Source organism: Prionailurus viverrinus, chromosome D1 (assembly GCF_022837055.1).
Source record: "Prionailurus viverrinus isolate Anna chromosome D1, UM_Priviv_1.0, whole genome shotgun sequence".
Classification (NCBI taxonomy): Eukaryota; Metazoa; Chordata; class Mammalia; order Carnivora; family Felidae; genus Prionailurus; species Prionailurus viverrinus.
The window spans coordinates 94456318-94528406 of record NC_062570.1 but is presented as its reverse complement, the minus strand read 5'-3'; positions in this window follow the sequence as shown (position 1 = coordinate 94528406).

Sequence of the window (72089 nt, the reverse complement as noted above, 5' to 3'; positions counted from 1 at the left end):
ATTTGCAGACATTTGGACAATCTGTAAGGCTGTAAGGCATCTCAGACTCGTTATTTCTTTCTTTAGCAAGCCCCAATTTATGCAGAGAAGCAAGGCTGGCAAAGTGACATATTCTTAGTAAATCCACTCCCCTGTGGCCAGGCAAAGAAGAAGAAATAAAGAGTGCAGTGGGTGTTTATATTGTAATTCTCCTGGGAATTCAGTCCATTTTTAGAGTTTAAAATTTTTATTTGCTTTCTCTGCAGAGTGAATTTCTTTAGGAGGAGAAAATTTTACACGACTAAAATTAATGCTAATTATCTTATTGTTAGATTTCTGCAACGTCTATGGTAGTTTTGAATACTGTATTAAAATAAAATATCTGATTTCAGTTCCTCAATCTGACATACAAAAGGTTTTACATTCTGATCCAAACTTTCCTAATCAGCATCCTCTCTTAAAAGTCTGTCCAAACCCTATACTATGTTTATTAATATTCTTGAAATCTCCTTGCTTACCTGTACATATTTTTATGTATTATTCTTTCACCTAGAATGTGTTCCTTCCGTCTCAAATGAGGATTCATGTCTGCAGGATACTTCAGACATGCAGGCAAAAGTGGTTACTCTCTCTTCTCTGCCATCATAGTCATTCATTCATACTTTGACTCTAATACTTGTGTAGAATGGCGATGTATCCATTTGACCGAATTTCTGCCCTCTCAATCTGGCATAGGCAGTAACAGTCCTACAATATTTATATCATGATAGATAGATGTTAAGAATGATGCTCAAATGTTTGTTGGATGAATAAATGGATGATTGAAATACACAGTGAATATTGGCCGTAATGATCCAATATAATAAATGATTCTCCTAATGAGATGTATGCTAATATCTGAGCATTAGTATTTTTCTGCATTCCTATGAACCCCATTCCTTATCTAGTCACAGTAGTTCAGTCTAAAGGTGATGCTTCTAGCAAATGTGTATCCCCTCCATTCCCCAGTATAAACATCATTGGAGAGAGGAACTCCCATATATCACAATTCCTGATGTCCTGTTACTAACTGGCATTAAAATTTTCCTTTTTTTAAGTTTTCTGTTTTATTAGGGAAATATTCTAATACATAGAATAATTGCGCATATAGATATTTAACCCTATCATGAGTGTTAGTAATTTTTGATATTTTACCATATTTGCTTTACTAATTGTTGTCTTGGAATATATTTTTTTAAATGTTTATCCACTTTGAGAGCGAGAGAGAGAAGGGTAGAAAGAAAGGGAGACAGATGATCCCAAGCAGACTCTGTGCTGTCAGTGTAGAGCCCAGCATGGGGCTCGAACTCATGAACTGCGAGATCACAACCTGAGCCGAAATCAGGAGTTGTTGCTTAACAGACTGGGCCACCCAGGTGCCCCTGCCTTTGCATATATTAAAAAAAAATTAGTTCTAAATTTTTAAAAATGTTTGTATTTGTTTTTGAGAGAGACAGAGAGAGAAACAGACGTAAGCAGGGGAGGGGCAGAGACAGAGGGAGACAGAATCTGAAGCAGGCTCCAGGTTCCAAGCTATCAGCCCAGAGCCATATGCAGGGCTTGAACACATGAACTGTGAGATCATGACCTGAGCCAAAGTCAGATGCTAACTGACTGACTGACTTATATTATATATATATATATATATATAAAATTTATCCCTAAATATTTCCATATTAATCTCTCAAAAGTACATATTCCTATGTAATTGTAATATTATTTTACATAAATGTATATAATATAATATATATAACTATTTTATCCCGAAATATTTTCATAAGAATCTCTCAAAAGTAAAGACATTTTCCTATGTAATTGTAATATTATTTTACATAAAAAGTTAACAGTAATTTCTCAAAATCATCTAATGCCCTGTCCATAATAAATTCTCTTTAGGCAATTCCACAATGTATTGTACTGTTGATTTGTTTGAACTAGAATCCAGTAAATGCCTAACATTGCATTTAGTCATGTTCTGTCTATTAATTTAGAACAGTATTCCTTTTTTCCACCTTTTATTCTTGACATTTGTGTTTTAAAGAGATCATATTAGTTGTTTTCCATTTTCTAAATTTATATGATTATTTATTCTTGGTGTCATTAACTTGTTCCTCTATTCCCTTAATGTCCTATAAATTGGAAGTTAATTCTGGAGTATGATTGATTATATTCAAGTTAAATATGTGAGGTAAGATTTTTTCCACCCCTGTTAAAGAAATATTTATTGCTTTATTTTCCTCTCCAGAATATGCATAAAATCAGTAGATCCTCACATCTGATAAAAGATTATACCACACAGGCTCATAATATCATATAGTGTGATTATTGGCACATCTGGTGATACTGAAGATTGCTCAGGTAAAAGTTAAATGATAGAATATGAGACTGAAAATATCAATTGAAACCTTAAGGCTGTAAGGTGTTGGCTCCAAGAAATCCCGTTAATTAAGGAGGGCCATTCAGATGAATCAAAGCAATTCCATTCCAAAGTCTAGAAAGTTCAAGGAAGTCATCAAGATCACATACATAAGCGAAGAATCCAGATGATGCTATTAACATTCTACCTAGACTACCTGGGGTAAAAAATGTGGGAATTATAAAATTTGACTACAGGAAAAAAAGAGGTTAATGGCATCTAACAGAATGGGCAAAATATTGATTAAAGTACATATATACAAGTCCAAACAATTTTAAAATTATTTTTAAACAAATAGAAGATATATATTCACTTTAGTGTTATCCAACATTGAATACCAATGTTTTACTGAATATTGGAAAACAGTAAAAGCATATCAAGTAGAAATATGTTTATACTTTTACTGAAGTTCTGACTGTTTGAACTTAGATGGTAATCCATGATTCTGATAAACACCTGCTACTGCTTATACATTTTTACTGATCCTATAAATTTGTGGTCTGAGTTTTATAAAAGGAGTTTTATAAAATATTTTTACATTTCTATCCTTTGGAACTTTATTCAGCAAAAGATCATAGGCAATGAGATACCTGGATTCAAGTCCTAGATTATAAATTGACAAGGGGTATTCTCAATACCATTGTTGTAATGCAGTTATGTAAAAGCAACCCTATAAAGAGGTAAAATCTTTGTTTTTCTACCAATAATGTGAACAACAGAAAACTCCAACCCTTTCTATATCTTTTGTCCCTCACTTCAATACGAAGGATTTTAATTTTCTAAATTAATAATTTGTTAATCACTTGATTTTTTAACCACTTGGTATTAACAAAATTTTTTTTAATGTTTATGTATTTTTGAGAGAGAGAGAGAGAGAGGGACAGAGAGTGAGTGGGGGAGGGGCAGAGAGAGAGGGAGACAGAAGCCAAAGCAGGCTCCAAACTCTGGTCTTTCTGCATAGAGACCAATGCCAGGCTTGAACTCATGAACTGTAAGACCATGACCTGAGCCGAAGTCAGACACCCAACCAACTGAGCCACCCAGGCTCCCCTTAACCATTTGATATTAAAAAAAACCAAACTAATGGACCGCATTTAGATCTGTGTGTATATGTGTGTGTGTGTGTGTGTATACATATATATACATATATATACATATATATGTGTATATATATATATATATATATATATACACAAATATATTTTAGGAAATGTATGTGTGTATATGTAATATCCATAATTAAATTTATTACATGTCTTTTTAAAAGAATGTGTCCAAAGGATTTTAATATATCAAATATAATACTTCTTTCCTACAAAAATGTGAAAAAATTGGTAAAATATTTAATTGGGATTCACTGCTCAGTGTGAATTAAACCCAAGAGATTATATTGTGGTCCAGGTAGACTTTAATCACTCCAAATGTCTAATATGTATTCTGCCCCCCCCCCCATAAATATGGTTGCTCCAAGGAAAATAACTTAATAATCTTTGAAGATGTTTGCTAAATGAATAATGTGTTAGTGTAATCATAACCACAGAAAGGAAAAGGTATTTTTCCTCTAGATTTTAAAATAAGAAACAGATTAAGTTTTATTACTAAATAGCTAAATCTGTTTGGTGATTAATTTGAGGTATATTTAAATTATAGTTAATTTTTTTAGAGAATGACAATTTTACTTGGAGTGATGTATGATCCTTCTGGAATATACTAGGGTTGTATGTGTATGATTCCATGACTTCTTTTTAGCTGTCCTCTTGCACACAAACCTCACCTATCTCATACTCCAGTCCTTTTGGTTACCTGTTTTATTCCCAAACACGGTACCAGCCCAGATTTACCCTAGGGTTGAATGCCAGTGGTTCAGTGGGCATCAGAGATGGGGTTAGGCCCAGAAATGGGTAAGAATAACTTTTTCTCTCCTTATAGTGATTTAAAATATTTGATGTTTAATAGTTCATAGTTTCTATGATATTTAAAGGCCTGCTTTCCAAAATTACCCCTGTGAAATAGGACACGTCACCTATTCCTCTTTCTGAAATTGACTGGTGAATTAAGAAAACTGATTCAAAATGTATGTACCAATATATGAACTGGAAAATGTTATAAAGTTTCACCAACTTTCAATTTTTTTCATATGTCAAAAGCAAAATTATACTCAAATAGTAGTTGCCTCAGATGTTTGTGGTAGGGATTAAATAATACAACATTTATAGCAAGAGCTCAATAAGTATTCCTTCTTTTCATTCATGGTTATTTGGCTACCTCTCCCTTGGTAGAAACCAAATACAGCACTTCCAACCTGTCCCGGGCAGGTGTACAAACTCTTGTCAGTTTCTGTCTCTGTTTTCCGTGAAATCAATATGGCTGGAGTTAGTACATCAACATGTTGTAAGGCTCTCTGTCCTGTCCAGCAAGGTCTTTCAAAACGCTTGGGTAGATAGAAGTTCAGCAAAGTTCTGATATGTTCTTGATGCATTCTTCCTCACAAATATTTATAACTATGCTTCATTAGTCTACAAAAATCTCTTTAAAGAGGATTCAGTTTTAGTAATCTTTAATGCCAGAAAACATCCCATTTGATAATCTGGATGATTTGGAAGGCAGGGGGATAGTGTGTTTTCTTTCCTTTTGGTTGAGTTCTCTTCCCCCAAGTTACCTCTAGGTTAGTATTTCACAATTGAGATGCAAAGTGGGTTTCCATTAAATAACATGGATTTTACTTCCAACATACAACAACTGCCTCTCACCACATTTTTAAAGGAATCAAAACCAGAGTTTCTTTGTGTGTTTAGACACTGGAGCCTGGCCTCCTAATATAAATGAAGTCAGAATTCCAATTCTTGAAGACTTTGGAAAGTTTTATTTTGTGACTAAATCTGTCCTCCTGTGGGTATAAGAGGGAATTTCCAAAATAGCACAGCTGCTGAATCAAATGTAATAAATTGTTGTAGACATTTTATCAGCTACAGTTCCCAAGAGTGATTGTTAATATGACGAGATCTCTACCCAGATTTCAAGGCTAGAATGAAGATGATGGTGGCAGGTAAGATAAATTAAATATGTCAAAGAGACTGAGAACCTTTTGAGAAACAATATGTGTATTTCAGCAGAAATAGGTTTTATTTTTAATTTTATTTATTTGTAGCCACCAGGGAAATACTCCTCTTTCTCAGCAAAGAACAAGCACAAACCTTTTAGTAAATGAGTAGTAAAGCTGACGTTCCTCTTCTGTAACAGAAATGAACAGAAGAAGGGACACCAGCAGACAAATTACCCAAATAAAACTTGTTCTTATTTGTTATAATTAAGTAATGTGAAGTTATCCAGGCAATCTCACTTAAAAAATTATACCGGGAGGTTTTTTAAATGTGAATTTAAATAACTTTCCCCATCCAACTTAATATATGTAATAAATCTATAGACATGCTTTTCCATCTTAGTGGATTATATTCAGGAATGACTAATTTTTGGGAAAAAAATCAAACTATTTGGTGAATAATTTAAAACATTTCTATATATCTGCCTGTGTATTTAAGAGTGAAGTCCCTGTCTGTTCTCTAAAGTATTTCTAGAGCCTCCTAATTAGTCCCCTTGCACCTCGTTCTTCTCTCTTTGCAAATCCAGTCTCCATATTATTTGCACAGACCACGTAGACCACAAACAGGGTTATGGCACACTCCTGCTTTGAACTCTTCTCTGAGTGCTCATCATTTTGAGGAAGAAATCTCTCTTTCTTATACCAGTATCCTACCCTTCCGTGACTCCAATGTTGCTGTCTCTTCAACCTCATCATCTACTACTTTGTTCTTGAATTGGCAACGTTTCAATAATCCCCAAGACTGACGTGCTTATAGCAGGAATCCAGCACCCACCCTGTTATCTCCAGCTCCTGTTCCCCATCCCTTATCCCTACCCTATTGTTTTTTATCTTGATAAATTACCTTTGATCTCAGATGTTACTTCTCCTAACACACTCTCCTGCCACCAGGGCAGACTTAATGTTCTGCTATACTTCTGTAACATGCTGTATGAAACTCTAAAACTGCTACATGATATAAGATTATCTCTTTTTCCCCTGTGAATTTTCCTGTCATAATAATGTAAATTCTATAAGGAAAAGACTTATTTATCATGTTTTACTTAGCATTTAGATTTTTACTTAGCATGTGATTGGTGCTCAACTAGTATTTCTTAAACAAAAATGACCTAAAGTTCTATGGGAAGGGATGTTTTACATTTAAATGACATCCTTGGAGAAAAATGCATGTGAGAATAGAGAATAAGAAGGCATCCTTTAAAAAGAAGTCAACTTTCTCTGCTATTTAGAAGTGAAAACGCAGGCTTAACAGGTTTGCCTACATATGGTTTCTTACAATAGATATTTAGCATGCAGGAAAAAAAAAACAAAAAAAAACCTCACAAAAAACAGCAACAGATGATAGACAGAGGACAGCTTCCAAAGCCTAAAAGTGCTATGGAATTTTATGACCCAGCAGCCAAATGTGAAATAGTCTCTAAGAGTTCCTTCCTCCTTCTCCTTCTTCTTTGTCCCCCCAAGGAATGTTGGATGAAGTATCTCTGCCCTTAGGTAGAGAGGATTTTTCCATATGTTTTACTGGCACAGCCATTCATGAATGTTGGCAGAACAACATTAGATAATGATTCATTGCAACTTAAAGCATTCAGAGCCCCAGCTGAAAAAACTCATTCTTAGAGTGTTATTCAGAGTTTTGGGCTCATTCAGTTTAGAGAAAACAGCGTTACCTAATTCAGTTTGGTTGATAAGGACTCAGGTATTCTGCTTATTGATCTTTGTCCCTTGGTAAGAATTTGTAAAGAGGAGATGCTGGATGTCTGACCATTTAATGGGATTTTTGTCCAAACAGGTGTTCTATTCAACTCTTGGGAGTAAGAAGGGTGCCACAAATGGGAGCTCAGGGAGAGAAGGGTTTTAGAAAGAGCTGAAAGGCAAATAGATTGGACTTTGATTGTTGAGGATAGAATGACAGAAAGAATAATGGGTGAATCTCATTCTGTTTGGTTGGCAATTTATCGGAGTGTAGGATTGTCAAGCTGATTCTGGCTTTCAACTAGCTGAAACAAAGAAGAAGAAACTTGCCATGATTGGTGCTTAGATATCTGCTGTGATTTAAGGCCTGGGATCTGAGTACCCTGAGAAATTTCTACCAGAAATAGATGAAATGCTAACTCAATATGAGATTTTGGCTCATCACATTGAAAGTAATTTCCTAAGCACTTTGTAAAATGACTTGGCACATTTTGGCTTGCAAACTGAGGGGAAGGAATTGCTATTGGTCCAGAAATCTGGTTCACATAAGAATTTGAATGCCCTACTGGGATAATTTTCTTCCTGTGCTGATAACCTTTTGACGGAGGGAATGATGAATCATTAAGGGAAATGCGAACCTGATAGTCTAGGTAACTGGGAATCCATATGGCAGGGAGGCCTTTGGATGTGCTTACAACTACAATGGCCAAGGTTCAGGGATCAAATATAAGTCAGGTTGGTGAGAGTACATGCCTGAGTCAGATTGCCAGAGAGTCTATACTCAGTGTTTAAAAGAAAACAGGCTAAAGAAAAGCTCTATATGCACAATATATACATGCAGATACAGATATAGATGTATATATACAACTGTCTGCATGGCTATAGTCCTTCATTTTACATGTGTAGAATCTGAAACTAAGACTTGTTAAGTAAATTATAATGCAGAGTGAAGATTTAAGTTTATGAGTGTCTGGTTCAAAGCTCCCATCTTTCCAATGCATAGAGCCAGGGTTCCCAAATGTTGCTTGGCTGTGTGTATTATCTAAGAAACTTCTTTAAAAATACAGCTTATTCGACATACTCATCTGCCTTGTTCAAGATTATAACTTAGCAGGTCTTAGATGAAGGTCCTGGCTACTTTTTAAATCTATCTCCCAAAATAGGGGTTTATATCCAGGATTGGATACCCCAGTATGACCTATATGATAAAGACAAGAGGCATGGTATAGGAATGGAGACACGTAGAGTCATGGTTCTATTACCACAAATCACACAGTTGACTGTGTGCTGAGCTGCTGCATCACTCCTATGAATTCACCACTCCTATGTCCTTGGATTACACAAGAAACACTGTAGTGAGGTAAAAAGAACACAGACTGTCCTTAGTGACACTGACTGAAATTCTGACTCTGGCTCTGGAGAATTATCATGTAAAAACACTCACAAATTTCTCAATCTCTATCTGCCTCACCCTTAAAATGGAAGTAATCCATTGTATTGTTTTTCTAGGCTGCTATAACAAGTATCTATAGTCTAGATGGTTTAAGCAATGTAAATTATTTTCTCACAGTTCTGGAGGCTAGAAGTCCAAAATCTTAGTGTTGGCAAGTTTGTTATTCTGAAGCTTTTCCTTGGCTTGTGGGTGGCTGTCTTCCTCCAGTGCTTCACATGGGTTTCCCTCTGTTGTGTTTCTGTGTCTTAATCTCTTCTGTTTAATTTTTAAATTTTTATTTATTTTTAATGTTTATTTATTTTTGAGGGAGGAAGACTGTGATCGGGGGAGGGGTAGAGAGAGAGAGAGAGTTAGAGGATCCCAGGTGGCCTCTGCATGGACAACGGAGAGCCCGATGCAGGGCTCAAACTCATGAACTGTGTGACCATGACCTGAGCCTAAATCAGATGCTCAACTGAGTGAGCTACCCAGGCATCCTTCAACCTTCTCTTTTTATAAAGTTATCAGTCATACTGGATTAGGATGCACTTCAATGAAGTAATTTTAATAGAAGTACCTCTTTAAAGACCTTATCTCTACAGTCATATTCTGAGGTACTGAGGATTAGGACTTCAACATATGAATTTTGGAGGGACACTATTCAGAGCAGAACATCCATATTCAACTTAATTTAAGTAGGTACTTTAAAGAGCTAACTAGCATTCAGTAACATGATTGTATGCTAAAAGACATTATGTTAAAGTTCTATTTTATTCAAAAATTTGAAAATGTTTGTTGGATTATTGTATTGTTTGTTTCAACTTACACCACGAGAGCACAGACATGAAATCAGTGTTGCATTTGCTTTCGGTTAAATTAACATCCCCTTTTGTCAAACATATTGTGTTTCTATATATTTTTTGTCTAGGATTACATTTAGTTAGCAACCAAAAATACCTGGTAGAGTGGACTAGCAGGTATAAGTAAATTGATGTGATAGTCTAAATTAGGATGTGCATAAACACGAGAGTGTGCGGTGTGCATGCACACATATGCACACACACACACACACCCTTCATATAATATACCAAAGAGATAAATACCCAAACGTATCTAGCAGCTATTTTGAAAGCACAAATGCTAACCCAGGTGGAAAAAAAGTAATAGCTTTATTGAGTGCTTATTTTACATGAGATATTATTATCATAAAATTTAAATACATGTGTTATCTCAGTGAAGCCTACCTCAGACTCCATGAATAATATTTCTGTACTCATTTTGAAATTAACAAAAAAAGTCAGCCAGAGGAATTAAATATTTCCCAAAGTTTCTGATTAGTAAGTGGTAGAACTTGAATCAAATTCAGTTTTGCCTGATTTCTACACTTAATTTTATCAACTGAATATATCATCCTTCACCTGATGTTGCATCAGGCAGCTATCTCATGTGTTAAATCCTGCATTGTTCTGTTTGAAATTAGCCACAGTGAGAACACTGGCTCTCCAATGTCTAAAGTAACATAATTTTGTGATAGCAGGTTTTCGCTAGTTATACTCCAGAAATTGAACATACAGGACCAGAGCATGTGATGAAAACTCAGAGCTCAAGCCCTGCTATTCTACACATCATTATATAAAAGGCTGATAAAATGCTATTTCACAGTTATCTGTTTTTCAGAACAGAAAGGTTATATACTAGTAGAATATAAGTATGACACACACACATCATGTCATACCATTCTTTAAATAATACTAATAAAGATAATATTAAAAAAAATTTTTGAGGGGACAAAGTTAGTTCTATAATCTACCTTACATACCAGCCATGTTTGGGGTTTGAATTTAAACTCTTGGTCAATTTTTATTTGGGGATTTTAATTTGCCAGGTAATTTCCTCTCAAACCTAGGTGGGAGAAACTAAGGTAAGGAAAGCAAGCTTTATTTTGACTCATATTATTCAGAGGATTTCTTAAAAATAGAGTGTAATTTATTGTTTTGAACAATTTGAAGTGAAAACAAGCAATATATTTTGTTCTAGGCTCTTCTCCCTCTGGTAACTGGCTTATATCATAAAGCTTTATTTCACCTGAATTTTCTGATTGCACTTGACGATCAATCATAGTCTCAAGTGTACTTTTCTCTATTTTGTACTTTTTTTCACTGCTATTTTTTTTAATATGTGATTCTAATTCAGCAGTTTTCCCATTTTGGTTTTGTTGGAAGATTCTTAAATTTAATTCTAGTGAATAAGAGCTAAGTTGTTGAGTGTGTATTGTGTGGCAGGTAAGGAACAAATGGTTGCTCTCTACACATGGACTTATCTGAAGAGTAATGAACGTCTCATAAAATCTAGTGGATTTTATGGGGGTGTCTAGCTTAATAAATGTGCATACTCTATCCCTTGAACTGCCTCATCACTTTCTAAAAAGGCATCTGTTGGAATGGAGCTCCTGTTTCCACAGCGGGAGTCCCTCACTACATATATAACTCCTTATGGGATTTTGAATGAGATTCCTTTATAAATATTTTGTTTGTGTGTTTTCTCATTACTGAAGTTATGGTTGAAGTGATCACAACTGGTTAACTGAAACTTGGGTCAGAAGCTAGACAATCTATTTGGTAATAGCACCTTATACAGCCAAAGTAAAATATCTCTGGCTTGTGGGGGTGCATAGTAGGAAAAAAGGTCATAAACTACAACACTGAAAAATTACTCCTCAGGAAACACCAACTGAGAAATACCAGAACAAGAAAAGGGAAGAAAAGTCAATTTATTTCCTCTTTTTCTTTACTTAAGATGTTTATGAACCAAGAATATTTTTTTTTTATAAATACAATTTTATTTTTTGGGGGACAGAGAGAGACGGAGCATGAATGGGGGAGGGGCAGAGAGAGAGGGAGACACAGAATCGGAAACAGGCTCCAGGCTCTGAGCCATCAGCCCAGAGCCTGACGCGGGGCTCGAACTCCCGGACCGCGAGATGGTGACCTGGCTGAAGTCGGACGCTTAACCGACTGCGCCACCCAGGCGCCCCGAACCAAGAATATTTTTGAAGATACTAAAGTTATTTTAAAAAGGAGACCATCAGCCTGAGGTGGCTTTCATGCCTTAGTAGCCTACATAAGCCAACCGAAACCTGAGCCAGAGTCCATTCCTGTAAATGCACACCTGCCAAGGAAAATAAATTTAACAGCAACCAATGACAAACAGGGAACTAGGCCTTCCCAAATAAAGCAGCTGCTTAAAATGTAGCTGGTCAAATAATTTTCTTGCTTTGCTTCTGTGACTATTCTATGAAAGCTTTTCTCCTCGTATGGTTGGTCAGTGGGCACTGTAGCCACTTTTGATTTGGTGATGCCCAGTTTGAATCCATGTTTGTGCAGATAAGCTCCTGAAAATTTTAAGGTACCTCTCAGTTTATTGTCTTATGGAAAAAAAGCATGATTATTATAGGAACAAAGAAAGAGTTCCCTGTAATGGTAAAGTACCTACTTGGTTTAATTCATGCTACGGGATAATAGCCAGATATGGTCTTGAGTCCTAAGAAAGCAAATGGATTCAACTGGAGTATTCAGAATAAGAACACTCAGGGTGGATTTGAAGATGAGCTATGTAAAGATTTAGATGATATTTGGCATCAGATTCCTGTAAGATATATTAAGTTGTTTGTGTATTTGAACCTCTGAGAATAAATACTTTGTTTTTAAGAACTTGATACATATTTTGATGGGAAACCTAATTAAAGCCAAAGAAATGAACTACGTGACCACCAAAGTTTCCATCATACTATGGTTCTATAAGAAAATATTATTGTTGCACTTGAAGACACCCAGGATTGAGATTACAACTAGATGAACTGAGGGAAATGTTTACACCTAAAGACTCAGGTAAGAAGGTAGCCCTTTTAACCCTGGCCCCTCTGAAGCAGTGAGAGGGAGAAAAAGCCTACTATTTGCCCAGGTAAAGGAGAAAGGGCAGGGAGAAAGCTAAAGAAACAAAAGGGATCCTTTCTGTTTACTTTTATTATCAGTGGGCTAATAAACAGAGATATTAAATCATGGTGGGTGGGACTTGGACAGGAACAAGGAGAGTATCCACTTCCCTGCCTGTGATGTGATGAATAATGGCCCCCCAAGATGTCCAGGTCCTATCTCGCATACATGTTACCTTATATGTCAAAAGAGATTTTGTAGCTGTGATCTTGAGATGGGAGATTATACTGTGGAAGAAAAGGCCATGTGATAGAAGCAGAGGGAAGCAGAGTCAGAAGAATGCTATGCTGCTGCCTGTGAAGATGCAAGAAGGGGCCATGAGCCAAAGAGTCAGGAATGCAGCTTTAGTCGCTGGCAAAAGTAAGGAAATGTATTTGCCCCTAGGGTCTTCCACAGGAGCATGGCCTGCCTATACCTTGACGTTAGCTCAGTGATACTGATGCCACACTTCTGACCTCCAGAATTGCAAGAGAATAAAGTGGTGGCGTTTTAAGTTACTAAATTGGTAGTAATTTGTTACAGTGCCAACAGAACTGGTGTATCACATAGTTTAAAGAAGATTAAATACTAGGCTTCCCCACCTAGTGATTCTGAGTGATTCTGGAAAACCAATCCTGACTGTAGATGGGCAGGGTCTTATGTCGGGTACCTTTGAGAGAGAGAGAGAGAGAGAGAGAGAGAGAGAGAGAGAGAGAGAGATTGAGAATGGGAGGGAGACAGAGAGAAGGAGGCAGATTTTCAGTGACTTTTAGGCACTCATATTCTCCATTAAAATCTATTTGCACTGAAGCTGTTTATAGGCCTGGCATTGAGTTTGTTACCCTTTCCTTTTTCTTTTTCTTTTTCCTTTCTTTGTTTTCTTCTCTTGGCTTTTCTTACCTCCGTAAGTCAAGAAAAATATTTGTTTAGCAATATATGAAGTACAAAACTTGAGAAAATGCTGCTGTGTCTTACAAAAAGAGATGTAATTTGTGAGCAAGTGAATTTAAAATGTGTGAGATCCCAGTCACGAAAGAGTTGAGGTGTTGAGCTTGCAGGAGATGGCCTGCCTCCTGGACCCACACCTTGGGATTGGCACTCTGCTCTAAGTGCAGGATCCTTTCTTATCCATATGTTAATCATTTACATAAAAGCTAACGTTTACTTTAGCATAAACTGCATTTTCTTGCTTTTTATAGAAACTGGTAATACAAAAAGTACAAAGAACAGTATGCCTGTGCTGTACATGTATGTATGTGTGTATGTATATATATATACTATATATATGTACATAACATATGTATATGTACATAGCATATGTACATATGCTATATATACTATATATATAAAACACTGTGTATATAAAACACTGTGTGTATGTATGTGTGTGTGTGTGTGTGTGTGTATACATATATAGTGAATTTTACTATACCCTGGATACTATCAATTATTGCTTCTTTGAGTTTTCAATGAAAGGTATTTTCCATAAGATTTGTATTAGTTGTAATTATAGTGTCTTCCCTTCATGAATGTAGATTGAATATGGACTGGAATACAAGAATAATATAATAATCAGTAGGAATTAAAATAAAATTATGCTCCTAGAACCGGATTTAAGAATCACTAGAGTTATATCAATTTTTTTCTAGTGACACTAAGAATGTGTTAAGTCATAACTTCATTTTATTTTATTTTTTTAATGTTTATTTATTTTTGAGACAGAGAGAGACAGAGCATGAATAGGGGAGGGTCAGAGAGAGAGGGAGACACAGAATCCGAAGCAGGTTCCAGGCTCTGAGCTGTCAGCACAGAGCCCGACGCGGGGCTCGAACTCACGGACTGTGAGATCATGACCTGAGCTGAGGTTGGACGCTTAACTGACTGAGCCACCCAGGCGCCCCTGTTTAGTCATAACTTTATAGACTCAAGAATTCAAAGTAGAATACAGAAGTAGAATTTAAATTATGTTAACCGTGTATTATAACTATATATTGTAACTCCTGTATAATTTTTATCTATGAAATCACTAATGGGACTTAAAATCAATTTTTTTTCTTTTATTGTCCACATATAAGCATAATAAGGATCACTACAAAATTGCTTTTTATAAGGAATTAGTGACTGGAACTGTCTGGGTAGTGTATTTGGAAAAAAAAATATTATGCAAGATGCTCAAATTGGGACATCTAGTATTCAGGGCAAATCACGTACAGATTCATACTTTCTGTTACTTCTGGTAATGTACAGGCTGACTACAGATGCTTATGTACTAGAAAATTGGGTACAGAAAGTTGCTGTTTGTATTCTCTCACTCCTACCAGAGGATGAAGTTGATGGAATGGGTTATGGTCTGAATTTGACATATTTTTCTATTGTAATGTTAATGAAAATGGAGAACAGTGGACAGGGTGAAGCCAAGATCCTTCTTTTCCGAACATGGTCCAGTGACCTGGATAAACATTCTGCTGTCCTGACATCACCATATTCAAAAACTGAATATCCACTCACATGTGGTGGATATGGTAACTGTCAGGCTGCCTTCCTGTTTTAAAGCCAAGGCTGTGTTTCCTGGAAAACTGGCTGGTATTAACACTGTACACAATTTTAATACAGACTTTTTGATTTAGGCTCAAACCATTTATATCCTGTAATTCATGTGTTGTAATTCATTTTTAATATCCACTCATTTAATTTTGTTGGTGCTTAGCATTGTGGTAGTCTCCAGGGAAGAGGTAAGTATTTCAATTTATCTTATTTGGAAGTGTATCATTAAAAATATCTAAGATTTATGCATATGGAGTAGAAAATAATGATGCAAAACAAAAGATACTCCATGTGAGTTATCCTTACTTCTTCTCTGGTCTCCTCCTGTACTGTATTCTAAGTCCCTTTCTAAACTTCAGCAATATGGGCCCTATTTCTTTTTTTCAATCTCCTTTAATTTTTTAAAGTTTATTTATTTATTTTGAGAGAGGGAAAGCGAGTGAGCATGAGTGTGTGTGAGCTGAGGAGAGGTGGGGGGGGGGGGAGATAGAGAGAGAGACAGAGACAGAGACAGAGACAGAGACCGAGACCTGAGCAGGCTCTGTGCAGTCAGTGCAGAGCCCCATAGGGGCTCATCTCTCGAACAGTGAGATCATGACCTGAGCTGAGATCAAGAGTCCCATTCTTAACCAACAGGTGCCCCTCCTTTGCTTTTTCTAATTATAGGTTCTTTGCATATGCTTTTTCTCTGGTGGAAGACACTTATCTGCTTATTACCAATCCATTTAATTAACTCTTCTCTTTATTCAGTCTAAACTCAGCATGGCTTCTTCCATACATTCTTTCATGATCTGTCCTCCTTCCCCTCTCTCTTCGCTTAAAACCACCTAAATCTCTGCTGTAGCTCATGTTTCACTTTGCCCTCAGATATTTATGGGATTTAAAAAGCAATTGTGTGTTTCCTTCACAAGATCATAAAAATCCATGCAAGTAGAGGCTGAGTATATTTCCTTTCCAGTTGACTCCAAGCCCCTTGCAAACTCGTTTGCTAAAGGTAGATGATTATACATGTAGATTGAATGTTTAAAGTCCAGGAGTGTTATGGGAAGTCTGAAAGTGGAAGCTCAGTGCCTATGAGGGATGCTGATGGGCTTTGAGATGGATCAGGAGGATGGAGAGGTGATGCGTAGAGAATGCCTGCTTTGGGTTTTTAAGGCTTTAAAAAAGGCATCATGAAGAAGATTTGCAAAGTTATGAGGCAGCATGTGAAGTTAAACACACAGACTTTGGATTCAGAAAGCCTGAGTTCAAATTTAGCTGAACCAACTGCTGGTGAGCCTCGGGCAGTTTATTTTCCTTCTTTAAGATTTGCTTTCTTTATTTCTGAAATATACTCGTGACTTGCTTTGTGAGATATTACAAGGCCATTATTTTCCACGTTTAAATCATTTGCATTATCTTTATGATTTTTGAATATCTATTTTTACTAGTATTCGTTATCACTTTTTATTTAGTGTTTGCTTTCTCTTCCCTCTTCTTTAAAGTCTCTTAAATTAGAATATAAAATCATGCTTTTGTTCTGCTAGCTATAGTTTTCTGATAAGCTTTTAAATTTACACTTAGCTATTTGAGATGTTCATAATGTATCTGCAAACCACTCATAACTATCTCTTGTGTCAACAACAATATAGAAAAGAAAACATAGAACAAGGAGGTTAGAAAAGTAGGGAATACAAAGAAGACACCTAAATCTAATCTCTCTTCACTCCTAGAGTCAAGTCTTTTATGAGACTTTGCTCTCTTCTGAGTATAGGCCAACGGTGAAACAAAGACAAAATAGATTGGGCCACTTTACTTGAATGGAATTTTCAAAGAAATGATCATATATTATTTATAATTCTTAAAAGAAGGGCCTGTGCATCATGCTCTGTTTCATATTTAGTCATGATCTTGCTTTTCCACCTTGGTCGTTAATTACTGCTGTTATCACTACTACTGGCTAAACTACACCAAAGAATTAAGGGCATGATGTACATCATAAGCATTAGATTGGTTATTAGTTTTTCCACTAATTAAAATGGAGAAAGTTAAGCTGAGAGAGATTTACATAACTTGTTCTGATTTATTACTCTGGGGATGGCTGACAACAAACTTAATGCTGTCTTAGGTTTCTTTTCTTTGATTGGCCTAAAGCCACAGTAGTTAAAATGCAGGGAAAGGTGAGTGCTGTTGTCAAATGCTTTTTGGAAATTTTGGATTAAGCATGATAAATACATTTCTTTAATTCAGGACTTTTCAGAGATATTAAATGTTAATTTGCATTCACCCATCTATGGAGTCACTCTTGCAGAGCTCCTTTAAGGTTTAGTGATTTGTAAAAAAAAATCCTTGGGGGAAATGCTGACCTAATGATTTCCTTTTTTAATATATTATCTAGTAATCAAGTATATTACTCTAATATCATAACGATCCCACAAGAATATATAGAGAATTGGCATGCTTTGGGTGCTTGGCTAAATTGTTGAAAATCTAGCAGTAGCAGATTGGCTACTGTGAATGCAATATTCAGACAAGACCAAGATAGTTTTCAACAATGATACCACAACATGTAGTTTAGAAATGTGAACCATCTTAGTTCAAGATGTCCAGCATGTTTGATCCCATGTCTAGGGAATCGAGGTTCGAGGATGAGGATTAGTGTCACTCCAGAAACAATGCTAAAGGTCTATGATCCAGAATGTAGAAGATTTTATACAACTAGGATTGACGGCAGCTGGTTAGGACCACCTAACAGTACAACTTGTACCTTACACACAATAACATTTTTCTAAAAAGGTACATTTGGCCCCCAACCCAGGAGTCCTATCCCTGAACTACAGTCCATCTGAACTCTGGAGGAAGACATGCCTTTTTTCAATTCATCTTTCCCCAGAGAAGCTCTTTTTTTCATAATTTTGACAAAGTCACAGTATGAGCTACCAGTAGATATGGAATCAAGAGTTGAAACCATGAGGGTCAACAGTTTGAAATCTATAGTGGATAGAGCATCATTCATAATATTCAACATGCTTTTATGTGCTTTTTGATACAAGTAATGGGAACGGGTGAGTTCAACTTACTAGAAGGAGAGTGGAGTGCAGTAACATTTAGCATCAATTGAATACACAACATAATGGGAAGCTATTACTGTTCTGGAAATACTTTCAGAAACAAAGATCTATTTTGCAAAGTAGCAGGGTGAATGTTACAAATGCATAGCAACCCCTGAAAGTTTATTTGTATCATCTTGCTATAATGGACCTCCTTGGTTTTGATATTATTTCTGGTCATTTAAATACTTGAATGTAGGTAATGCAAGTTCTCCAACTTGATTTACATTAATTAGGATACATTTTCAAGTCCTGTATTAGAATAGTTCTTTTTGTACAAGTGTATTAGTTTAAGAGGTTTGGGGATGTTTTCTGACATGTTCTTTTTTCTTTCTTTCTTTCTTTTTTTTTTTTAAGCTTGTGTCACCTATACATTGAACCATATAAAATTGCAAATATTTAGCCACATTTAACCTAAAAATGGGTATTTCACATGGCTCAATCCTAATGGAAAGCATTTGGGAGGACCATGTGTGATATTTCTGATTTCAGTTACCACCATCCGCCTGAAAAAATGCCAACACCACATGACTTTGGAAGGACAATATGTCATTAATGTAAATGAACCATGCAACATCTTACTATCTCTGGGTATGTCCTCTTCATATATACGCAACTTTTAAAAAAATTTATTCTGATTCCGATAAGTTAACATGTAGTATTATGTTAGTTTCAGGTGTACGTTATAGTGTTTCAACAAGATATATACACAACTTTGGATGAATTAACAATATGAGTAGTGTCCTGATTTACTGTTAACATAGATTCTAATAAATTTGGGGATAATACATATTTATGCAGATAGGACATTCAGAAGTTTGTATCATACAAAGCAAAACAACTATATGCTCAGATTTTTTGGCTTTGTTTCACAGAGTACACTCTCTGGGACATAATTTAGACCCACATTGCTGTGCCTAATGGCTCTGTGAAGGATAAGGTGTATTTATTTTCTGCCTTCTTCATCATGTTCCCAAATTATTAGTCAGAAAGACAGATAATTATAAGGTAAAGATGAACCATCTAATCCTTGTCACTGAATCCCCTTTTTCTTCCTCTCTCCATCTCTCTTTGCATTATTCATTTTTCTTGGATGAGTTCAGTCAACACAGAACAAATACTAATGCCAGCGGTGCCATTTGCTGTACCTGCCACCATATTTCCTGCAGGAATTTCTCTTAAGTGGGCGCCTTTCCCTTGCCCCATTATGTAGGTATGTTGGAGCTTAGAGGCAATAGCCTTGAAATTTCATATGCCCTCTCTGCATTATGTGTAACCCGAGCAGAGTAAAATGAATGGGTGTCAACAGGAAGAAAGAAGGTCAAGCATTAAGACTCTGAGGAGTCAGAAGAAAGAAGTGTACTATTTTTCTTTTGAGAGTAATACTCTTTCTTGTTCATTTCATGTCATCTTAATCTTCAAGGTTTTCTGCTTTCCTGAGATGGAGCATTGGGGGAGATCAGGAACATGTTACATCTCTGGTAGATGATATAGTTCTGATTTTTATTTATTTATTTTTTAATGTGGAGCACTTCACTTGTCTCTGAATTCTAGGAAGAGAAAATCACTCTGAAATCTGATCACATTGAATTGTGTTTTGGCTCTTTTTTTATAGAATGGAGTTCTTTTAAAAATGCAGTGTGATTGGAGATTAAAGGCATTAGGCCAGAAGCAGTAAAAGAAAATGGTGTGTCTTCTCCGATCCCTAATGGGCTTTTCTATGTCACTTCTGAGAAATCTTTCAATAATTTAGGTAGGAATAGTGGGGAAGAAACTCACAGGCTTGGAATTCATGAGCAATGTCAGCTATAGGTTGGTTCTGCTGTTAGGGAAGATACTCCAGAGGTTCTATGTAATGATGAATATTTGTACACTGACAGACAGTGATCAACTGGCTGAGAGAGGTCATGGCCAAATGACCTTATAATCTAGTAACATACTTTTATGCCCTTGGGCAAAGCTCTTCATTTCTCACGACTTCATCTTCTTCATTTGTAAACAATTGAAGCCGATGGTTCAAAAACATATACATGCAGTAGAGCCTTTGTTTTAATTGCACATGAAATCTTATGTAATGTTCCTATTATGAAAAATATTTAAAAAATTCATTCAGAGGGGCCTTCTGAAATGAGGATAGCAGGCCTGAATTCTCCCTGCTCACTACCCTCGCTTTCTATTCTAAAGCACTAGCTGCCTGAGGCTACTTCAAGCTACACATTTTAAAGACCACTTTTATCAAAATCTTTATGTGGCCCCCTGGATTTTCACAATCCTGTTAGCTCATTTGTAAAATTAGAATATCTAAACTCCCTGTATGTAGTACCTTTGTAGTAACCTATTGATAAAGATTGATTTCATCCATGAAGAAATGATCTCTATGAATTAGTCTAAGAACTTGGAAAATCTGTATTTTACAAAAAGTATTAGACCTTGAAATTTGAAAATTGAACATTTACAGCCTTTCCTATTTTTGAGGCACATACTTAAGTGGGATTTGTACTGTAGGGGCTCAGGAATAAGTCCTCAGGAATAGAAACATTGTGTGTGTGCATCCATTGTGAGTATGGCATCCAGTCACTATACTACTATAGCATTTGAAAACTAAAGCTTTCAAGTTCTCTTTAGATGACCATACTTTCACATAAGCAAGCATTGTTCCATGAGTAAAGTGGAAGTGGCATATTAGAGTAGGGAGAATGGAGTTTGAGTAATGCATTAGTTAGGAATAACTGAGTAACAATGACCCTGTGCTGTAACTCAAGCCTTTTGGTCAGTTTCCTTAGATGGGCCCTGTGGTGCCATGTGTATAACCTTAATATGTGGCAGGTAAGATATAAGTGAGCCTTCCTTGTACATCTATATGACATCCATTCTATTACCTATTGACATGTATACTTTTCAAATACATATGAAACTTTTTTAGTCTTCCTGGTGTGACAATTTTTAATGTAAGGAAAGAATCATCTGCATTTTAGATATTTGCATACATTATTACATTAGTGTCTGGCATTAGTTATAAATGCAATCTTTTAAATTTGGGAGCAGATGATTAAGAATTTAACACACGCATGTCAATGTTCACCATATTGAATATAGCTATGGATAAAGAAGATGTGGTGTGTGTGTGTGTGTATGTATGTATATGTGTGTGTGTGTGTGTGTGTGTGTGTGTGTGTGTGTGTGTATATATATATAATGGAATAGTACTTGGCGATGAAAAAGAATGAAATTTTGATATTTGCAACAATGTAGATGGAACTAGAGAGTATTATGCTAAGTGAAATATGTCAATCAGAGAAGGACAGATACTGTAATTTTACTCATATGTGGATTTTGAGAACTACAATAAATGAACATAGGGGAAGGGAGGAAAAGTAAGATAAAAACACAGAGGGAGGTAAACCATAATAAATTCTTAAATACAGAGAACAAACAGGGTTGCTAGAGGGGAGGTAGATGGGGCATTGGTTAAATGGATGATGAGCATAAAGGAGAACACTTTTTGGGATGAGCAGTGGGTGTCATATGTAAGAGATGAATCACTGGGTTCTACTCCTAAAGCCATGACAATAATTATATGTTAATTAACTTGCATTAAATAAATAAATAAACAAATTTAGCATGATTTTTTTTTCTTTTTACCATTATCCTTTAATGCCACTTCTAAATTCTTTAGCCAGATTGTCTGGTCTGTACTTCAGTTGCCAATCAGTAGGACTTGAAAAAGATTGCCGTATTCAGCCACGTTTGGAATGCTATGTCACGGTTAAATAGTGTTCTTTAGTGTAGAACTTTTTACAACCTTTTAAAATTGAACTACAGTGTAAAATTCTAAGAAGGGAGTGTATTTGCAGTATTTATGCGAAATTTCTTCTAGGATATCTTAAACAATTGCTAGTCTGATAAAACATACTTGCATTGTACTGGCTTAATCATTGTCAAGGAGGATTAATTTTAGGACATCACTAATTCTTTTTTTTTTAATGTTTATTTATTTTTGAGAGAGAGGAGAGAGACAGAGCATGAGCAGGAGAGGGGCAGAGAGAGAGGGAGACACAGAATCCAAAGGAGGCTCCAGGCTCTGAGCTGTCAGCCTAGAGCCCGATAGAGCTCCAACCCACAAACCGAGAGATCATGACCTGAGCCAAAGTCTGTTGCTTAACCAGCTGAGCCAACCCAGACAACCCAGGACAGCATTGTTTCTTAATTCACCCTGATCTAATTTCACTGAAGTAGGAACAGAAAGTAAAAGGAAACAGAGGTCTGTTTGTGCTTTTTCTGCCTGGGGGAATGGAAGGTAGGGACAATCAACCTAGCAGGAATTCACAGAAAATTCTTTCCCTGTTTCTCTAATTGTTGTTTCTTCTAGGGGGAGGGGGACCTCTCTGTGGAGGGTTTCTGACTGCAAGTGCAGAATGACTAGAATGGATTTAATTTTTCATTGGAAGGGTGAGCACTGTGTTTTGAAGAACACCAACTTTTCCATCACATTAAGTATTAACGACTAACTGCAATTCCTCTCTTTAATGTGCTTTGTTTTGGTGTTAGGCCAAGCCAAAAAAGATGAAAACCCCCTTGAGGCCTGATATAGAATATAATTTGCTCTGCAATTTTGGTGGTAAACATGGTAATAAATCAGAGAGTGTAATGAATATGCATGCAAGAACCTGGAATCCTCCTCTGACTCTTTGTGTCCCTCAGAACACTTAGTCACCCCTACAAATTCCTTGAGAAAATCTCTATGGCCATCAGAGTGACTTGAAGCTTGCTTACATCTCTTCATTAAATATTTTCATGTAAATAGTATTTTAAATGGTTGATTTTACAAACGCCTTTTGCAAATACCTAACCAGTCTAGAATCCACCAGGCAACTCTTTGTATTTTTTAATCTGGAGTACGAAATCCTCTGTGACTCAGCTTTTGTTGTTTCTGGTGCAGAGATTCTGAATGAGGTTAGAGAAATCTGCAGGGACCATATCATGTGGGATCTCCTATGCCATGATAAAGTATTTAGATTTGAAAACAATTGCAGTGGCGAGTTAGTTAAAGAAGGGAAGTGGTGATATCTGAGTTGATTCTTAAACATCATTGTGTTTTCGGTATGGAAAATGGTCTGTGTGGAAGCAAAAAAAGAAACCAGGAGACCAGGAAAGGAACAATTGCAGTAACCCTGCCTAGTGATGATGGTAGTTTAGATTGGCTCACCAAACTCCATAAAACCAGAGCAGAATAAATTCATTTATTTTTAAATACACAGTATAAGAGGCATATAGACAACTGATGATCTCCTACCCCTGCTCCGTCTTCTTCCATCGTTACCTTCCTAAGTCAGAGAAGAGTTTGTGCCTCACACTGTTTTAAGTCTAAGGGCACAGTAAGTAATAAAACAGCCAACTTGCTTCTTGGATTCCCAAGATTTAATGACAAAAAGGAAGAGCTAGAACCTAGTAGGGCTCTCAGTGCAGCCCTGTTTACATGAAATCTGAGCTTCTTTCATTATAATCTTTGCCATAACTTTTGACCCATATCTCTGTTTTTGTTAGAGAATTTCTATTTCTGGGTCAAGAGGAAGACTCAAACCATCTGGGGTTACGATCAGTATTGATTATTAGTTTGAGTTTCTGTCCAACTTTCAAAGCAACTGTTATCAAAAGCAATGGTTAATTGTATTTAAATTTTCCTCCCTCCCGACTTCTCTGGTTCTTCATTTTCAGATATATATTTTAATTTGCAATTGGACATGTTTGAACAACCTCTTATTCATTTTGGATTAAACAGCCAGTATTGAGTAATTTTTATTCAGTGTTGTTTGGTGTGGAAACAGAGATTTCAGATATGCTTCTAGCCTTTAACTGAGGGGATAAAAGTACAATTCTGAATAAAACTGTATTCATATTTGTACTATAGACTTCCTTGAATATTGCTGATAGTCATTATGCTTGTTTTGTGTGTTTTTGTCAGAAAACATCAGTGAGCAGTATAGAAGTTTAGAAGAAAGGAAACTCATTAATGAGAGGAGGGGTCAAGATAGAAAGGCTTTACAGAAAAGCTGAGGGCAAAGTGGTCCTAAAATAATCACTGGGATCCAGAAAGGCTAAAAATATATGGCTGTACTCTTGAGGCAGAGGAGAAATTGGTGAGCTGAAGCTGGGGTTGTGGTGGGCGGATCAATACTAAGATTATCAAAGCTGGAATCAAAGGCATTTGTTGCACATCAGAGGAACAGCTTTTGTTTGTTCATCTAATAGAAATCTCTAGAAAGAGAAGAGTATAAATGAAATATGCTGAAAATTCAAATGTTGTTACCTCTGTGCTCTGACTAGTGGAAAGGTTTATATTTTGCTTTAATAATATTTAAAATAAGGTTCACTAAGATAAGATGATGTATTGTAGACCTGATAAAGACTGTGATACAAGAAACCACCTGAGTTTTGCACCCATTTAGGATTATTAGCCAAGTAGCTTGAATAACAGAAGTCTTTTTACATCAAATGTTAAAAGAAGATAATTCAAATAAGATTCAAAGTGAATGTGGTTCTCTAATTGGAGTGAAGTGCAAATACCTCAAACATTAATGTGTAATTGGTTGTTGGATAATAGTGACTGTTATCTAAATTGGGACTTCTTACAACATAAAACACCAAAATTCATGAAAAATAAGTATGCAATTTTATCAACATTTATTACATAAGTAAAAATAAAGCTACATTGTAAATATTACCTTTATAAGAGTACATTTTGTTTTGGGGGCTGAACCAGGAAAGCTTTTAAAAACCTAAGACTGACATGTTTGTATAAGTCTCTTTCTTCATTTCCTGATTAACTTATTTATCAGAAGAAAGAGTATGTATGCATTTTTCATTACTTAAAATATATTTTAATGATTTCCAAAATTAATCTCATTTTCCCTGAAATTTTTATTATTGCAGCATGTATGTATGGCCTAGAAAAAAAATTGGAACAGTAGATTTTGCTAAAAGAGGAAATTTTTCAATGTTTTTTATTCCTCTTTAATCATCCTTGAGCTTACATTCCAGTGAAAGAGTCAGTTAATTACAACTCCTTCCTCAGTTTTCAAGTGACTTGATGCAGAGATATTGTTAGCCTTATGTACACATGCATTTGGTTCATCATTGGTGCTCTAGTGTCCTTAAATTGTGGTCCCCAAAACCCCAATTCTGACCTCTAGTATCTGTGAATGTGGCCTCATTAGGAATAAGGGTCTTTACAGATAGAATTAAGTGAAAGATCTTGTGATGAGACCATGCTGGATTACTTGGTTGGGTGCTAAATCCAAGTGTCATAAGAAGAGGAGAAGAGAAAAAGGCCATGAGAAGACCGATACAGAGAACCATCAGAAAGTGGGAAGAGGCATGGGGTTCCTGGGTGGCTCACTCAGTGCAACCGACTTTAGCTCAGGTCACGATCTTGAAGTTTGTGAGTTTGAGCTCCACATCGGGCTCTGTGATGACAGCGTGGAGCCTGGAGCCTGCTTCAGAGTCTGTGTCTCCTTGTCTCTATCTGCCCCTCCCCCACTCATATTCTCTCTCTCTCTCTCTCTCTCTCTCTCTTAAAAATAAACATTAAACAAAATAATAAATAAATAATAAAAAGAAAGTGGAAGTGGCAAGGCAAGGATTGGTCCCTTCATAGAGACTTCAGAGGAAACATGACCCTCCTTGACACTTTGATTTGGACTTTGGCCTCCAGAACTGTGAGAGAATACATTTCTGCTGATTGAAGTCACCAAATATGTGGTAATTTGCCATGGAAGCCTAAGAAACAAATACAGATGGGACAGGGGCTCTTGTTTATTATAAAATAGTTTATAAAGAAGTTTGTGAGCCAAGCTTTTAAGTGGGAGGTGATTTATAATTAGTCCCAGGAAGAGATTAGAAAGATTTTGTCTGGGGAACACAGGGCCTAAACTGAATGATTTCTGGTGAGAAGTGCTTTAAATGTCTAAATGTGGGTTATTTAGTGCTTCCACATCACCAATGACCTAATAGCAAAATAGACATCATCTGAACTAAAATAGTTTATGAAAATAATAACTATATTGTCCTGAAATAAAAACTATTAATATTTAAAGTAGTGCTGTCATTCATAGAGTCCAGGGTCAGTAATAGTGGATATAAGTGCTAGTATCGATTCTAGTTGTCATTATTATTATTATTTTTTAAATGATAAAAACTTTTTTTAAAGTGCTGACAGTGTTGGCTTGCTACATGGAAAAAATTATCACCATATACGTATGACCTCCAGTGAATTTTTTGAATATATTATAAAGATAAATCTATACAGCCAATAGAACAGTAAACAATATATTTTTTATTTTTTATGTTTTTAATTATCATTATTGTTATTTTTAATTTTTTTTTTCAACGTTTATTTATTTTTGGGACAGAGAGAGACAGAACATGAACAGGGGAGGGGCAGAGAGAGAGGGAGACACAGAATCGGAAACAGGCTCCAGGCTCTGAGCCATCAGCCCAGAGCCTGACACGGGGCTCGAACTCCCGGACCGCGAGATCGTGACCTGGCTGCAGTCGGACGCTTAACCGACTGCGCTACCCAGGCGCCCCTAATTATTATTATTTTAATTCCAGTAAAGTTAACTTATATGTTGTTTTTGTTTCAGGTTTACAAGATGGTGATTAAACAATTGTGTATGTTACTCAGTGCTCATTGTGATAAGTGTCCTTTTTTTCAAATATTTATTTAAATTCTAGTAGTTAACATATAAAGTAATACTGGTTTTAGGAGTAGAATTTAGGGACTCATCACTTAGATATCACACCCAGTGCTCAAGATGCTAACTGCCATTATAATGGTAGTGGGAGAAGTGGTTATAGAGGCAGTGATAATGGGTATAATTCCTTGAGATTCAAAAGTAGTCATTAATCTTACTAGTCTCAGTTTTTTTTCTCTGAAGAATAAGTAGAGGGTGCAAAGTTTTAAAGACTCTCCTTTTCAAAAATTTCTTGGGGATGTGACTCTTGAGAAAATCAGGCATTGGTGTGCATGAAAAAATTAGATAAAATGATTTTTCAAGTCCAAGATAATAAAAATAGAACACCCAATCAATTCTGAACCACAGGTATACCTTAGAGATGGTGGGTTGGTTTTAGACCAAGGCAATAAAGTGAATATCACAAGAAAGTGAGTCAAATGAATGCTTTGGTTTCCTGGGGCAGAAAAACCTCAATCCCTGCCTCACTTCACATACAGATATTGATGTTAAAGGGTGCATAGTTTTCAATGTAAAAGTCAAAACTATGTACCTTCTAGAAGACAACACAGGAGATGATGTTTATAACCTTCAGAAAGGCAAAGCTTTTGTAGTGAGGTAATAAAAAGCACAATCATAAGAGGAAAAATGATAAGTTTGTTTTATTAAAATTAAAAATGTCTTCTTATCAAAAGGCAGCTTTAAAGGGTAAAGCAGATTGGGAGAAAATATTTTCAATACACATTTCTTTTTTTTGTTTTTACATTTACTTATTTTTGAGAGACAGAGACAGAGCACAAGTAGGAGAGGGGCAGAGATAGAAGGAGACAAAGAATCCGAAGCAAGCTCCAGGCTCTGAGCTATCAGCCCAGAGCCCTATGCGGGGCTCGAACTCACGAACCGTGAGATCATGACCTGAGCCAATGTCGGACACTCAACCGACTGAGCCACCCAGGCGCCCCGATACACATTTCTATAAGAAATTACATGCCAAACATGTTTTTAAAATCCCATGCCTTAAAATTTTCAATGAGATTTATAATCTCAATAGTAAAAATCCAACTTTTAGAAATCGGGAAAAAACTTGAGTAAACATCTTATAAACAAAGCTATACAAATAGCCATTAAGCTCATGAAAATGTGTTCTACACCATTAGTCATTAGAGTAATACTATTTAAAAACACAATGAGATGTTATCCCACACTCATCAGAAGAGGTAAAATTAAAAAACAAAAACAAAAAAACCTGGCAATAGCAAATATTGTCAAACATGTTAAAAACTTGTAACAATGATAAATTTCAAGTGGAAGTGAAAAATATGCACCAATAATAGTAACCCTTTGGTATTATAAATATAATCATACATCTATTCCAGCCATTCTTAGTGTGATCTGAAAACTCTGAGTACATATTGTATAATTTTATTACGTGAAGTACAACCTCAGGCAAAACTATGATGCTAGAAATCAGAACGTTGTTGTTTCTGCATTAGGGAAAATTTGATTTCAGAGGGACAAGAGGGAATGTTCTGGTGTTTGTCTAAGATGGAAACAGCTATTGGAATAGGTATATATTATGGGCTTTTGTTGATTCTGTAGGGGATGCCTCTTCATATGGTGTGTAACCAGGAATTGATCCTATTTTTATAACATGGGATACGTTTAAGTAAAGTGCTTAATAAATTGCCATTAATTCAGGCTACTTAGAATGAAAGGTATGATCCTTGATCTCACAGAATTTACATTCTGGGAAAAACTAGTAATCAGTATTAAGTAAGTACATTTGGGGAAAAATTAATCAGGAAACACCCAGGTTCTGGGAGAGTGTAGAGCCTTACCCAGAGAATGGACATAAGGAAGGGTGCCTTTTCTTCCTCCTTAACTCACATGAGTGTCTGATGACCAGATATGATCCATAATGTGTTAGGTAGCCCGCCTCTCAATTTTGAGCTATTTTTCACATTCAGAAGCATTTGCTGCATATTTTAAAACCTCTTACACAGGGCTAGGTCATTCTAAGTTCACTAAAGAGAGCTGTCAGTCTTTTCCTCTTGTATTTATACCAATTCTTCAGTAACACCTTCACACCTCACCTACCTCTAATCCTTGTGGCAAGAGACTACACTGGCACTTTTACAAACAGGTAAAAATGTTTATCTTTTTCACAAATCTGTTTAACTCTCCAGCTTTCCTTTTATTTCTTTTCCTTGCAAACATGCCTTCTAAGACATCTAATGAAAACCGAGTGATGAATGGAGAGAGAGAACAATCACAGCTTTAGAGTTACTGGCTTGCTTTTATTTCTTCTGGAATCCTCACCCATAATAAGTACAAACACCAAACTTGGCAGGCAAAAATCTCAGAATTGAAGGAGTGTAGATTTCAACCAGCATTAGCCATCATTTACTGAGTCACACTATAGATGTATGAAGTACTCTCCTTAAAAAAAAAATCTATAAAATGTCCTATTTACTCCACACAGCAGTACTATAAGCTACATTTTTACTGTCATCTTTATTTTCTAAAGGAAGAAACAGACTTACAGACTTGAAGTAACTTTTTTTAAGCTTCATTAGTAATAACTAGTGCAGAAAGATTTGGTCCTGGGATTCTGAGTTTGTTTGTATAAAGACTCTGAAGAGAAAAAATGCTATAGCCTACTGCTTCCTTATCTAAATTGTCTCTTTTACAAATTGATTAGTTCAGTCAAGCAGTTTAAATATAGTCCCTTAAGTGAAGATTAGTGCCAAGGTGAAACTGGAACCCAAATCTTTCTTTTTTTTTTAAGTTTTTATTTCAATTCCAGTTGGCTAACATACAGTTTGATATTAGTTTCAGGTGTACAATATAGTGATTGAACAGGTCCATGCAATGCCCATTGCTCATCAGAAATGAACTCCTTAATTCTCACCACATATTTAACCCATCTTCTCACCCCCACCCCTTTGGTAACTGTCACATTGTTCTCTATAAGAGTCTGTTTCTCTGAAATACAGTATGGATTTTTCTCAAAAGGTTAAAAATAGAACTACCCTATGATACATCAGTTACACCCCTAGGTCTTTACCGAAAGAATACAAAAATACCAATTCAAAGGAGCACATGCACCCTGATGTTTATGGCACCACTATCTACAATAGCCAACTTATGGAAACAGCCCAAGTGTCCTTTGACTGATGAGTGGATAAAGAAGAAGTGATTATATTATACTCAGCCTTAAAAAAGAATGAAATCTTGCCATTTGGAAAGACATGGATGGAGCTAGAGAGTATTATGCTAAGTAAAATGAGTCAGAGAAAAATACCATGTGATTTCACTCATATGTGGAATTTGAGAAACAAACAAAAAAAGTAAAGGGGAAAAAAAGAAGTAAACCAAGAAACTGACTCTTAATTATAAAGAACAAATTTGACTTTGTATTGTGATATTCACTCTTGTGATTAGGGCTTGGAGATTCATAGTAGGTCTCATTCCTCATATATTTTCCTGTGAATCATTTTCCCAATTTGTTTACAATACCAGTAAAATTACAGCTGACTAAATAGGATTTAGTTTGGGAGTTCCTCTCCTCTCATGATTCAATCTAGAATAGGGCTATTTCTTTACGTAGAATCTTTGTAAAAGCAAACCTTTACAAAAATAAGAACTCTGTTTTGCCTCTAGTGTTTTATCCATGTAAGATTTTGAAAATCAATCAGTCCCTTTGTCCTCAGTTTTCCCTTTCTATAAAAAAGATGAGCACAAAAACTATTTCTTAGAATTATTATGAGGGTAACATAAGATAATGCAGCCCCCAAAAGTTCTTAGTTACATTTAAGTACCTTTCCCTTTTAAATTTCTTCTTTCTATTTAACAAATATGTAGGGAATATTTCTTAAAGTTCTAGAGCCATTCATTTATATATTTAGTCTTCCATCAGGACTTTTTTTATCCTCTCTTTCAGCCTTTTTCTCAGTTAAAAGCCATTTGCTTGAACTTCACTGGGACTAGAGACGAGCTGGTTACGTTTTTGGAAATATTACTCAATAAATAGGAAATGCCCTGCATTGTTAGATGCCTTCTGATGCTGTCTATGAAATTGTGAGTTACATATTTTGCACTTAGAGTTTCTGTAGGGAAGAGAGCTGAGCATACTCTGGTAAAAGCACTTAAACAGCCCTCACTCCAGGTACAAAATACAGTTGGATAGCTCAAATTGTTAGGAACATGTGTTGTTTAAAAAATAACTTGCTTGTGATTTCTTTATTTGCTCTAGTGAAAGGGTAGAGAGAGTGCTTTAAAGAGGAGTTTGAGTCATGGCAGCATTTCATGGTCTCAATCCCTAATCTCTTTGATATTGAACTTGGCAAAAGGAATTGATGAAAGAATCCTTGTTAGATAGGGGGAAACTGCTTCTACCTGTTCAGTTTCTAGCTTCTAAAAGGTTCTGGTGCATTGATGCAAGAAATTGAAAACAATCTTTGCATTTCATTTGGCCTCTTTGCCAAATAGTATAGAGAATACTTTAGAGTTCTATGAAGTGGACATCTTTGGGGATATAGTTTCGAATGTATAGTACCTATCCTAAGGGAAGGAATTTGTTAAATCATGACCACTTTCCTGTGAATTCTTTTAATCTCATGATTTATTTAAGGACATGGCTATTTCTTGGTGCTGAATCTTTGTAATAGGAAAGATTTATAGAAGCTCAATTAAAAATGTGTATTCTGCCTCTAATATTTTATCTGTGTAGGGTTGAGCAACATCAGTGAAGAGAAATGAAGTGTTTGCTATTCCATTTCCTTTGTTTGAGAACTCTGAATCAACTCTTTACATACAGTAGATACCTTTACTATTTTAAAACACCATGCCTCATTTTAAACATGCTAATCTAGCCACAATTGATTTGACATTTGCTATGTGTCACATACTCCTTTGTGTATAATTTGGCTTTATTCTAGTGACAAGCTTTAGAGGTGGTATTGCTATCCCAATTTTATAGATGAAGAACCTGTCTGTGCAGTCTGACGTGAAGCAATGTGTCTGAGGTCATTAGCTAGATTTTAGGAGACTTGCAATTCAAATTCAGAAATATCTTTCTATATAAACTTTACTTGTTTGTTTTCCTATTTTGTATTCGAAATGCTCAGTACAATGAAGAGTGCTTAGATGGTACTCAATTAAGTTTTATTTGCCTTTAAGATTTAATTTTAATTTTGTATGAGATTGCTTCTGATATCTAATGTTCTTCCTTTCACACTGCATATATTCATATTCTTTTTTTGTCTTAGTTTCCTTTGTCCATTTTATACCTCTGCTTTTCGTATATAATGTGGCTATTGTGGATTATTTTAAATGTGGATTATTTTAAAGGTTACATGAAATGATGTTTGTTGAAGGCCTACATGGGACCCACCTATAGTCAGTACATTCCAGAAACCTTTCCTCTCTCTCTCAACTGGGGCTAAGACTTTCTTGGACAACCCGAAAGCTTGAAAACCTGGGTCAGCTATGGCTAGGCCACAAGGGAAAGGAGACATGAAATTGGATGCTTGGAATAATTCCTGTCTTTCTTACAGAAATAGAACCTTCACATTTTTTCCCACTACTAATGGTTTCCTTTTTCAATCTTCTGTTATCTGTGAATTACGAAGAGTGGTAAAAACTGAAGGATAGAGGACCAGTGTAGAAATTCCCAAGTGATGTCAAACAGTCATGCTTGTTTGTTGACTCTTTGACAAAAAGAACTTATTTTTTTCGCCTGTATTTAATATTTTTGTGTTAGCTCTGGGACCCTGGTATATTTTTCTCTCTGAATGTCTTTGAGGAGACTGAGTTTTGGGGAAAAGATTTTACATACATACTTGTATGTCCATAAAACCTGGGCAAGAAAATATTTTATTTTGGTAAGTTGATACCTATTTTGATGATGCTAGGACACCTTATTTATTCAAAAGAAGAAAATCTACAATTCATGGTGAATCCTATTTTAGATTAAACCCTTTAAAAACTAATTTCCCTCCTTTCCTTTAATTCTGTTTTATGCTTTGGATTTGCTTCAGGAAAGGCTACTCATCTAAGCTACTCATACAGTCATGTTTGCAGGAGGCATAAAGGTCTCAGTGGCTAATTCTTGTGGGATGCCAGGTAGGAAAATGGAGCCACTAAATTCACTCCATAATTAAATGGTTCTAAATTTCTTCTTGGTATGCCTGGCCATTCATTTCTGTTTTTAGATTGTCAGTGAGCTAGGTATCATGTAGAATTGCAAGTATGAATGCCAAGCTCCCTCTTCTCTAGGACTTGTGATTTAGTGAACAAGAAATACTTTTGCAACAGTAGAAAAAAACAATACCAACAAGAAGTTTGGAGAAGAGAAACAAAGGTCAATGGAAGAGCAGAGGAGAGAGATTATAATGCATCTTGGGGAACATTCAGTCCCTCACATATTCTTTCATTTTTTAAAAATCAAAAACTTACTGATGACCTGTTATGAATCAAAGACTATTTTAAACACAGGTTCTTGGGGTTAAAGTGGGGAATATACAATAGGTAACCAATTGGTGCTTGTTGAATATATGAGAGAATGAATAAATACACATAATCTCTGCCCTTATGAATCATACATCTTTGGAGGAATCACACAATAAGAATAAGCTGTACAACAATTTCAGGTAGAGGCAAGTATTGTGAAGGAAAATAAAACTCTGTGAGAAATTTGTTGCAAAAGATGGGAGTAGGTAGCATTTTCACATCTTAACACAGGTTCATGGAGTCTTAGGCTTTCAACCTGGACTTGAAAGTCACATAAAGTTTTGTCAGGTCAAAAGGAAGGTGGAATTTCTCTCTTGTATATTCTCTGAACTTTTACTGCTCTGGGATTTTTAATTTACAGGTTGCCTTTAACAATGAGAGGGATTCCGTTAGAGTATAGGCCATGTTTGATTTAACTTTATATTCAGAGTGCTATGCTTAACATGTATTAGGTTCTAAGAAATGTGTGTGGAATCAAACAGTTAATATTATAAGTAATGGTATTAAATAAACAGATACTATATGGTTGAGGGTGCTTTTGGGGATTCTAAATAGATAGATAATGGCTGGATTGTGGGTGTTTGGAGGAGATCCTGGATGGTTGATTATAGTATTGAAGATTGGGTAGGTTGTAAACAGGAAGAAGGCTGGTGGCCTGAAAGTAGGCTGGAGGGTTTGAATTTGAGCTGGCAGGAGTCACTGGGTAAGATCTTTGAAGGAAGAGACTTTCAGTTTTATCATTGTATTTGATGAGTATCAGAGCATCTAACGTTAGGCACTGGGAAGTGCTGAATCAGCAAATCGCCAATTTTATAGGATTTGCCAGTTGTTTGCAAGGGGGTTGGTAAAGGAGAAGCAAAGTCTAAAATAACCCAAAATCTCCACCTGGTCCAACTGTGAGATTGATGAAGTATTAACTGGGATAGAGAACGCAGGTGGGGGCCAATGATTATCAGGGAAGGTGTTACAAAAGATCCCTGACACTAGGAGGTCAAAGTTTTAAACCTCTATGCAAAGGCAGCAAACTGGAAACATTTGTTAACACAGAGGCTTTTAGGTTATGCTGTTAGAATGGGTAAAGCACTAGTTTGGAGAACTGGAGTGGATTCTTAGATGCTCCCTTTCAATTCTTATCTCACTTCCTCTCTACGGTGATCACTAACTTAATTCCACTTTTGGGCTCTGTGTCCTTATTTTATACATGATTTGCTTCTAAAACCTCAAAGGAAAAAATTTTCAGAAGAGGGGGAGGAAGGATATAGAGTATCAAATGTGAAGTTTTCTAGAAAGCAACTCTCTGAGAAAATTATGAAACATAGAAGTAGGAGGGGTTATCTAACTAATGAACTTTTTTTCCAGAAGTATTTTCTCTCTTGGTTATTGTCTTAGATTGACAAATGCAACAAACAAGTCTAATTAGCATTTGCAACCAACTGCATGATGTCAACCAAATAAAAGCAGATTAATGTTGAGCTGTAAAAACAAATTAGGCTGCAGAATACAACATGTGAATAGCTGTTTTTTATTTGTATAAGGAGTGGTTTTAATTCGTCTGCAAAGGATTGTCAAATTAAAGGCCTTTCGCTCACTTGTTTGAATGCCAGTAATAGACAAGGTGAAGCTGTTAAAAACAGCCAGCTAGTATGTAGTTATTTGGCTTTTTGAATATTTCCACACTCATGGGTTTTAGTTGGAATATCTATTGTTGCTGGTCATGTACTCCACAGAAATTTCATAAATGGGTACCCCGTATTGAAACTTGAGCCAGATGAAATTTATCTGAATAATAATTCTTAGGATATGCAAATGTATAAATCAGAATGCCCATGTCCTTGTTAAAACTTTATTATTCATCTTGTAATGCTTTTACTAATGTTCTAATTCATTCAAGAATAAACCAATAGAAGACTGAGCATGCTATATGTTTAAGAGAGAAAAAGGTGTTGGCCTCTTATGTCTTCTGCTAAAACATTTATTTTGACCGATACTTTAAAGCAGTAGAAGTCATGTCATGCCTGGAATCTTAAATTTTGAAGTATTTAGAGAAAATATTTTTCTTTCAATAGAACTGTTCTCATTTGCATAGTTTGGCCTTTTCCTGTTAAAATGGTATATCTTAATTTGCAATTTATAATAGTAGTTTGTCCTTTCAGAGATTGTTTCCCCTATTGGAAACAGAATAAGATGTCTACGTGTTTTTATTGAAAAAGCTAAGCTGACCTTAGCTTTTCTTTCTCTTGAATCCAGAAACTTTTTAAGACAAACTCTTTGTTGAAATCAAATAGTTTCATAGATTGTCCCTGTGGGAACAACACTGTGATTCTCAGGGCTCAAACCCAAGTTCATTTTCCCTTTTTTTCTTCCATGGGTATGTTGCCATGGCTCCTATTATCACACACTGTGTTCTCTGCTCCAACAACCCCCGACCAACAAATCTAGTTACTTCAGAAGTAAGAAATGAGAAAGCTCATTTTCTCCATTTTATTTCTGCTTTCCATTTCAACAAAAGGGAGGGGAATCTCACAGTCCCATTATCTTGAATATATCCAGAAAATGACACAAACTTTAAAGATACTCCTTATGACATTTTTAGTGACACACTTACTTTTTAATTTATGTCTAGAGTAAGGCAATCTAAGACTTGTATTCTATAGAATGTAGTGCTCATGTGTAGAATTGTGCCAGTGGACCAATGTCCCACCTGCCCTTTTGGTGAGAGTTGACTGGTGTATCTAACAGTATAAAGGCTGAGACCTAGACTCAAGCATGTTTCATAGCCTCCCAGATTTATGTCCTGCATTTCATAGGCAATACTGTGTGGCACATATAATTGACTTTGAGTCATTCAACTGCTAAGAAGCAGAATTGAGATTTCTATTAATTCTGCTTACATATTAAAAGAATAAAAATTTCCTCGCTTATTGGCTTGATAAAATATTTGGAGGGTCATTGTTAAGTATGCAGTAATGAGTAAACCCCAAATTACTAAAGAATTCCGTATTAAAGAACAAATCCATTAGTTGTTGGAAGAATTGACAGAAGTTTAAAAGTAGTTTTGTTTTGTTTGTTTTATTTTGTTTTGTTTTGTTTTGTTTTGTTTTGTTTTGTTTTGTTTTTTGGAGACAGAGTGTTACTGGGGCAGAGGGAGGGAGAGAATCTTAAGCAGGCTCCACACCCATTGCAGAGCCCCATGCTGAGCTTGATCTCACAACTGTGAGATTTTTGACCTGAGCCAAAAATCAAGAGTTGGACACTGAACCGACTGAATCATCCAGGTGCCCCTAAAACTATTATTTTTAAAAGAAAGGCTAATTTTATTCCTTGTAGGGTTAAACAGCCAATGAAACATGGTTTCTTAATAGAGTTTTACTAGAAGTATCATTTATTTTTATAGTGGAAAATACCATAAGCAAAGAAAAAAAAGTTCAGTATATTATAGTCTGCATCATTAAAACACTCCACACAGTATTAGAGATGAAGCTCTTGGGAGTTTATATGTTTATGACAGTTTCCTTTTCTGCAGAATATGTTGGTTTGGTCAGCTGATATTCTACAACATAGAGAATTAGAGGAGCAAAGGTAAGCAGCCTAGTGATTTGACAGAATGATTTGCACATTGGAGATTTGGCTTTTGTCATGCTGGTAGCTGGGCAATTATAGGGCAAGAGACTTCCAAAAAGAAACCCATGATGCTAACGTATTATATTATTTCAGTTTGCAGTGCTGGGAAGGTATGGTCTCAGAACTGATATACTTTGTTCAGGGCCTGTGTCTGAAATGGATGAAATCCACTTTTTTTTTTTTTTTTCAGATTTTTGTTGTTTGTTTCCTTCAGCTCAGGATTTGAAGACAGTAATTTTCAATTGACTCATATTGGATACTGAGCTTATTTCTTTGGCTAGTGCAATGCCAAGCTCCTGACTACAATCCCAGCAGACTTTATCCTAGGAGGAATAGAGCTGCTGTTAGGAAGGAGAATGGATGTTGACTAGCCACGTTCAGAAACATTTATTATAATTGCCAAAGAGAACACTGAGCATATAAAATATATCCATGCATGCTTAACTTTCTGCCAAGAAAATGCTTTTGTAAGTTCAGGGAGAGAAAGAAATATATAGTAATGTCATTTTAAACAGAAAGATTAGCATGAGCACAAAAAAAAAAAAAGAAAAATCTACATTTGAACAGAAACTCAGGTTGTTTTCTAGAGGAATAGAAGGGATGAGAGAAGTAAATAGGACAAAATCTTGATTGTCTCTTATACCATGCTACATCAAAGTCAACTTTAAGTAAATCATTTTCAACCAAAGCAGACTCAATAATTCTATTTTTATAAAAAAAAGTTCTGTAGCACTCTTTAATAATTTGAAGTTAAATTCATAAATAATTGATTTACACAGATAACTAAAATGGAAAATCAAAATAGTCCTGTTAATGCTAGTGAAAAATAAAGGACAGTAATTTGTCATAAAATTTATATTTCAGTATATGCATATCCCTCGGCACAATGACAGACAGAATTTTGCACTCAGATACTCTCACCTGTTTTCAAGAATGCCACAGCTACAACTGTGAACTGGTAACAGGTGGGTTGCATTGGTACCTCCATCATACGACCTACATAGCTGTATTGACGTAGTTTTCCAACGTTTATTTATTTTTGGGACAGAGAGAGACAGAGCATGAACAGGGGAGGGGCAGAGAGAGAGGGAGACAAGAATCAGAAACAGGCTCCAGGCTCTGAGCCATCAGCCCAGAGCCCGACGCGGGGCTCGAACTCACGGACCACGAGATCGTGACCTGGCTGAAGTCGGACGCTTAACCGACTGCGCCACCCAGGCGCCCCTTGATGTAGTTTTCCAAAGTGGAGAAGTGTTCTTGTTTCGGTCCAAACAAAGTTCCATTTCTCTCATTGTCCATCAGGTAGTAGCATTTTTAGAAAACTCAGTATATACTATTTAATTCAATGTGTGTTTTTTTAAATGGATTTAAAGTCCAGTATTAAGATAATAATGTATGTGTGTGGGTTTTTTGTTGCCTACTCAGGGTCCAGTGGAGCTTTCTGAAGTTATTTAGGATTGGCACAATTACTCCTCATATGGAACTGTTCATGCATTACAAGATTTTTGTCAGCTCTGCCCATTTAATGTCCTTACAGTGTCTCATCATTATAACAACAAAGAAGCCCCACATTTCCAAAACTGAAGCTAATGGGTGGGATTGCACTCTTTGAGAGCTTTTATAGTGAGAGAATGGGCATAACTAAGTAGGCTTTATTATTAATGTCACTTTGGAAAAGGGGTTGCAAGGAATAAGGAATCAGGGACATTTGAACCAGGGCACTAAAAAGAAATATAAAGAAAAGGAGATGTAGTTGAAAAACATCACAACCTGGATACTGATTGGAAAGGAACGTTAAGGAAAAAGAAGTGTTGTGGATATTTGGGTCCTGGCTATATTCTGGGGTGACTGGGTAATATTAACTAAAACTGGTACTATGGGAGGCAAAACATTGCAAGAAGAGATTGTAAGCCGAGACCACATTGACATGTAACATGATGTGGTATCTGGGTTTCCACATGGATATGCCAATTAGGTAGCTAGAAATTTTGGTCTGGGCCTCAGGAGGGAGATCTTAGTTGAGAATATAGATTTGAGATTTTTCAGAGTATGAACTGAATGGAAGGAGATCCAGCAGTTAAGAGAGGGATGGAGATTCAGCGGCAGTTAGAGAGACGAGCAAATATATATTCATCAAGTTAGCATGTTTTAGTCTATCATGAGTTACCAGTGTGCAGCCTCGAAGAAAGTAGTTCCTTAAGCACCCAGAAGTTGAACAGGCCAATGACATTTAAGCAATAAAGTTACATTTGTTTGCTTTTGTCATGTGTGAAACGCATACTATTTTTCTTCAGTTGGATAAGATAAGGCATGCTATTCAAAGCACATTCAGGCTTGGATGCAAACCTCAGTTCACATCTTGCTTACATATTTTCATTTGTAGAAATCACTTGAAACATTAGGGCTCAGCTTTCCTGGCTTTAAAATGAGGATAAAACTAACCAGTTCATAAGATTAACAAGGGAAAGTACCCATGAAATGAAGGCCTGCCTGTCTTGAGTATCAGAGGTACTCAGAAACCTGTGATAACCAGGGAAAGAGGACTATCGACAGAAACCTCTTTATGTCATGACTCAGGAGTCCCTGTGGAAAGCCTCAGATGGGAGAGCCTACTGGTGGGTAGGAGTTGCCCATCGTCTGAAAGACTGGGCAACAACAGTGTTACAGATGGCTACCTGCAGGAGAGCCGAGATGCACCCATGAGAAGAGAGCTAACTGAAGCCACCTGGCCAAAAGGGATGGGAAAGATGAGCAGGAGTCCTAAAGAACTGTTGCCTGCAGAGGGAATCGCTACACAGAAGTATAGTGTGGTGGCTTTACCTGGAGTATATCCTTTAACCCCAACCCATTCTAGGTGTACACACACACACACACACACACACACACACACACACACACGAACTAAGGAAAGAAGGGGCTCAAAGTAAAGCTCAAAAGGGTTACTCTACAAAGTATTAATATTTTTAGAGTGCAAGTTGGGGAGAGGGGCAGAGGAAGAGAGAGAGGAAGAGAGAGAGAGAGAGAGAGAGAGAGAGAGAGAGAGAGAGAGAGAAAGAGAGAGAGAGAGAATCTTAAGTGGGGCCCGAACCCACAACCCTGGGATCAGGACCTGAGCCGAAATCAAGAGTCTGACACTCAACTGAGTGAGTCACCTAGGCACCTCTTTTCTACAAATCATTAAACAGCGAGGCCTAAAGAGCATTGCCTTGGGACATATGTCAAAGAAGTTGTGATAATGGGAGATCTTCCCCCACAGGCAGGGACTGAAGGGACTCGTGTTATTCTTGCATGGGAAGGGGCTGTCCCTTTGCCTGTCTGGGGGCAGGAAGGAAGGGAGCCCAGGTAGCCTCTGGAAGAAATCATGACACAAGCACAGCAACGATGATACCAGCAGGAATCAATCTGCTTCTGGTCACATAGGGCACACTCCTTTGGGCTCCCAGAAACTCACAGAGAACCACCTGTCAAGGAAGTATGAGACTCACAAGGGGTGAAACATTAAAAATAAGATTTTATGAACACTAATATTCCTATTGAATACGTTTTTATAAACATAGAGCACTCAGCTCAGGCCCTAACACAGAGTAATTTGGAGTATTAGAAGCCAATTTACTATTAAAAATATTTTTTCCTATATTCATTGATAAAAACACAAATGATAAGGCAAAAACAATAATAATCACATATTTTGACAGTAATAGATCAAAGAGAGGTAGAAGGTAATGTTTCATTATTTGTGTGAAGGGCTATGGCAGTCACACCAAGAAGCTTCTAGCTGTTCCTCCATGGCTCAGATAGACAGTGGCATACCAACTACATTGTAATTGAAAAATCAAGGGAGATTAGCCCTAACTCTTCTTAATTAAAATACTAATTATAATACGCAGACCATGAAGAAGGCAGGTCGTCTTCTCCCCAGAATATGTTAACATACAAAGAAAGAGAATGGGACTTAATGAGGTCTCCTGCATTTGACCCAATTAAATCCTTAGTTTTCTGTATCTCAGCCACAACTTGGCCTCTGAAGTTCATAAATAGTTACTGGGATAAGCTCATTGACAAGGCCACTGTAAGAAATGGGTTTCTTACCCTCTCTGTGTATTATGATTGACAGCGTAATCTTCCAGAATGTTGTGGTGTCAGGAATGCCATGATTTATGTGAGATTTCTATATTGTCTACCAGACTGTCTTAATTGTGATAGAGTACCGAGAGTTACAGTTACTGACATGGAAACTGTCAGATATCAGAGTGCACTGCAACTGTGAAAGGGTTAGTATTAGTTTGTGAAAGTTTTGTTTCAGGTAAATATGTGTGTGCACATGTATACTCATGCATTAGGTCACAGTGTAAAATCTATATATTTAAGAAAAATTTAATGTTTATTTTATATATAGAGACAGAGTGTAAGTGGGAGAGGGACAGAGAGAGAGAGAGAGTGTGTGAGAGCATCTGAAACAGGCTCCAGACTCCGAACTGTCAGCACAGAGCCCTATGTGGGGCTCAAACTCCTGAGCCATGATATCATGACCAGAGCTGAAGTTGGACGCTTTACTGACTGAGCCACCCAGGCACTCCTAAAATCTATATCTTACTGTGTATCATGGCCAGAAAAAATTGAAAAACACAGCTATACCTTATCTATATTACTCATTTTTAAATATTATGTGCCACAAAGATTTTTAAAAATTTACATAAAATGGAACTGCTTCTGAGAAAAAAAAAGCTCAAAATTTTGCATACCATTTCATTTAGGGTCTGGACCCCTCAATAAACATCCATACACAGGCTAACTCTTTCTCTCTTTAATAGGTGTGCTTGCTCACGTGCACATGTGTATACACACACACTTTAAAAGCAAGAATCCTATAAATCATAATTTTAGGGGAAAATTGTTATTACTTATATTTTATAGGAGATTGTATTAAGAATGTACAATTCTGAGAACACAGCAATTGATCAATGAATACTGCAAAGTAAATGAAACCTTGAACTTAGTTAGACACAAAAATCAGAATTCCTTAGCAACCTCCAGTGTAGTTACCCATAATCATGGCAAAAACTGTAGCCTAACACAAGTGACATTCAGTTTTCCATGACTAGGGATAGCGTTTCTTCTGTAGAAAATCTGTTCACAAAAGTAACTGTGTGTATGTTTTGTATGAAGCACAGTGTTTGGTTTTCCTCCATATTTTTTCTCACTTTCTCCCTCACTTTTTCCCATTATTTCAAAAAAAATTGTAAAACACTCTTCTTAGACAAAATTGATTTCTTTTGGGGGATGTTTGGACATAGTACCCAGAATGTTTTTCAAATCTTATAACCAGGCATGACACAATCCTGGTTTTACTTATGTAACATATTTTGTTAATGCCTTTTATATGGCTTTCACTCAACATGAATGTAAGGGATCACCATTAACAGAATTCTGCCTGAGCTCCAAAAATGAATGTGGCCAAGTCTCTTTCGAGTTATGTGCTATGTATGTGTTTTCAAATATAGACAGCAAACTTGTGAATTAAATTTGTGATGCAGGTTCAAAACTCCAAGATATTCCTAAAATAACCTTTCTAAAGAAAAAAAATGCACAGCAAGATGAAGGGGAGATTTGAAAAAAGATGGATTAATAGACATAAAAAAGCTTGCTTCCTTCTGAATGTAGTCTTCAAAGTTCATTTTTATTTTTCCCACATCCCTGACGATACAGACGAAATACCTGCTCACTGAGTCTCTTCACCACATCAACATTTGGCTTTATGACAACTTTGGGTCTTGCAACAGAATGCCAGTCCTTGTTGGGAGGACATTTTAGAAGGCACTAACATTTACTGAATCTGTGTGGTGCTGTTGTAAGTGCTTTACAGATAGCATGGTCATTTAAACCCTCACCGAAATTCTCTAAAGTATAATCCTTCTGATGCTCCTGTCTTTAAGAATCGTCTGTGATTTCAACTCACTTCCCTACTACAATAGTATTTCTAACAATATCATGAAGACCTCTTTCCTGGGGGTGTTGAAATTTGAAGATGGGACTGTGGGGCCTGCGTTTTAAAACTCTCCAATTAGTTCTGGTAAAGGTGGTCCACAGACCACAATGTAAGGAATTGTATTTTAATGTTAATGAACACTTCTTAAGTACTTTTGATAGGTATCAAAATGAATATGTGTCTGAATATCTTTGTACATTGTGGCTGCTTCAAACCTTTGCTTAAAATGAAGTGGTCCCCTCATTTAAAAGACAATAGAATACTTGTGTCGAAATTTGCCTTTACATATAAAGTAGACTCCAGAACTATTTTAGTGCCTGCATCAGAAAGCCAAACATTCTTTTCAGTCTTTTCCTTCAAGTCTTTCACCAGAATCTGGTTCTAATAATCCTCTCACAGGATATACATGCTTCAGGGGCTCCTGGGGGGATCATTCGGTTAAGCGTCTGACTTTGGCTCAGGTGATGATCTCAGGGTTCATGGGTTCCAACTCCATGTCGGGCTCTGTGCTGACAGTGCAGAGGATTCTCTGTCTCCCTCTCTCTCTGCACCTCTCCTCCTCTCACCCTGTCTCTCTCTCTCAAAAATAAAGGTTAAAAAAGATTTTTAAAAAGAAATGTATGCTTCAATCATGGTAATGAAGTAGGTCTATGAGCAAAGCTTATTGACCCCTTAGAATTTTAGTTAGGTATTTGCTGGCAGACAGCTTGGGGGATGGATGAGTAACATTAAGCAAATCTATTTCCCTTAAAGAGGATATTGTAGAATATTTCACATTTGGAAGAGATGAACTGGCATTCCCATAAAGTGTGCTTTTCTCCTCATTTCGTGTTGATCGTAATGCAAAATGGCATGTTCAGTGTGACACTATATGATGTCTTCATCTTATTTTCCTTTTTCCCCTGATTTTACATATTATGTTGATCAGAAAACTTGCATAGATTTAATTTATCCCATGATGTCCTTTTAGAAAAGTTTAAGGAACAGCAGTCTGCAAGGCATAGTTGTGTGTAGATTTCTCAGATGGTGGCTTAAGGGGAAAATGGTGGCATGGCTGTGTGGATAGAAGGCTGGCATTCAGATCACAGAGAGCAATGGGTCAAAGAAAATAAGAGATTATGTAGATATTGTTAAAACGAAGAACACTTCACATATTCTGTCATTAAGAGTCATTAAGTAGGGGCACCGGGTGGCTCAGTTGGCTGAGTGACTCAGTTTCGGCTCAAGTCATGATCTCACGTTGGTGAAATCTAGTTCTGGGTCTGCCTCTGTGCTGGGTATGGAGCCTGCTTGAGATTCTTTCTCTCCCACTCCCTCTGCCCCTCCTCTGCCTACATGGGCCTGTGAGTGCTCTCCCCCGTCCCCAACCCCCTAAAAAAGAAGTCATTAAGTGGTATTTGTATTGTAGCAAAACCTGACTTTTGTACTGATGATAGTCTTCTTTATTTCACTATTCTACTTCTTTTCTTCTTTTGGGGTATTATGATAGGATTGTACTTGTGTTCAGACTGTGAAGTTAGGCAGGGCCATATACCTTGCTTTGACTCATGCATTTGAACAAAAAGTGTGTTTGTGTGAGTGTGTGCACATGCAGGCACATTTGGGTGTGTGTATGTGTGTGTCATTGCCAAGCGGGAAGTTTTAAGTACCAGTGCAAGATTGTGCTGCACATTTCTAGCTGTTCCATTGATTGTGGAAGCAGATGTCCAACGGGAAACTTGTCAGTCTGTTCATTGAGTGACTATGATGATCACAACACCCTTCCACCTCATACTGGGCATAGAACACAATTAAAATACATTTTAATATATTAAGTGAGTGAAATTGGCAGGTGGTGGTTATTCTGCAGCATAACCTGACATATGATGACAGACACCTTGTGTTCTTTAAAATCATCATAAGACTTTGGAGGAATCTCGGTGGCTCAGTCGGTTAAGCATCTAACTTCGGCTCAGGTCATGATCTGATTGGGTTCCTGAGTTGGAGCCCTACATCGGGCTCTGTGCTGACAGCTCAAAGCCTGGACCCTGCTTCGGCTTCTGAGTCTCCCTCTCTCTCTGCCCCTCCGCTTTTGTACTCTGTCTCTCTCTCTCTCTCTCTCAAAAATAAATAAACATTAAAAGAATATAAAAAAATCATAAGAATTAGTATTTGGGATTGTATTGGACAGAACAAATTTGAAGACATTTAAAAATTAACTAGACAACATTTAGAGTAGTAAAACTTTTGGAGTCTGTACCACACAGTGAACTATTGAAGTAACAAGGCATATTTATCCTGGAGAAAAGACCTCCAAGAGTCTTGGTAAGTGATTTAAAATCCTGAAGACCCACAAGATTAAGCAAAAAAAAAAATCAGACATTAAAATGTATTTCATACTTTATAGGGGATCAACCTGGACAAAGTAGTAGTATCTATAAACATGTAAATACAAAGTAAGGGCCAATAGCTTTTCTAGTAATTACATATGCCAAAAATCACAATAGAGTCTCTTGTGATATTTTGAACTTTGCAGCAGAAGTGGAGTGGAAGGAAATAAGTGTATGGCCATAATTCCTTGAAGGAGCCTGAAGTGGAGGTTAACTCTGTGGGCTCTGGAATGCCTGAGTATAGGAGCAGGCTGAACTAGTTGGATGATTCTGGGAAAAAAATGATACATCTTTCTATGCCTAAAGCTCCTCCCATATAACATGGTGTTGGTGATAATAGGGGCATCTGCTTTACTTTCATTGTGGAGACTATGTGTAAAATTCAGCAAAATACTGAGGACAGAGCTTGACACCAGGTAAATCATTAAGAGCTATTAGCTATTATTGTTATGATGTTTCAAAGGGAATTTTTATATTGTAGATTGATTAAAAGAATTAGATAAATTCTAGAGTTCCTTTGAATATAAGAAACTATTGTTTGGTCCTTGGATAAATGTATCCTATAGTAGTTATAAAAACTGAAGTTTCTCATAGATCTAACACATTGGGCAAACACTCAAAAAAAAAGTTGCTATGTACCTCAGAACTGTGTCAAATTGAAAGGATTATTTTCAATAAAATATAATTCACTTACCTTTTCATTCATTACTATGGTAGGCAGAGTTCTGAAATGACTGTTCGAGATTTTCCACCCTAAATTTAGAGACTGTGTTATGCTCTCTGCTCCCTCTTGTTACTCTACAATTGTTTTTTTTTTTTTAATTTTTTTTTTCAACGTTTATTTATTTTTGGGACAGAGAGAGACAGAGCATGAACAGGGGAGGGGCAGAGAGAGAGGGAGACACAGAATCAGAAACAGGCTCCAGGCTCCGAGCCATCAGCCCAGAGCCCGACGCGGGGCTCGAACTCACGGACCGCGAGATCGTGATCTGGCTGAAGTCGGACGCTTAACCGACTGCGCCACCCAGGCGCCCCTACAATTGTTATTTTTGAATTACATGACAATGGATCTTGCAGACTTACTTAATGTTACTAATCAGATGACTTTAGGGAAGGAGATTATCCATAATTTGGCTATTGCTGATAATGCTCCTATAAACATTGGGGTACATGTGCCCCTATGAATCAGCACTTCTGAATCCCTTGGATAAATTCCTAGTAGTGCTATTGCTGGGTTGTAGGGTAATTCAATCTTTAATTTGTTGAGGAATCTCCACACTGTTTTCCAGAGGCCAAATGCCCATCAACTGATGAATGGATAAAGAAGTTGTGGGTGTGTGTGTATATATATGTGTGTGTGTGTGTATATATATATATATATATATATATACACACACACACACATATAAACATATATGTGTGTATATATGTATATACATATATACATATATATGTGTATATGTATATATATATATATATATACATATATATAATGGAATACTACTTGGCAATGAAAAAGAATAAAATCTTGCCATTTGCAACAACTTGGATGGATCTGGAGGGTGTTATGCCAAGTGAAATAAGTCAGTCGGAGAAAGACACATGTAATATGTTTTCACTCACATGTGGAAGTTGAGAAGCCGAACAAAAGACCATGGCAGATGGGAGAGAAAAAAATACATAGTTACAAACAGAGAGGGAGGCAAACCATAAGAGACTTTTAAATACAGGAAACAAACTGAGGGTGGAAGAGACTGGGGCGGGGGGTGGAGGAAATGGGTGATGGGCATTGAGGAGGACATTTGTTGGGTTGAGCACTGGGTGTTTTATGTAAGTGATGAATATGAGAATCAACCCCCAAAGCCAAGAGCCCACCATGTACACTGTATGTACCTACTTGACAATAAATTATGCTAAAAAAATGAAAAAAATATAAATAAAATCTAAAGAGAATAATAAAAAAGGGAAGGGGATTGTCAGCCTAATTACAGGAGCCCTTAAAAACAAGAGGTTTTCTCTGACTAATTGTTAAAGAGGAAAATGGAGTTTCAAAGTATGAAGAAGGTTTTGCATGAGGGATCTTGCTGTTGGTTGTGATGTTGAGAAGCATCTGAGAAAGGTCCCACATCAGGGAATGATGAACTGCTTCTAGGACACTAGAGTTGCCTAACAGTTAGGGAAACAGGACCTTATTACTACAACCACAAAGAACCGAATTCTGCCAACAATCTGAAAGTGTTTGGAAGTGAATTTTTCCTTAAACTCTCAAGTGTAAATACAGTCAGGTGACACTTTGAGTGTGAGACCCTGAGCAGAGAGCTGAGTTTGGCCATGTTGGTCTTTTGGCATAAGGAAAGCATGGGATAAAAAATGAGTGTTGTTTTAAGCCACTAAGTTTGTCTTCACTGGTGCAGTGAAAGAAAACTAACACAATCACTAAAAAGGATATATGGGATTGAACTGATTTGGGGAAAGAGTCATTTTTCATACAACAAAAGTTAACTAGAGTACTTGTTTTGGCAAATGTGTGTGTGGAGCTGATGAAAAGGACTCCTATAATGTACTATAGATGTCTAATTAGACAGAAATGGAAATCACCATTCTATTGAAGGCAGTTTTCACAGAATCAAGAGTGATTCACCATCTGAAAAGACCTTGACCTTTTGACTGTGAACTGCTGAACCATTTTCCACAAGATTTTGTTTCCTCCTTGAATCTTTTCTTTCTTCTTTGTCTTTCATTACAGAAGGATGGATTACCATTCCCAAAAGTGTAATTAAGGTCAGTTGTAAATGTAAAGTTTGAGGAAGCTTTCACATGAAATACCTTTTATTTAAAACAAAACTGCTATGTAAAGCTATGGAGATGCATAAAATTTTTTTTGTTTAGAATATTTGCCAAAAATAACTATGTGAATTGTATTTTGTTTGTATTCTTGATGCTTATAGTAAGTGATTTGGCAAAAGCAAAAAGTAAAAAAGTAAATATCAAAGTTAAAAAGTAAAGGCAGTGCCCAATCTTTTTACTTTTATTTTTTTTTAAAGGGAAAAGATTGGGTACTGTAGTCAAAATTACATACTTCTCAACTGTAAATCTTGGAAAATAAAAGTTCCAAATCAAAATTTACTTGGCAATGATGGCATGTCGAGTGTTTTTGAATTTATCTGGAAGGTGTTAAAATGTTGATTATACGAAATGCGTTTGCCTCATTCTGGAAAGACCAGTTACTTTCTACCTAGAAGACCCATTAGAATCTCACTACATACATGAATGCCTAATTTGACGAATATAGAACTTAGTGCTCACAAATATGAATTGATTTATCAAAGTTAACATGTGACAGATTTAAATCTATAATTTCTTTTTTATTTCATTGTTTTTTTCCAGTATCTTTTTTTTTCTATTACACAGTATTTCATGTCTTTTTGACAGAAATGTTATGGTAATGCTAATTAGTAAGAATATTTTTTTTCTACCTATTCAGTAACAGTAATTCTCCTGGCTCATAGAGAATCTCTTTTGGCATCATGTGGTGATAGGGTCTCATAGAAGTCCTTTGTATGCTGCTAGCCAGTCAGTTTCAAAACTGCCACAGAGGGACGCCTGGGTGGCTCAGTCACTTGAGCTTCCAACTCCTGATTTCCGCTCAAGTTTTGATCTCATTGTCCTGTGATTGAGCCCCTCATCAGATGCTGTGTTAAGCATGCGGCCTGTTTGAGATTCTTTTCCTCCCTCCCCGCCCTCCCGCCTCTTCCCCTTCTCTGCTTGTTCTCTCTCTTTCTTTCTCTCTCTGTTTCTCTCTCTCTCTCTCTTTCTGAAAAAAAAAAAAATTAAGCACTTGCCACAGAAGGTGTGAGATCTGAAACAGGTGCCCAGCCACATCTTCTGAGTTATTTTGGTTTTAGAAATGTATGGGGGAGTATATGAATTTGTTCTAAAATTTGGGTTCAGTTATGTTCAGACCCTAAAGGGATCTGGTTGGTAAAATATTAGTGCTCTGAAAGAAATTTACTGTTAGTGAATTCAGGTAGAATATGAAAGATTTGACAATAGAATATGGGTGTTCAATGTCTATGAGCTACAATGTGAGGTTGTGTGTGACAGTCCCTAAACTAATTACAATTGAAACAGCTCCTTTCCAGAATTTCTATCTTCTGGAATGGAGAAGCTAGTGAAAACACACACACACACACACACACACACACACACACACACACCCCACAATTACAAACTCACAAACAGTAGAAAAACCCCCTGAAAGAGCTAATTAGGAAGAGCTGAGGATAGGAAGGTATCAGATGTTTATTTTTTGAGAGAAGGTTACCAACAGCTTGAGTGGTAACATACAGGCTTTGGAGTAAAAGTAGATAATGACTGAGGGATGGTGAGAAAAGCAGACAACAGAGTGTAAGGACAAATAGCAGCTCTGAATATATTTGAAAATCTGTACCCAAATCTCTTTTGAGAAGAGGGAACAATTAGGAAGCTAGATATCTTGAGAGAATACTGAAATACTGCTAATTAAGTCTAAGACAACTGCATTTGTTGTATTTCTATTAATGTGAATTATTTATACTAGCAGGTAAGGCTAAGGAGTATATGTCATGACATAAAAGCTGTACTTTTTCTTTCTAGAAAAATCCAGACAGTAAGAGAAATCATTAGAAGAAAATAGTTACATTAAATCTACACCTAAAAATATCTATTGTTAGCACATTAGTATATAATCTTTATTACTAAATATCCATGATCAGTGATTATCCTTCATCGCTAAATATCCAAAATGGGATTATGCTCTGTATATTATTTTATAACTTGGTTTTTCCAACAACACAAAATTAACCTCTCTTTATGTTACTAAATGTTACTTTTATAGCATTACTTTAATATCTACATTGTATTGTTGAATGCGTATCATATTCTTCATTGAGTCAATTCCATATTATTAGATATATTCTTCCCCCCTTTTTTGGATTCTATGGATAATTCTGTGCCATATACATTTGTAGTTAAATCTTTGAGTACACATTTAATTATTTAGGATAAATTCCTAGAAATGGACCTGCCATTTAAAAATACTATTATTTCAGGACACCTGGTTGGCTCAGTCAGTTATGCATCCGACTTCAGCTCAGGTCATGATCTCATGGTCCATGAGTTTGAGCCGTGTCAGGCTCTGTGCTGACAGCTCAGAGCCTGGAGCCTGCTTCAGATTCTGTGTTGCCCTCTCTCTCTCTGCCCCTTCCTTGCTTGTGCTCTCTCTTTCTTTCTCTCTCTCTCAAAAATAAACATTAAAAAGAGAAAAATACTGTTATTTCAAGGCTTTTTATAGGTGAATATCTAAATTATTTTCCAGGAAGATCGAATCATTTGATAATTTATGAGAGTCCAAGCCACTTTAAATATTAGCAAAGTAGCATTTTATTCTTCACATTTTTTCTTTTGTGAATAAAAACCCCACTGTGTACTGTATTGCTTAGTCTTATTTTCCTTCATAGTTCTTGTGGTTGACAACTCATAGATATTTGCTATATATACACTATAAAGGTATTTGCAACATAGTTATAACAATAAAAATACAAAATAAACAAATGGATTATTCTAACTATAGGGGGAAAGTCTGGAAGAAATATGCACAGAGCCCTTATTAAGTTTAACTTGGGTGTGTAATGTGAGTGTGAATAGAGGAGTGGAGGTGTAAAAGTAGTGTGGTTTTTAAATTTCTTCTCAAGTCATTTTTGTATTCGTTACTTTTTTTTTTTCAGTAAGCTCATTTCAAAAGTTACTGTTAGGCCAGTATTGCAATAGAAAAGAAGGGAAATTGACACTCCTAGTTAACATGTGCCATCTTATTTTAATTTCCACTAACCGTTTGAAATCGATTGTAAACCGTTTGAAATCGATTGTATCCTTCCCCATTTGAAGATGGGAAAGCATTGGCTTAGTGAGGTTAGATGGCTTTTCCCAAACCCAATAGCTATGCAGCAAGGAAACTGAAAATTATCTCAGGTTTGCCTGGTCTAGGCTAATTTGCACTGGATCTGGGAGTTTGATACAGAAACCTATGTTCTTTCCCGTGTGCTAAGCTGTCTATCAGGAGGGCTGTGAGCTGACTTCTGAGATCAAGATGTCTGTGTACAGAAAAGGGAACTGTTGGCTCCTTTGCAGAATCCCAGTTCTGAAGTTAATGAGTTCGAGTGTCTGGGAGAACTGGCTTCCCACAAGGTCACACAACGGGAGTCAGTGTTTTCTGAGTCTCTGCATATCCAGTGTTGTTCCTTGCCAGTTCTCTTGGAGCCAGTGTCGTGATTTCATTTCATGCTGACAAGGACAAATTCCAGAATCTGATTTCAAGTGAATGAATTGTATTAAAATAGTGGTAGTGAATTCTCATATATAGTGGCTGCTGCCTTTCAAGTATTAAAGTAACTACTTTCTTTTCTGAATAGCAATCATTTTTTTTGCTACAAAAAAATGGAAGAGATACAGTGATGGAGATTTAACAAAGTATAATTATGATAGAAAGGCAAGAGAGTAGAAAACAATAGCTCTAAATATAAGGAGTCCTTCAAAATGAACCATTATTTAAAATCTGTAATTCACAATCCGATGGAACTAAGGTTCCAATAAATGAGACTTGCAATCCTTAAAATAAGTTCTTTCTGATTTCTATAGATAATATATCAAGATGGAAGTAATAAAAAGATAGGAATTGCACTGATTATCCTTATGTACTCCTTTTTAATGAAATATTTTAATCGGTTACTATTGCACTGGACAATAAAAAGGAATACCCTGGCTGTCATAATTGGAAAACCCTGAACTAGGGCGAGCTTCATGTCTAATCGAATTAATCAACAGAACTCTGAAATTTCTGCCTAGTTTTTCTGCCATTCAGAGACACTTCATCATCCAGTGACTGTCTCCCTTCATGGTTAATGAATTTCTGTTTACCAGTATATGATATAGATTTCTGCATTCAGCTATTGACAAAGAGCACATCATTACCAACATTTCAAGAAAGACTAGACTTTTTTACATCACTCATACTCCTGAGTTGATTACCATTGCCAGAAATATTCTTCTGGAGCTGAAAATGGAGTTCATTTTCATTTTGAAAGAGTTTACAATGAAGGTCTAATTCCATAAAATACCTATTTATTGTGCTCTTACTGTAGGTAGACACGCAGTGGGGAAATATGTATGGAGAAATTTTCGCTAAATCTTACAATTACTTTAAGGTAGGTTTGCTTCTTTATGTTGGTAATCTGTGTCTGCTTAACAAATTAAAACATAGTGTGTAAACCAATAATAAACGATCCTTATTTCTCATAATTTCTGTGTGTAAGGAATTCAGGGAAGCTTATATGGGTAGTTCTAGTGGTGGCAGTGGGGGGAGGGATATTCTTATGAAGTACAGTCAGGAAGTTGGCTAGGGTTGCATTCAACTGAAGTCTTGACTACGGTTAGAGGATGTACTTCTAAGGAGGCCTACCCATATGGCTGGTGAGTTGGTGTTGGTGGTTGGCAGTGTATCTCAGTTCCTCTACACTAGGGTTATTCCTAGGGCTGCCTAAGTGACCTCATGCCACGGCAGCTAGCTTTCCTGAAAGCAAGCAATTCAAGCAAGCAAAATGTAGGCTGCAGTGTCTTATGGCCTAACCTCTGAAGTTACCCACAGTCACATTTGCAATATCCTACTGGTTTCACTGGTTAGTCCTGTTTAATATGGGGGAGATCTATCTCATCAAGGTCATAAGGATCATTGGGGGTCATTATGCAGACTGGCAGCCAAATGTATTTGTCTTTCTACATTAGAGATTAAAAAAATATACGGGCTCAGATAGTTCAAGATCATAGATAATCCCAGTGTACCGTGTTTTTCACCAGTGGACCAATGGAGCCAGGGGTAATTTCTCCAAAGATGATTCTTCTTTTGCTAGAAATTCTCATTTCACCTTTTACATAACTATAAGATATATGAAGCAACTGTAATTGGTCTTATTTTGTAGATGGTGAGATTTTTCTGGTCAGATTTCCATTATTTGCTCAAGATCACTCACATTTTCGCAAAATGTTGACACAAGTGACAGCATGTTAAATACTTTAAACATGTTTTTGATATGAGTTTTCCAGGGAAGTTAAAATTCGGCTGGTTTAATACTACAATGGGTTTTTTTATCATAATATTTAATCATGTAGCTCAAAAGCTTCTTTCAACCTTAATTGTAACTTTGAGTCTCTTTATAATAGCACCAAAAGGCATCATATTATATAGTTAATCATATGTGAAACTGACATCATAACTTCAACCTAGAGGTGTGATAATAAACTTTAGATAATATGTATGCATATAGTTATATATTATTATCTAATTTTATAACTTATTCTCTTTTTATTTCTACTAGTACTGTTTCTAGGACATTTTAGGTGTTCAAAAAATGTTATTATAACCATTATTTTACTTTTACATTAGAGGCTAAATTTAATTGTATCATATATACAATGAAACTAAAGCTTAGGCATTTAAGGGGAGTTTTAGCAACCTGGTACTAGCTTCTGTGGGTTAAATTCAGCACTAAATCCATATCTTTTTTTCTTTTCATTTTATGTTTTAAACATTACTCCACTATTTTCTGCCCCCCAACACCAACTAATTCCCAAAAACCTTGGGCTTCAAAGAAAAATAATATCAAGGCATTAGTGTGTCTATAGACCAATATCCCTAAAAATATATACAGTTGAAATGTAATCAAGGAGAGAAAAGTTTTTTATATGAAAAAATGGATAATGTAGCAGTCTCTGGCTAATGATAGCATTGTAAGAAAAAAAAATCACAGTAGCTATTTAGAAATAGGAGAATCTTCCTTATGTTTTCAGACCACTGAACAGCTAATCAAAATTTTAGGCATATAGTAAGAACTGTTTGGATTATAGCATAAATCACAGATAGTATAGTATTTCCTAAATCAGGTGATTTGCATTCTTTAACCGTACTAGAGTATTAGGTCCGTCTATAATAGTAATACAATTAATAGTAATAATGGGACCAACTAAAGCCTCTTCAACAATGCTTTCTACATACTTGAATGTTTCTTAAGTCCTATCTCAACAGAGAATTGCTTTACAGCGAATTTGCACAGAATTTCAGAATTTAATCAGTCCTGCAATTGCCCTACTGCCAGTTGCATGAACTGCAGGACAAGATGTGTGTCTATCTGTGATTCCTGAAACATACTTATTCAGAGGCCCCATAGTTATCTAGAGCTTGCTTTACCACGAAAGCTCTATAAGTTCAGAAAGGGAGATAAAGTTCATTACTGCCTTATCATAGTATATTGGTTCAGGACCTTGCAAAATGGCCCCACGATGAGCCTGGCCTGTGGAAGGCCAGACAACTTAAGATGCTTGACATGGACTCTGATCAATGGAATTATTCCGTAAATGATGTTAAAAAATAACCAGACAGACAAACCCAAATCCAGTCTCTTTCTTTGAGAAATATAAATGTGGGGCTGACGTCTGCTATATGTAAGGAAACCAGGTGTTTTCCTTCCTTGCTCCCTGAGCACATGCTTCCCACCTCAAATTTAGGAAAACTGGGGCCCAGGGTGACTCTGGGTCCCATTCTACCACATGTTTCCATTAGTGTATGCTTATATCATTTCCTTTTGATTCCGAGAACATAAACATAAAACCTATCTGGGTATAATGAAAATAGTTTATATTTATTGAATTAAGTTTACATTATTGCACAGGTCTCATCAATTCTGTGTATTTAACTCAGAAAATCCTCACAGAGAAACATAGGGACATGTTAAGCAAATTTCTCAAGATCACTGCACAGACTGAACATTTATTCACAAATTCAAGTGTTGAAACCTAATTCCTAATGTGATGGTATTTAGATGTAGGGTCTTAGGAGGGTGGTTTGGTCATGAGGGTGGAGCCCTCATGACTGGGATTACTGTCCTTATAAAAGATACCCCAGACAGGTCCCTCTCTTCATTTTACCATGTGAGGGCACACCAAGAAGATTGTCTTCTTGAACTAGGAAATGGACTCTCACTAGACAAGGAATCTGGTGGCTCATTTGTCTTGGCTTTACCAGAGTCCAGAACTGTGAGAAATTAATTTCTAAGCTACCCAATTTAAGTGTTTTATGCTGGTCTCAGTTTATCATTAACCAGTATTGTGGTTGGACCAGCCCTTAGGGTTCTTATATGATTGCAAGACACCCTCACTGAATAACCATCAGGGAACTTTGAAAAAATAAATGTATTATTTACAAAACATAGAAATTACACAGCACACATAGGGCGACACGGAGGTGTCATAGGTAGAGAGAGAGCATACAGGCCTGGAGTTCTGCTTTTATTGGGGTTGTAGGCGGGGACTTAGGGTTTCTTGGGCTCTCTATTGAACTTAAAACATATGAGGGGGAATTTGAGGAGAAAAAACAAGTGACTTAAGTGGTCAGTTATCGAAATCAACCAAGATGTCTGAAAGAAAAGAACCTCAGTATGGGGAGCTAGTCTGCTCTATATTTAGTTGTATGGCCGGAAATATGTTTATTCAAGAGAGCCATCTTTTTTTTAAATGTTTATTTATTTTTGAGAGAGAGAGAGAGAGAGACAGAGAAAGAGAGAGAGAGAGACAGAGACAGAGTGCGAGCCGGGGAGGGGCAGAGAGAGAGGGAGACACAGAATCCGAAGCAGGCTCCAGGCTCTGAGCTGTCGGCACAGAGCCCGACGCTGGGCTCAAATCCACAAACTGTGAGATCATGACCTGAGCCAAAGTCGGACGCTTAACCGACTGAGCCACCCAGGAGCCCCAAGAGAGCCATCTTTCAAGTATATGTCTTGTCAATCAACACCGAAGTCAGGCATTTACAATGCAAAACAAACACCAACACAAAAACCTGCTAAGGCTTCTACTACGCTATGATATTCTGTTAAAACAGCTTGAATGGATGAAGACACTCACATATTGAATAACCAGCACATTGGAATTTGAAGGCAGGTTGCTGCGTAATGTGAACTCCCAAACATCACTGTGGGCTGGTGTATGTTGTATAAGTACTGCCTGCAGTACTGATATCAAACTATCCTACTGCTGGAGCCCATACCATTGGTTTAACCCTTTTCATTTTTAGAATGTTTCACGGGAATGTATTTTTGAAAGTCCCAGGAAATGTGAAGCTGTGGATGAATGGTTGAATTTGATGGGCTTAGAGATACATTGGACCACTTGAGAAATTATGGAATTTAAAAATTTAGGCAGAGGGTATGGGAAATATAGAAAACTAAAGGAAGAAAAATAATCAGATTTTGAGTAGTTTTTGGGTTTTGTGGGGTTTTTTTGCCATAAACTTAGCCAAAAAAAAAAAAAAAAGGAAACAGGTCTATATTGAGAGGTATCATATCCACTAGCATTAACATCAGCTGTCATTAAAGCGTCAGTTAACTTACAAACTGTGTCAGTCTGAGTTGTTCCTGCCTCAATAGACAGCTGCCTTCTGATTCCAATATACGCCTGAGACAATAAAGATGTTGTAGTGTTATATCCACAGACTGATGCTATAATTAAGAAATGGAAAACCACACTTCATTGACTCACAGAACAGGAGATAAAGAGGCTGAGCAACACTGGAGATCTAGAGCATATATGGCAGAGAGAATTGGAGGGTGAAAAGCCTGTGTAACGTAACTCTTCTAGTCCTATAGCCTCCACATTCTCCACCTTTGCTAATGCAATTTAACATCATTTAGGAAATAATTTATTGTAGTTGGTAAAATAATGAATAAGAATTGGATCACTGCCTCCACGAAGAATTCCTCTGAGTTTAGACAGGCCGTTTAACTCTTAAATGCCAAAATATATTCCTTGGTTAAGTCACCACAAAACGGCTGACTTTACACATGAGTTACTAATAATGCTTGAAAAGAACATGGAACATGTGTTTTATGCCATAATTAAAAAAACACAGTAGAGAAGGTAGATTTATCTTTATAAAAAGTTAACGTGACCTAACTAAAACACAGTAACTACCAAGCAATCATAAAACAATGTTTTGACTTTTCCCTCTTTTTAATCTATTCTTATTTGTTTCAATAAGATGATGGAGAAGCCTGAGTGGCACTTCCTTCTCTTTGGTTTCTGTAAGAAGTGTGACACTGTTGGTGAGAATGTAAACTGGTGCAGCCAGTTTACGCTGGAAAAGAGTGTGGAGGTTCCTCAAAAAATTAAAAATAGATCTACCCTATGACTCAGCAATAGCACTGCTAGAAATTTACCCAAGGGATACAGGAGTGCTGATGCATAGGGACACTTGTACCCCAATGTTTATAGCAGCACTCTCAACAATAGCCAAATTATGGAAAGAGCCTAAATGTCCATCAACTGATGAATGGATAAAGAAATTGTGGTTTATATACACAATGGAGTACTACATGGCAATGAGAAAGAACGAAATATGGCCCTGTGTAGCAACGTGGATGGAACTGGAGAGTGTGATGCTAAGTGAAATAAGCCATACAGAGAAAGACAGATACCATATGGTTTCACTCTTATGTGGACCCTGAGAAACTTAACAGAAACCCATGGGGGAGGGGAAGGAAAAAAAGAGGTTAGAGTGGAAGAGATCCAAAGCATAAGAGACTCTTAAAAACTGAGAACAAACTGAGGGTTGATGGGGGGGTGGGAGGGAGGAGAGGGTGGGTGATGGGTATTGAGGAGGGCACCTTTCGGGATGAACACTGGGTGTTGTATGGAAACCAATTTGACAATAAATTTCATATTAAAAAAAAAAGTGTGACACATCAATACCACCATGTGTAAGATACCCAAATTAGTGTGCAACTGTTGGCCCTATCAGCACTGAGAACTGGTTCATTAATTGCTTAGGCTTTCATGAGACTTCAGAATCACCTTCCAAACTGAATCCAAAAAAAAAAAAAAAAGAAAAAAAAGAAAAGTAATCCAAGGCATGACATAGGTTTGTTGCTTCAGATCATAAGCAGGTCCATAAGGTGAACTGGAGAAAGCTGCTAATTCCTGACTTATTTCAAACGTGAGTTCCTCAAATAAATTCCACGACTGAGTTTCTTTGCTTTCTCACTGAAAAGAGTGGCTGGAATCAAATGCCTCATCACTTGGCTCCTGTTAGAAATAGTATTCCTGAAGACTGTTGGTTATAATGTCTCATTGTCTCCCAAATTTTTCTACAGCCTAGAGCCAAGAAAAAATATATTAGAGCCCATATACTGAAAGATGTATGGGTGGAAAATTGCACAGATAGTATAGAGTTATATTTCAAATTTTATCTGTATCTTAAAGTGGAAAATATTTTAGACCCATGTCCATATGTAAAGGCATAAAGACAACATTGGCTGTTGTTTTTTTCTTTGATGGTGGGTTTTACTTTTTTTTCTAGACTGATTTTTGTGAAAGCTATAGTAAAAAGTTCTAATTTTTAACCTAAGGCCAGTGAAAGATTCCTAAATAATAACTGACATTTACTAATTACTTGTTCAGCGCCAAGTATTTTTCTAAATATTTAAATAACTTAAGCCCATTTAATTTTCACATTAACCCTAGGGAGCATATGCTGTAATATGCCTGGTGGATGATTGTGTAAACTGAGCCAAAGAGGTTGTTTAGAAGTTAAACTGATCTAGATTCTGTAATAAATGCTGGAGGTAGGATTTGAAACCAGGGTGTTCAGCTCTTAAATCCAGCCTGTGGCCTTATTTGCACAACTTCTATGCAGAAAGAGAAAAGTTGACACTCTGAGATATTTATTCAATATGTCTTTTATTGTGCAGTGTGCCAGATACAAGTGATGTGATAGTCCTAATCTTCTCCAAGCACTCACTGCCTGATTGTGGTGTCCTTAACCTGTGATGTTCTCTGAAAACAGTATTTAAGATGAGATATGTAATCTGGCTAGTGCCAAGTATAGCCAGATGTTCTCCCTCAGTCTTGACGCCATGCTTCTCCTAATGCAGCTTCAACTAGATTTAGATTTTTTTTTCCTGATATTAGTGTCTCAGATTAAGAATGTGGTCATTTAAAACCCTGAAGTCTCCCAACTAAGAGGAAATGGAAGAGGAAGCTCACTGAGAGGGAGGGATGAAAGAAGATACAGAGAGTAGACAGTGAAAGTTTGAGGGATAGGTAGGAAATCGACACATCGAACACCATTGAAGATTGAGAGGTACAGTCTGGGTTGGAGAGAAGGATATGGTGTGATGGTGGAAAAGAGACAAAAAGTGAGCTTGCCAGGTGCATATTTTCCTAAGGTGCATTCCTCTCCTAAAAGTGAGGGAGCTGAGAGCGAAAGTGATTTTGACATATGTATGATTGTTTTTAATAACGGCTATGGAGAATCTTAATGGGGAGTTAACATATTGGTCTTTATTTGTAATTTCTGTATCTTTCAGTGACGTTGCCTCAGAAACCCTGTCATCTTGTACCACACCTCAAATCAGATTTGACAGTAGTAGAGGGGAGAGGGTGAAGTACGCATGTGAGGTTTAATTAATCTCATGGTTGATGAATGTAATGTGGGAATGTTCTGTGTCACCCATTTTTCTCTGATTCTCATCACAGCTAAGTATTTCTAGAAATACCCAAGGAGTGTCCCTTGTGTGTTCCAAAAGGAGACGAGTCAGAGATCATAGAACATGTTTTCCTTCGCCTTTTCCAGCCTTCTTTGTGAATGGCTGTTGCTGCTTGCTTTGGTCAGTGAACCCTTCCCTTCATTGGACATTGATCTCACTTCCGGTCTACTGGACTTTATAGCCCATGTGGCTTCAGGGAACACTGCCCCCTAATGGTGTCGTTGTCATTTATGCCACCATTGTCCTATAGGCTGCCTGATTCTCCCCATGCATTTTCATCACAGCCACTTCTATGAAGCTACTTGGTCCACTAGGTACCACTGCTACCCATCAGTGCAGGTGAATCTTGCAGCAGCTGGAGCCCAGGAGCCCAGGTTTGTGTTGTATAGAGATACTGTATCACTAAGACACCTATGGGTTTCCTACCCTGTTTGCATTTTCCCCATTGGCTTCTGCAAAACAACTTTCTCTCAGGTTTTATTTTAACAGTCCTTTGCTCTTCAGAAAAGTAAAGCCTGAATAGAAAGGGGTCTGGGCTGGGAGAGAAACCCAAGCAACTGTCATATACTAAGAATATCTCTGCCTCTTCTATAGCTTGTAGTACCCTGTTCTGCTTCTTGTAGAGTCAGTTGGCTTTAGTTTTGTGTTTCAAGATTACTCCCCAATCTTTCATGTTAATAGACTTCCTAGGGGCACACCTCACCACTTAGACCTGTCAAAACTACCTCAGTGGACTCTGCATGAGCTCAGCCTGGAACTCCTGCTATATGCTATTACATTTTACTGGTTTGCTTTCTGCTACTTAGAAAAAGATAGGCAATAAATCAGAGATTGCTCTCTTGTTATTCTGCTAGTGCCCATATTGTTGCAAATAATCTATCCCCAGGTGTTTATAAATCCCCAATATATCTGCTTTTCTCCATAGAGGAAAAAGTACTCCCCCAGGGTTTTGACCTTGGAAGTTACTCCTGTCATTTAACGGTTCCTTGAAAGAGGGGGCAACAAGGCAATGGGCACCTGGTTTGTATCAATACTGTTTATTCAAGGTTGGTGCTATGGGAAGTTCTTTATTGCCTATTGATCTCTTGGAAATTATAGATGCGCATTCATGTTGGTCTCTTACAGGTTGTAAGGATCACATAGTTCTTTTAGAAAGGCCTGTACATGGGCAATAGGACACAGGACTCTGTCTCTTTAGGTATGTCCATTAGCATTGGGGGCTGTCAAGTTTATGAGAAACTTCTTTGCAGTAGTCTTCCCAAAAAGAAATCTTTATACTTTCATTTAGCGTTTTCAGTTCCCATGAGAAAGGTACAGGAGCTGAACTCCCAAATTAGAATTGTGTTTTAAATAAGAAGAAGTAGAGGGAGGGGAAAAAGACATTTCCATTCTAAAGAATTTCAAGTTGTGCCTTCTATTGTTGCTGATCTCTAAGATGCACATGGGAAAAGACCGAGGGTTTATGGAAGGGTGGCTACACTCCCAGACGTGGAGGCCATTCACAAAGTCACTTGGTAATGAGATTCTCCACAGCAGCAAACTGCACTGTCCATTCATATTTCTTTTCCACCTGTCCCCACAATGGTGTCTGTTTGCTCAGCCCACATGCAACAAGGCTGTGTTTGTAAGTAAGGGCCCATTCATTGGCTCTCTATTTAGAAGTCTTGACAGAAAATCTCATGAAAAACTCCTCAATTCAAATTCCTCTTTAATGACTTGCTCCATTCACCAGAGATGGCTGGGGGAGGGTGCTTGGGGCTTGACTTCTTCCACTATGGGAGACAAGAAAGCATTTTTTATAAAGCTCCTGACGTGCTATGGGTATTAAACAATAAGTCACGATAAATGATTAAATCTAAGGGAGAAATCTCTCTCTTTTTATGATAAAAACCTTTATCTAGTTCACAAAATATGTAATCTCTAACTATCAATGGTGTTTTCAATTTGAAAAAATAGCTCCTCTGTATGCTTTCCTTGTGGCTTCCTTCTCCCCCAAGCAGAAGACATTGGTTGTGTGATTGATTCTCTCTTAGCTGTGTTTAAATATCATATTGGGAGAAGTACAGTTGTAGTTACTCTGGTTAACAAAATGAAAGGACAGTTAGAAATCATCCAGAATTTTTTGGCTTAGGTTGTCACTTTGTTAGTTGAGCTATATAGAGCATGGGAAAATAAGTTCTGGGTGTTTGTTTCTCTCTTTGCATTTCTTAGTTTGTAGTGGAAACCCATTTGGTACTAGGCAATCAACTATTCAAACATTCCCTAGTAAGTGCATGATATATGAGGACATCCCAGTAGAACAAAAATAAGGGTTTCCAAGCCTGGCTCCAGTTTTTACCTTTTTCATGTAATTTTATTTTGATGTTCTCAGTCGTTCATTGTTAACAAGATTTTTGCATAGACATCCTTAACGGGGCCTGCTTTCTATTTCATATCACTCATTGCAGTGAGCAATAACATCTAATTCTTGAATTTTCTCCCTTTACAGTGCATCTTCAGGGACTGTATCTGACACATTTACTTCTGGATACTCTCTCCCCCAAAGGGCACATGGATGTAGTATATACCCAGTTAGTATTTCTTCAGTGAATAAAATACTAATTCACAGTCTGCTGTTCTTTGTATTTCTAAAGAGTCATTATAAGAATTTTCCTAAGTAGAGAAAAAATTGAAGTATACTCAGTGAATTCTCAATTTGCCATTAGAATGTTTTGCTTCTTATCTTTATTTTTCCACATTAAATCTGTACTAGAGAGTGCTAAGTAATGAAGGTAAAGCAAAATATCTGTAGCTTTCTGCTCTTAATGAACTCAGATACTGGGGTGATGATAGAAAAGGTAGAACTCTTCAGTATTATAAAAGAGAGAGAAACTGAGTGCACTGGGATTTCAAACGAGAAAGTTTACTTTTAGCTATGGGAATTAGGAAATCTTCACAAGGAAGCTTCTAGGGTGAAACAAATGTGGTTTTTGCCTCAAGTACAAAACTTAAGGGGGTTCCCAAAATCTCAGTAATCAAGATTAGTCCTATTTGAATGCAGTATTTTACAAAATCAGTATTAATTCCAAACGGTTATCATGGTGAACAAAAGCATATAATTTAAATAAAGTATTACTGTTTTTCCTTTTGCCTCAGGCTCCATTACAATGTGGCATGATCAATATTTTATAACAGAGGCTCAGGAGAATTGAACATCAGCATAGAAAAGAGAAAGAAAAGATGTTTTGGGAAGACAGGAGTGACTGATTTGACCAAACAGAGGGACATTTAGTGGATGTTAATAATATTCTAGGTCACAAGTCAAAGATTTAGGTCACAAGTGGAGGAAAAGACTAAATTATGAACAACTTAGAATCTCTGGGTCAAAAACTGCCATTATTGTATAAACAGTGGGAAGCTGTTGAAGATTTTTGAGTGGATAAAGTGATATCATGTTAAAAATAACAAATACACTTTCAAAAGTTATATAGACGTTAAATCAGATAACATATGAAGATCTCTTCTCCCATTGTTTTTGTATCTTTAACAAGCAATATGTTAGAAAATTACATCAATTTTTACTGTTTGATGAGCATCGAATTTTTTTTTTAAGTTTAATTAGTTTGGGTGTGGGGGGGAGAGAGAGAGAGAGAACAAGTGGAGGAGGAGCAGAGAGGAGGACAGAGAATCCAAAGTGGGCTTGGTGCTGACAATAGAGAGCTCGATCTGAGGCTCAAACTCATGAACCATAAGATCATGACCTGAGCCGAAAATGGACGCTTACCCACCTGAGCCACCCAGGCGCCCAGATGTGCATTAAATTCTAAAAGAGTTTACTATTTGATCTGAATATTTACCGAGTTTATTTAATCCACCCTACCATACAATAGAAATGAAAATGCCACCAAAACCATATCTACTAAGAGAGCATTAGCTAATTATACCATGCTTAAATAGCAGTGCTGGAAGGTTCTGTTACTCACTTTTGCTGTTCAGTGACTGAGTAGCTTCTCCTTCTTCATTTCTGAGTGATGCACTTATTCCCAGTACATATTAATGATTTCAGTAAGGTTCAATCTCCTCTTCCTGTTTAAATATCTGTTTACTTTTGGTGACATCCTATTACTATTATCTATTATGTGTTTGTTTCAGAGTTTAACTGTGAGAAAGATGACATTTTCCCCTGGCTTCTAATTTTTAGTCACACCAATGTCAAACTCTATTTAAATAGATTTTAGTTGAATTTAACATGTTTTCCTAAATGTAGTTGCAGACTGTATACAGTACACACTAGAAAGGGTCCAGGCTAAATTTTCTGAATTTGGTAGGAGTAAAACGGTGTGATATCTGCAACTTATACTACAGTAATTTGACTAACAGAAATAGACACAAATAACAAAAAATAATTCTATAGAGTAAAAGTAGTAAAAGTGAACAGTGTGGAGTGAAAAATTGGGAAAGCCAAAGTGACAGATGCCAACAAATGGTGAATCTAGATGAAGGGTATAGAGGAGTATATTTCTCTTGTCTTTCCAATTTCCTATAAATAACTAAAGACCGAGAGCTAGACTATCCGAAGAGATTTATGGTAAAAATAGAAACTCATCTGATAAAATTGGGAGCAATTTTTGGTCAGTTGAGTAAATAAATTGGCAGGAGGAAGGAATTATAGAAAAATTGTTTAACACTCTTCTCTAATGTATTGGTCTACGACCGTGCTCTTTCTTGGAATTTCTTTTTTTTTTTTTTTTAATTTTTTTTCAACGTTTATTTATTTTGGGGACAGAGAGAGACAGAGCATGAACAGGGGAGGGGCAGAGAGAGAGAGAGGGAGACACAGAATCGGAAACAGCCTCCAGGCTCTGAGCCATCAACCCCGAGCCCGACGCGGGGCTCGAACTCACGGACCGCGAGATCGTGACCTGGCTGAAGTCGGACGCTCAACCGACTGCGCCACCCAGGTGCCCCTGGAATTTCTTTACACCACTGAATTCTGAGTCATTGTGCTTATATAAACCACTCCTAGAATATAATACTTAATTCCGTTTCCAGTTTTTCTAAACTAAATGTAGCATTTTTAAAAAGAAAAAATTGCCAAGCAACTGTAGTGCAAGATTGATTGATTCATTGATTCATTCATTCATGTATTTTGCATGTTTTTTTGTTTTTTTTTCTCTCTCTATAGCATTTTCCAACCCATGTCTATTTGACAACAAGGCTTTTAGTGACTCATTGATGTCAGGTGTTAACAAAGCATTCAATTTGGTTTTCATACAAGTGGGGATTCTCTTTTCTTCCAGACACATTTCATAAGTTTATGTAATATTTAAAATATTATCATTAATATTTAATTGCAGTTAAATGCCATAATTATAAGAACAAGTTCATACATTTAGGAAATAGTACAGGAGCCACATGAGCAAGCATGCATCTCAGTTCATGGGAGCAGATAAACAGGTGTGCCATGTGCTAAAGCATATTAGCAAACATACAGTGTGATGTAGGCAAGAGTGGTACATGGTAGAGAGAATTGAGAATATCAGGTAATCCAGCAGTTCCATTTAGTTGAGGACATTCAAGAAGGTTTTCACTACATTCCAGTTTTGCCCAAATTATTTTAAAAATGTTAAGTTAAAAATTTTAAAGTTTAATTGTGGCTTTTCAATGATGATCTATAACATAATTCAAACACTTCTTCCTCCCATGTCACTCTTTGCCTTTCTTCTCCCCATTCCACCAAAAATTTATAGAATGTGATTGAGAAATTGAATTTTGCTTGAGATGTACCAGTGGTATCTTTTATACGAACACTGAAAGGAGAAAAAAGTACTGAGGGAGTTGGCTTTCAAGGGAGAGAGTACCAGCAATATTCAATAATTAGGTACATGATAGCTGACCTCTGTACTAGTTGAGATGGTTGAGAAATTCTGTCCAGATTTGGGTGACTGATGATACTGAGTAGGACTGTTGTGGTTGGGGTAAGGAACAGAGGAATTCCTTGCCCCCAAGCCACTCTCCTCCTTGAAGATATGTAGACTCAGAAAAAGAAAGGCGAGAGAAATGAAAATCAAGAATTGTTCATCAAAATTGATGTGTTAATCCAACATCATTGAACAGGGGATAGCAGTACTAGATTCCAGGGTCCAGTGATAAAATATATGAATAAAGGATTGTGGGAAAAGTTTTGGTTCCTTGCTTTTGAGAGTGACTTAGGATTCGTGGTGGTGGGGGGGTGGAGTGGCAGGGGGAGCAATATGGGTTCTCCAAGGCTGTGAGTGAGTGAAAATGAGCTGCTTCCATGGGAAGAAGTTAAGTAAGTTAATACAAGTATAAATTAAAATCAATTAACACTTTAGAGAGATCTCAACGTGTTAAGATTTGGGCAAATTGCATCATTGTTTCATATTGGATGCTTCTAATGAAATTCTCAAATAAATAAATGTATCTTTATAAATTTTTATATATGATTAATACTGCAAGGTGTTAGAAAATGGTTTCTTCAATGACTCCTGAAATTCCAAATGTTGGATTCTAATTCCCTATTCCTAAAGTCTAACCCCTACTCCCACTACTGTTTCATTTATCTGTGTTACCTAGTTTTGTTCATACTTCCTATCATTTTGGTCACACATTTTTTTTTATTCCACCTAAATATAAAAACTACTCCAATGACTGTGCACTCATTATGTCCTTCAGAAATGTATTCCATTTTTAAATAAAGTTAATCAAATACTGTTCTTACCCAAGTTAACCAGAATCTGCTTTACTATATTTATCAACCATCAGTCTTGGTTTTCTCGGTCCAGTAAAATTATTTGATGTTTGTTTTACATGTTACTCTCTCAAATACATGAAGAGTTATAAAGTTTCCATAAATACATTCTGTGATCTTTGAAAGAAATAATGAATTTATTCTTTCTGGAAAGATTCAATCCCTTAACAAATACCATTAGGTTATTTGAAAAATTCCATGTTTATTGCTTGAAATAAAGATTTTTCTTTTATCCTGGCTTTGCATATTTTTAAATGCTTTTATATTTCTAAATTTGTGACAGGTCAAGAATTGGCTTTATTTTTTAAACACTTCCTCTCCTAATCTCAGTTATTTTCTTTTTATTTATATATAATCAATGGAACTGACGACCTTTTGATGGTACGCTATAGAATAACTGGATATAGCAGCTACAAGAAAGTATCATAGATGCTATGACATTTTGAGGCAGTTCAGGTGGGTGAGAAAATTGGAAACAGTGAGGTGGATTTCAAGTGTAATTGTTGAAAAAATATGTGAAGAAAAGTGCAAGGTTTGATACAATGTAACTTTAATGGAAATAACTCTGTACTTGGTGATATAAGAAAGTCTTATATTCTTTCTCTTTCTCTTTATTTTATTGTCTATTTTTATTTCACTGATTTTAAGATCTCATTCTTTTATGGGTTAGTAATGTTCCATTGTAGATATATACCACATCTTTATCCTTCTCATCTAACCATGGACCCTTGGGTTGCTTCCATATCTTGGCTGTTGTGAATAATGCTGCAATAAATATAAGGGTACATGTATCTTTTGAAAATAGTGGTTTCGCTTTCTTTAGATAAATACTCAGTAGTGGAATTACTGGAGCATATGGTAGTTTTATTTTTAATTTTTCAAGGCACCTCCATACTATTTTTGATAGTGGCTACACCAGTTTACATTTCCACCAATGGTGCATGAGAGTTCCCTTTTTTTCCACATTCTCTGCAGAATTTTTGTTCCTTATATTTTTGATACCATTTTGGCTGCTATGAAGTGATATCTCATTGTGGTTTTGATTTACATTTCCCTGATGATGATTGATGTTGGACATCTTTCCATGTATCTATTGGCAATCTGGATGTCTTCTTTGGAAAAATACTTACTTAGGTCCTTTGTCCATTTATTAATTGGATTATTTGTGTGTGTGTGTATGTGTGTGTATGTGTTTTATTTATTTTTTTGTTTTGGGGTCTTTTTTGATGTTAAATTGTAGAAGTTCTTTCTATATTTTGGATGTTAACCCCTTATTGGGTGTGTCACTTTTGAATATTTTCTCCTATTCAGTAGGTTGCTTTTTTTGTTTTGATGATGATTTCCTTTGCTGTGCAGATGCTTTTTATTTTGTTGAAGTCCCAATAGTGTATTTTTGCTTCTGTTTCCCTTGTCTGCAGAAAATTTTCCGTAAATATATTGCTAAGGTTGATGTTCAGGAAATTACTGCTTATGTTTTAAGAGTTTTATGGCCTCAGGTCTCGCATTCAGGTCTTTAATCCATGTTGAGTTTATTTTTATGTGTAGTGAAAGAGAGTGGTACAGTTTTGTTCTTTTGCATGTAGGTGTTTAGTTTTCTCAACACCATTTGTTGAAAAGACTGTCTGTCTTTTCCCCATTATAAATTCTTGCCTCCTTTGTCATAGATTAGTTGACCATATAATCATGGGTTTATTTATGGGCTATCTATTCTGTTCCATTGGTCTATGTGACTGTGTGCCAGTACCATACTGTTTTGATTACTGCAGCATTGAAATATCTTGAAATCTGGGATTGTGATACCTCCCGTTTTGTTTTATTTCTCAAGATGTTTTTGACTATTTGGGACCTTCTTGGGTTCCATAAAAATTTTAGTATTCTTTTTTCTAGTTCTGTGAAAAAAATATCATTATTTTGATAGGGATTGCATTGAATCTGTAGATTGCTTTGGATCTTATAGACACATTAATACTTTTAATTCTTCCAGTCCATGAACATGAAATATCTTTCCAGTTGTTTGCATCACTTTCAATTTATTTCATCAGTGTTGTATAGTTTTCAGGGTGTAAGTCTTTCACCTAGTTCATTAAATTTTTTAGGTGTGTTTTATTCTTTTTGATACAATTGTAAATAGGATTGTTTCTTAACTTTGTGCCACTTTATTATTAGCATGTGAAAATATAACAGACTTTTGTATATTAATTTTGTAGCCTGCAACTGAATTCATTTATTAATTCTAAGAGTTTTCTGGTGATGTCTTTAGAATTGTCTGCATATGATAGCATATGATCTGGAAAGAGTAACCGTTTTATTTCTTCTTACCAGTTTGGATACCTTTTATTAATTTTTCTTGTCTGATTCCTACAGCTAGAACCTCCAATACTATCTTGAGTAAAACAATAAGGGTGGACATTCTTGTCTTGTTCATGACCTTAGAGGAAAATCTTTTAATTCTCAATACTAAGTATGATATTACCTGTGTGTTTGTCATATCTATCTATATCTATCATCAACATCATCTATATCTATATCTATCTATTCCTAATATATTTTTTTATTGTCCACTGGTAAAAGCTTACCTGTTTTCAGGTATCAAAAAGTAACTTTTTGTTTCTGTATCATGACATATATAGTAAATATAAAGAAAATATTTTCCATTTATCTTTGAATTTGGGGTATTAGCATCTGGTATAAACTGGTTAATATATTTCAGCAAGGGTGAAGACATTTTATTTTCCCACAATTGTTCATTTTCACTCGGTTAAAGAAAACCTATGTTTTTATTCAATGAGCAGGCTGAATACCTCTCTTCCATACTCCTCAATAAACATATTTGTTCATTCTTGGCAGACAAATCAGAAATTTTGTTAAAACATCATTGAGTGTCATATATGTTATCTAATATCTATCTGTTAACTAATATTACTGAAATAGTAATAAGAAAAATAAAAATACCATCAGACTCACTACTCTGATGTTTTCAGTAATTCTTCTAGAGATAGGTCCAGAGTTTGAGAAGGTGGCTGTTGTTTTCTTTTTTTGTTTTGTTTTGTTTTGTTTTTTTGTGAGAGTTTAAGAAATAAAGAAAAAGGAATATATCAAAGAATTAATTTTCTTTAGTCTTTGGGGACTGACGTCTCAAACTGAAAGAAGTTGTTTTGGATTTGATCCTACTTCTTGTTTGTAGGCCTCAAAAAAGAAAAAAAAACACAAAGGCACATTATAATTTGTCACCAGGGATAACACTTGTATTAGAAATAGGAACACGGGGGCCCCTGGGTGGCTGAGTTGGTTAAGCATCTGACTTTGGTTCAGGTCATGACCTCATGGGTTGTGAGTTTGAGTCTCTCTTCCAGCTCTGTGCTGACAACTGGGTACATGGAGCATGCTTGCGATTCTGTCTCCCCCTGTCTGCCTCTTCCTCGCTCATACTCTGTCTCTGTCTCTCTGTCTCTCTGTCTCTCTGTCTCTCTCTGTCTCTCTCTGTCTCTCTCTCTCTCTCTCTCTCTCTCTTTCCCTCTCTCTCAAAAACCAAGAAAGTTAAAATAATCATAATAACAAAAAGAAACAGGAACACAGAACAACCACTAGGGCCTTTTTTGAATGCAGGGGTCTCAGCTGAGGTACTGCAGCTTCTGCAATGCAAAATCAGCCTCTTAGAACCTGAGCCCTGCATTTCTGCCTCTCTGAAACTTTAAAAAATATTTGCCATTTAATAGAAATGTGTAGAATACAGCGATCATCCCTTAATTTTCACCTTACGTTAGCTTCCCACCCCCCGCCCCCCACCCGCCTATACCGGGCTTTGAAACAGAGTGATCTACAATCTTACGGGAACCGTGGGATTTTGAATTGTTGACTGATTTTTGCTTTAGGAAATCTCAAGTCAACATTAGAGTAGGGCTGGCAGGTACAGCTAGCCCTGGCTCAGGTGTTTCTTATCATATGTCACCTCTCTGGTTACCCACTTGAACAGGACTTAGAGAAAATAGTGTTCCACCTTGACCATAGTTATCTAATTGAAATCATTCCACCCAGTCAATCACAAGCCAGAATGAATGGATCTTAATAGAAAAAAATTGGTCAAACACTAGGTAAATAGATAAAATCAAAAGGCAGATTGAAGCTGGTAATAGTTGATATAATGCGATCTTTGATGCTGTGTCATCTACAGAAAGTGTTGGTTTGAAAGTCACGGTTACATACTAAGTTTTCAGATCTTTTTTGTGTGTTTCAATACATCACTTGTTCTGAACATATAGACTTGAAAGTATCTGTGTATTTTTTCTTTGTCCAGTTTTTTATAATTACAAAAATAAAAATAGAACACTATGCAATTTCTCTGAAAGAAAAATAAACCATCTAACCCCCTACCAACTAATACAACTGTACTTCCAGTTAAGCTTCTTCCCTTTCTTATCTTTGCCCACGTGGATAGGTGTTCTACATCACTGAATGACAGCAAACATATTTCTTTATTTTTTTAAATGTTTCTTTGTTTTTGAGAGAGAGGGAGACAGAGTGCAAGAGGGTGAGGGGCAGAGAGAGGAGACACAGAATCTGAAGCAGGCTCCAGGCTCTGAGCTGTCAGCACAGGGCCCATCACAGGGCTCAAACCCACCAACCATGAGATCGTGAGCTGAGCTGAATTCGGACGCTCACTGACTGAGCCACACAGGTGCCCCCGAATCACAACAAATATTTTGTGTCCTGTCTTGTTTCATCTCACATTGCATGACTAGACACCAAAATATCAGGGTGGATCATACATGTTCTCCAATGTCATTAAGATTTATAACTTTATTTTGAATGGTCATAAAATGTACATAAAATATCATAGTCTCACTAAAAGTTTTAACAGTACCCCTATTTTTTGGATATTTATCTTTGCTCCAATTTTCTACTATTTTAGATAATGCCACAAATGCTTTCTTCCCCCACCCCCCTTCAAATTAGTTCTTGACAAATCACAGGATGAAAGAGTGTGGTTCTTTCATGGCCTTGAATATCTATGAATCATGTCAGTTTGCAATGTTGACAGCCAAGTCCAAGTGTACTCCAAGCAGATAGATGTTATATTTTTAGTGAATTTGTTATTGTAATCACTGAAACTGTAGGGCTATTTTGGTCTTGTAAGAGGGATTGTTATAGTCAGACCTTAGCCTACTTAGAATTGCTAAGAATTATATTCCTTTAGTCATTACTACATTAATGATTAAAAACATTTTTAACTT